General features: G+C 41.1%; 3 protein-coding genes across 3 annotated transcripts; 2 read left to right on the top strand and 1 right to left on the bottom strand.

The window, feature by feature from the left end:
• Positions 1-1,240: 1,240 nt before the first annotated feature.
• LOC124268216 (E3 ubiquitin-protein ligase MIB2-like) lies at positions 1,241-18,435 on the top strand. The gene is made up of 19 exons (XM_046703252.1): positions 1,241-1,375; positions 2,893-3,117; positions 3,880-4,051; positions 6,011-6,117; positions 6,415-6,612; positions 7,432-7,571; positions 8,476-8,580; positions 9,533-9,637; positions 10,213-10,372; positions 11,246-11,412; positions 11,960-12,114; positions 13,051-13,207; positions 13,959-14,113; positions 14,694-14,823; positions 15,253-15,355; positions 15,705-15,778; positions 16,012-16,175; positions 17,099-17,331; positions 18,213-18,435. The coding sequence occupies exons 1-19, from the start codon at positions 1,354-1,356 to the stop codon at positions 18,251-18,253; spliced, it is 2,613 nt and encodes an 870-aa protein (XP_046559208.1). The 5' UTR covers positions 1,241-1,353; the 3' UTR covers positions 18,254-18,435.
• Positions 18,436-21,721: 3,286 nt separating this feature from the next.
• LOC124268262 (sialin-like) lies at positions 21,722-31,005 on the bottom strand. The gene is given in 11 exon segments (XM_046703296.1): positions 21,722-21,925; positions 21,927-21,971; positions 22,579-22,669; positions 23,647-23,797; positions 25,152-25,284; positions 26,013-26,162; positions 27,913-28,043; positions 28,831-28,926; positions 29,471-29,558; positions 30,037-30,270; positions 30,761-31,005. Coding segments are annotated over 11 exon segments (1,458 nt in total). The 5' UTR covers positions 30,959-31,005; the 3' UTR covers positions 21,722-21,784.
• Positions 31,006-42,412: 11,407 nt separating this feature from the next.
• LOC124268246 (sialin-like) lies at positions 42,413-52,078 on the top strand. The gene is made up of 11 exons (XM_046703287.1): positions 42,413-42,416; positions 43,992-44,221; positions 45,528-45,761; positions 46,468-46,555; positions 46,975-47,070; positions 47,607-47,737; positions 48,316-48,465; positions 49,344-49,476; positions 50,077-50,227; positions 50,669-50,759; positions 51,600-52,078. The coding sequence occupies exons 1-11, from the start codon at positions 42,413-42,415 to the stop codon at positions 51,801-51,803; spliced, it is 1,512 nt and encodes a 503-aa protein (XP_046559243.1). The 3' UTR covers positions 51,804-52,078.
• The last annotated feature ends 14,539 nt before the right edge of the window (positions 52,079-66,617 follow it).

Consider the following 66,617-nt stretch of genomic DNA (forward strand, 5'->3'; position numbering starts at 1 on the left):
GGGGTGGGGGGGTGATTTTTATGGAGAAACATGTACTATGTGAATGACACCCGAAAAATCTATGAACAAAGAAAGTGAACCCCCTGTATGTCATCTACAAAATCAGTAACCACTCCCAACCCATAACTGCATAAATTTTTATCTACAAAATTGCTGAACCCACCTAGTACATGTGTAAAAAATTGCTGACACCCCCCTACGTCCCCAGAACAAAACACAATGGGTGATCCCCTTTACACCACCCCCATCCCATAAATTAAGAATGGTCCCTAAACAGGAACACATTCGTAATCTGTTCAATCTGACTTTATACTATGATAAGAAGAAATTAATATGTAACATCTATTGTAGACATTGCACCATGTTAAAAAGAACACCGTAATAAACACAACACATATTCCATTTCTGGTGTCCCCCACCGTGATATTGCTGGAATATTGCTAAAAACGGCGTAAAACTAAACTCAGTCAGCTAACACATACTCATAAATATCGTTGACTGTAACGTTTGTTCAGGCTTGTCAACAACAAAGGACCTGTTGGGCTAAACATGCTGATAGTCTCTGTTTCCACCGTACTATTTTTAAATACGAGGTTCTCGGTGGCCTTGACCAGGTCATGGTGACCTTGCATGACAACGGTGATTTGATTTGAGCAATACAAGCCTGAGATAACAAGCCATGATATGTTGACAATGTGTCAACGGGTCATGCATAAGGAAATAGTAACTGTAATGATAGGTGTATAACATTTCAGCAGCTGAACTGGACATTGGCCCTATACAAAAATTAGCATAATAATAATGATAACGCCATAATAACATTTCAGTGGCAAGGGCTTTTGTGCGTTTCACAACATCAATAACCCAGTTCAGACTAAATAAAGTGAAATCCAGTCTTATGAACTGTGAAAAATTACACAGAAGCAATTGCCTAAATTGAATTCTGTTTGCAGTCTTTTATGCTTCTCTTTGTGAAAATTTGTTTCGTATTCAAAGTCCTGGCAAATTGACTATCCGTACATGCAAAGGAGAGAATAATATCATGCAGTTGTCTGCAGTTTAAACTATCAAATGACTCGGAGAAAGATTATGTTCGCAGAACAATAATCCTTGTACCACGTCACGATATCACGTGACACAGCTCGCGGGAGCATAATAACAGTACACTGAATCATTCATTCAAGTGTATAAATAGCACTCAAACTGAAAGTCGATTTTTCCATGTGAGCTATAAATAGATGCACGTCATTGCATTTCTCAGAAATCGGTATTTGTGAAGAAGACGCTGTTTATTGTGTTTCAGAGTTGTAGTTATATATATATGTAGACGTCATTCCTCTTACAATCAACTTCATGGCGGAAACTGGATTCGAAGGTGCGTACGTGATGAGAGTAGCTTAAAACTAAGAGATAAATAACATGCTCGTTTAACCGTCTCCATAGTATTACTAGTTCGTATTAACAAATGCCGATGGCCGCCATTGTGTGTGTGTGTGTGTGTGTGTGTGTGTGTTTGTTTATTTGTTATGTTTTACACATTCGCTTTGACAACCCACTACAGTTATAGATTAACCGAAAGTGACGTACTTAGATTAACAGGAAATATCGTACAACATTGAGTGTGTATGGTTTTACGCCACTTTTAGCAATATTTCAGCAATAACGAGGCGGTTACACCAGAAATGGGCTTCACACATGGTGGGAATCGAGGTTTTACCATTTGATCTACCCCACCGATCCATCACGTTTTACAATGTAATGCCACACAATCATCCCTGTTGGTAGGCAGAACAAAATAGGAGAAAAAACTGATATGTGTGAATTTCTTTGGCCTTCGTAGTATTTTATTTATACTTTATGGATGCAGTTTATTCTTCAGTGTCAAAATAAGGTGCTTCACTTATATCAGAAGTAAACACTGCAGCACCTGATGGGTTTTGTGTCTAAAGTTGTAAAATGTATTTTTCATTCTCAGCATGTACGAAACGTGCAAATGTGAGGAAATTAATATAATTACGAATGCAAAAGCGAACCATTCTGGAATACAGTCAACTACTTCTAATACGAATACGGATATAACGAACTGACGGATGTGAAGAACTGGGTTATTTTGTCTCGACTACATGAAGTATGTTTCTGTCGAAATGTGTGTGTGTGCGATAAGACACTAAGACAGTGGTTCCAATGAGTTCGGTATAACCGTAGTTTATTGTTATATAAATGCATATGGAATATCCCTAGTAACCATCTACAAACACGACTATCCACAATATATATGGAAGTCGTTTTAGGGCTGGAGACGTACATCTGCCGTCGAATTGCAGGAGTATTGATCTGTAGCGTTAGGCAGCAACAGTGAGTGAGTTTAGTTTTACGCCGCTTTTAGCAATATTCCAGCAATATCACGACGGGGGACACCGGAACTGGGCTTCACACATTGTACCCATGATGGAAATCGAGCGCAGGCCTTCGGCTTGACGAGCGAACGCTTTAACCACCGGGCTATCCCACCGCCCCATAGGCTGCACAGACACTCACATACACATACGCTTTGTGTGAATGACAGGCTTTATACTAGAGAACATGTAGACCCTGTTCGCGAATAACCGGTGTCATCCCTATTTTCAGTTATCCACCATATAAGTTTTGTCCTTTTACGCACAATGGAATCTGTTTTTGAGGATAAAAGAGAGTAGTTATTCTTTCTTGTTGACGTTTTATTTTTTAACATTTAAACAAATTTTGTGTTAGATTTTACCAGTGCGACGCATTCACAAACAACGGCTGCACAATGCGAAATCGTAACTAGTTGGGATTTCTTATGCTAATTGAAATGATGTTTATTGCTTCTGTTTCGTATCGTAATTGATATTGATTTCGTATTTCGAACAGGAAAACAGTCTATTGGTGACATAATGTACGAAGGACTTCGAGTAGTACGCGGTCCCGATTGGTCCAGAGGAGAAAGTGATGGAGGTGAAGGTCACGTGGGTACTGTTGTGTCACGAGAGGGCGCTGATCGTGTTGACGTCATATGGGACGGTGGTCAGAGAACGACGTGCAGAGCTGGGAAAGATGGCAAACATGATCTGAGAATCCTGGACACTGGAAGCATAGGTGAGGGTCTATTTCTGTCACTTGTCAGGAACGTTTGTTCAGAATTGACTCTGTTCACCCCAACAGTTCAGCTCTAGTTGACTGCCATACGAATTATCGGCTGGTTACCAACTAAAACCGCTTCTATATATAGACGGCCCGTGAAGATCCCGGTTAGAATTAGTCTTCAGCTACCCATGCTTGTCGTAAGAGGCGACTTAAGGGATAGGGAGGTCAGGCTTGCTGACATGGTTGACACACGTCCTCGTATCCCAGTTGCGTAGATCGAAGCGCATGCTGTTGATCACTGGGTTGTCTGGTCCAGACTCGATTATTTACAGACCGCCGCCATATAGCTGGAATATTGCTGAGTGCAGCGTTGAACACCAATCAACCAACTTCCCTTTCTATATGTAGAAAAATAACTGTTAGATGCGTTACTCTTATAGCAACATCCATTGACCATTTGTGTTTTCAGTTGACAAAGCAGGAGTGGGCATAGTGCGTTATGTTCATTATTTACAGAGCGCAACAATATAGCTGGAATATAGCTGAGTGCGGCGTTAAACAACAACCAACCAACCCTTCTGTATATAATATACTAAGATCGATATGTACACGTACGCTCTGTTCCACAAAGCAATTATCGCAAAGACAAAAGTAGGGGCAGTATTTTCTGTGACTGTTATAGCCGAACAATTATGTTTTCTCACAAAGGACATATTTCAGGACACCTACCATACTACTTTGGTTCATGTTGGGGACTTATTTTGTATATTTCAGGAATACGTCACAGGGGCTTCACGTGTGTTGGCTGTGACACAAAAGACTTCCTCGGCATGAGATGGACGTGCAGCCAGTGCAAGAGTGACACGTTGTGTCTTCCGTGTTACTCCGCGGATAAACATAACACTAGTCACGTGTTCTTGCGTCACGATATGCCTGGGGATTCGGGGTACGTTGAACTGCCTGAATTTTGCTTTGATAGCGCACTTGTGGCTGCAGATCAGCGTTCTCCAGTTGTTTCTATTAAATTACGATCAGATACACTCAAACTGTCAAATATCTTTTTGCACATACAGCATTCTCAGAAATTATTGAGAAAATCTTTGTTTCCTAATGCCGATGATAGAATTTTAAAATAGGTATAACATTATGTAGTAAGGTACTCAATATGGGAGGCAACTCTTGTAGGCTTAAGAATGAACCTTACTACATCAGGAGTTATCTCCCCGGGTTTAGCAGATGGCTTCCTTTGTTGACATGGCAGATTTGACAGCGGAAGAGAAAAGAAAGCTGGTTCTAAATGATTCTGAAAGGGGTGTGACTAATGCAAAAGAGTTAGTTGGTAGACATGACATTCCTCTGTCTACAGTATACAGAACTTTGAAGAATATTCAGTCAGGAGTTGGGATTGAGCACAAGACAGGGCAGGGAGGCCAAGGAAATTCAGTACTACGGATCGCCGGAGACTTGGTTAGATTGTGAGTTGGGGAAACTTGAAAAGCGTTGATAATACCAGAAATGAGATGATTAATAGAGGAAGCCCTGAGGTATGTCATGAAACCCTCAGACAAGAATTACAATGACTTAGTCCCTCACTGTGATATTGCTGGAATATTGCTACAAGAGGCGTAAAACTAAACTCAGTCACTCACTACAAAGACTTAACTGGGTGGAAAAGCGCAGAATTCCCTCACCATTGATGAAAGATGCACAAAAACAAAGATATTTAAACTGGTGTAGGGCTCACGAAAATCAAGACTGGGATAATTCTTTTTCTGATGAAAGTTCTGTCTGGCTTTTTTCCTAACTGAAAATTTGGACAAAAGATACCTTGAAACCTATCTACCAACGTCCAACGTGTGGATGGGATGGGCACGTGGAGTGACGTCTCACTTGAAATTTGACGAAGGAACGAAAATTGATACTTAACGAACATTGTAAAGAGTAGATCGGGCGGTGATAACGATCCAAAACACAGTGGTTAAAGCGTTGGTTGTCGGACCGAAGTTTTATACTGGCCGAGCTACAGCCAAGATCCTAACCCTATTGAGAATGTGTGGGCACAATGAAGGACAGAATAAACCAAAAGGACGTAGAAATATTGAGGCTATGAAGAAAGAAGTGATAATATTGCTACGCTGTCACATTGCTAAAAAACTTCGATCGGTAGTGTACCTGGGCGCATTCAATTGTAGAGGAGGAGGTCTCACAAAGTACTGAAAAGACACTTAGACTGTAAGAGAATCATATGTCAGCATATTCATTTCAGTAAAACTTCTATAGTTTATATACATGTGTGAGATATTTGCCGAAACAACTTTCTCAGTTATTTCTGGGAATACTATAACAGTGTCAATGATGCTACCAGAACCCACCTTTTCTTTCACACGTGGCATCATAAACATTTCATGTTAATTCAAGAACAAATGAAATGGAGTTTATGATATAATTGGAATCGTGCGATTGGATTTGATCTTTATCAGAGATTTTACGGATTTTTCAGGCTTCCTTTGAGCTTTAAAGTTCCAGGGCCTCCTTTCACAAAGCACTAAGATGATCGTAAGTCACAAAGGTAACCTTAGTGCAATGTTAAAGAATGGGAGTTAAGGTTAACCTTAGTAAAGGTTGCTGCGTGAAAGGAGCCCCAGATCACTGCACGTGTATTGCGTTTGAGAGAATATGTTTGACGTGACATGACAATAGGCTCGAAAACACCAGAAGTAAGCACACACACGCACACGCACACGCACACGCACTGAGTTATCAACGTATCCTCAGATAACCTGACCAAAAGGTCTTTAAAACTGTACTGAGGATGCGCTGGTATTTCTAAATGGACCAGCAGGATATGATGTCCCCGTCCCAATCGTCTTCTTCATCTTCTTAAAACTGTCATTTCTCTTTATAGTGTTGAAGTAAAGAAAAGGACTACCTGTCTGAAAGTGCGCTCCCTCGGACTCTACCCCGGGGCACGGGTTGTGAGGGGAGAGGATTGGAAATGGGGGCTACAAGATGGTATGTGTTAGTTAACCTACTGTGCCCACTCTTGCTCTTTAACTAAACACAAAAGAGGCCAGTTGTGTTGATATTTTTGATAGGCATCGTTATTTAGACCCAAGGATTGGAATCTGTTGTATTAATATTATCATTTAATCATGAAAACCAGCTTGAAGTCAACACGTCAAAATCGGAACCACATTATCTTAAAGCACAGTATGTCGTCCTTCTTATAAACGGTTTGTGAATATAGTCGAGACTTGGTGATCGTTTGCACTGACAATCTATATTATAAGTGTAATCTTGTAATTACAGGCGGTAGTGGAAACAAGGGTACGATCACTGAGATACATGACGAGCCGAGGGCAGGGACGACACGCAGCACAGTGAGGGTGAAGTGGGACGTGGGTCCCTCCAATCTGTACCGGGTGGGGCATGAGGGCAAGGTGGACGTCAAGTACGTAGAAGAGGCCCCGGGGCTGTTCTACTACAGGGATAACATGCCTGTCCTTGGTGAGATATTGTCTCTATATAGATTTGTTCACATGAAAGCTAATCTGTTTAACAGGCGGAAGTGTGTCTTTGTCTGTAGATACTCTACGATAGGTGGATTTACCAATGTGACGAATGTTATATTTCTTGCTTGTATTGGTTGGTTAGTTGGTTTGTTGTTCAACGCCGCATTAAGCAATACTGCAGCTCTATGGCGGAGGTCCGTAAATAATCGAGTCTAGACTAGACAATCCAGTGATCAACAGAATGAGCATCGATCTCGCAATAGGGACACGATGACATGTGTCAACCAAGTCAGAGAGCCTGACCATCCGATCACGTTACTCGCTTCTTACGACAAGCATGGGTTACTGACTGCTTGCATTTGGTAATTGACAACGCACAGAGCTTCATTAGCCATACTTCTGTAGCAATATTATTCATGTTCATTTAGCTTAGAAATCTGAATGAATACCGTCAGCTCCAAGATGATTTACCAAAACAAATTCCATCAGGCGCAAGGCGAAGCAGTGGCGAAAACTGTATGAATTTGCTCAAAGTGAAACATTATGCCTGGAGACAGATTTTTCTTATCAAAATCGCCTGGTAAAGAATTTAAACGCTTTCTGTTGCTGTCTATTGCAGAATAATGTTACCTTTTGTAAGACCATTTACATTAATAATAACAATAATTGACCTTTACCTGGTGAAATAAATGTAAAAGTCTCTATTATCCGTTGAATAAGAAATCATTTTGTGTAAACGGCTGAATTGCTGTGAAAATTATGTAAATGGATCCACAGTGTTTAAAAATCTAAGAATGTTAACGCTGAAATCCAGATGTGATGGGCCCGCAGCGTCCACAACCTGCTGCCAGCGCTGAGATTGTCGTTGGGTGTAAAGTGTGTATACAGTTGGACCAGGATGAGATGAAACGCGTTCAGGCGGACAAGGGCGGTTGGACAGCAAGTATGGCGGAGGTAGAGTAGTGGTTGAAATGTTCGGCTCCAATTATCATAGACACTTAACAGGGAAGGAAACTGCAAACCTAACTGTAGACTTGCACAAGTCTTTAATTAATAGTTTAAATGATAATTTCTTTAAAAAATTAGAAATAACAGACTGGGGTCCTTAAACTGTCCGCTTATCTAGACTTGCCCATGTAAAGGATAGAATTACTACACATTCATGCGTTTAGCACTCAGTACAGCCTTAAATTAGAGCAAGGCTAACCCAGCAGTTACAATGGGAGTTCAAGCCATCATTTTATATCCGATAGACAGTAATATCAACTTCAGTCTCATCGGTTCACTAGTATTTATCACATCATTGTTTTTTGGACTTTTTGGTGAAGTGGCAATAGAGTGAGTTTTACACCGCTTTTAGAACATTCCAGCAATATCATGGCGGAGGACACCGGGAGTCGGCTACATACATTATAGCCACTTGGAGAATCGAACCTGGCGTTTGGGCATGTCGAGCGAACGCTCTTACCACTAGACTACCACTAATAATGGTGATATAAGGAAGAACTCCAAGTGTCTTTTAGGCAAATCAACGGTTTGGATAGTTTAGTTGGTACAATGTGTGAAGCCTATTTCTGGTGTCCCCCGCCGTGATATTGCTGGGATATTGCTAAAAGCGGCGTAAATCTAAACTCGCTGACTCACTCACTAGAGATATAATGTAAGTACAGATGTAGGTCCTTTCAACTTCGACCCACCAATGCTTGACTGAACATCAAACTACAAATATATGATAACAACACAATGAAGATGTGTCATATTAAAAAAACAAATGCAACAACGCCTCACTTGAAATTCTTATTTCCTTTTGCTGAAAATACAGTTCTTATATGTCAGTATTCATTTGTCTAATTTTCAGTGTGTCGGGAAATTCGGTACCGTTAGAGAAATACCATGCGATGGCGTCGCTTCTGTTGAATTTGAAAACAGTAGATACAGACTGGCAACTGAAGCACTCACAAAGGTAAGTGTGCATATGCCGTTATGTGTTGCAGTCTTCAATAACACGTGGTGTGCAGAGAAACACGGTGTTTATTTCACATTTGAGGATCTAGGACGTGTCATAACGCACATTTGATCAGTCACTATTTTCCACTGTTTTGGGATCAAGGTAGTAAAATGGTCCATCTATAGAAATGAACGGATATGTCCTCCGTCGCTCAAAACAACCGCTGCTCCAAGTGGTTGGTTGGTTGGTTGGTTGTTTGGTTGGTTGGTGATTAACATCGGGCTCAGCAATATTCCAGCTTTATGGCGGCGGTCTGTAAATAATGGAGTCCGGACCAGACAATCCAGTGATCAATAGCATGAGCATCGATCTACGCAATTGGGATATGATGCTGCTCAAAGTGATCCAGTGCCGTCTTTATACTGAAAACCAGACATTAGTTCATCTTATGTCAACAATGTGTTTTATTTGCGGGCGTTATTTTTATAGCATGAGGAAAATTTAATATATATGGTCGGTACTGCTTCTGAATCTTTTCATCACACTCACATTTTTAAAAGCATATCTGTTTTGGAATTTTACTGTTACTTATTTTTAGATCACGAATTCTGTTACATTCTGAGTGATGTACAAAACCCAATGTACTTTACTTCGTTCATACACGTCGCGTGTTGTATTCTTATGTATTTGTGTACCTCACGTCACCTTACCTTACTATTCATGTATTCAAGGCTTGCCTTATATCGGAAGAAAACAAAAATACCACCTGGCTGCATACTTTTACAGACATTAGAAATATTATATGAGGCAAACACCATAACTGATGACAACGTTATCGTTTATTACTTCATCACTGTCGGTTATTAGTTTCCAGGTGTGTCTTATCCCACATGTGTGTATTCATATATCCCGGGTATGTAATATCTCATATAGTCTCCATGTTTTCTATGTTATTCCCTGGGTGTAGGTCTATGACCATAACGTCAACGACGTGGTCCGTGTTGTCAGTGACAAGAAGAAGGTACAGTTGCTTCAAGACGGACACGGGGAGTGGAACGCCAAAATGGAAGAGGTATACTGTAAAACAACATTATAAAACCCCCACTACCAATCATTCTATGAAAGTCTTTAAAATGCATTATTCTGAAATAAACTGATGTTCGGGAAAAAGTACACATTTGCCAAGCACCACAAATAAACCATACACAGTTGAAACGTTGTCAGCACCTCAACGTTACTACCCCAACGTAGACGATTCAGTCGCTGTTGACCTGTTAATGACATGTGCCGACTTGTAAGTCACAATCAAAACACTTTTCATAATATATACCTGTTTTAAAAAGACTATCACCAGGTGTGTTCTTTCTTTTGTACACCGGGTGGTGGGGTAGCCCAGTGGTTAAAGCGTTCGCTCGTGACGCTGAAGACCCGGGTTCGATTCCCCACATGGGTACAATGTGTGAAGCCCATTTTTGCTGTCCCCAGCGTGATGTTGCTGGAATATTGCTAAAAGCGGCGTAAAACTAAACTCACTCACTCACACTTTTGTACACCAGTCTATGTTTGAGACTGAGAGGTAAAAGATGCCCATGCTCACTTCACACGGTTTCACTGGTACTGTAGGACGTAATACTTTTGGGTTTTCAGTCCTTGGGTAAAGTAGGCCGGGTGAAGAGAGTGGATAGCGATGGTGATGTGGTGGTTCTGTTTGGGTCGAGGAAGTGGATCTTCAACCCCGCCTGTTGTGTCCCTGCCCCTGGGGAGAACGTGGACGACGGTGACGGTGGTGCGGGGGATGCAGTATTAGGTAAGAAAGACGCTTTTACAATAGATCACACATGATTGTAGGTATTACCATTTCGTCTTTATTCCCTTTATTGTCTATTTGTAATAGTCTGTAAAAGGACTGTGCGCACATAAGTGTTTGCGAGTAAATGCATAGGCAATATATGCTTTACCGATTTTGTCTACAGTTTTCTACAATTCAGTTTTGGTATAAATGTTTAACGCAGTACCATTTTTCTGTGAATTTTTCAATTTTTTTAATTTGCTGTGTTATATTTTAACGAAATCCCTAACTTCATTAAACCTTAGAGAAATTGTTACAAGAGGGGAGCAAGACTTTTCTGTCTGTAATAATCGTCTGTCCATTTCATAGTGACCTTCGAAAGAAATATATTAAAGATTATTTAGTAGTGGTGCCACTGACGAAAGCTTTCGAATGTATTTTAACGACAAAGAACGAACTCATACATTAAGTCTTTACGGGTGGTGGGGTAGACTCGTGGTTAAAGCGTTCGCTCGTCACGCCGAAGACCCAGGTTCAAATCCCCAAATGGGCACAGTGTGTGAAGCCCATTTCTGGTGTCCCTTGTTGTGGCTTGCAGGAAATTGCTAAAAGCGGCGTAAAATTTAACCACACGCACTCAGTAAGTCTTTCACTATATATTAAAGATGCACTAGCCAAAAGAAATGAAACTGATTAAAAACGTGTATCTTCTTGAGTGTAACAGTATTAAATAAATATGTATGTTTTACACTTTCTTGTATGTGGGCCGAAGCCCTTTTGTACAATCAATCTCTTTGACTTTGACTGACTCATATACTGTTCTAAAGAGTATCTTGATGGTATCTTGCGGTGGTGCTCTTGCCTTGCATTAACATTTTCGTGGTTATTTAGGATTAGATGCAGTTCCGGCCCTTGGACAGATGCTAGACGGATTACTTGGAAATCTGACCAGGCTTGTTGGAGGGGACGTATCAATTGCCATGGGTGGCATGACTGGAGCCATTGTGAAGGGGGACCTTGATGCGGTTAAGGCTATGGTTCAGACCAAACCGGAGATGGTGGGTGTTGCTTGTTTCATATATGTGCTACTGGTTAAAATGGGGCGAAGGCCCGGGTGAGATAGCCTGGTGGTTAAAGCGTTCACTCGTCACGCTGAAGACCCAGATTTGACTCCCAACATGGGTACAATGTATAAAGCCCATTCCTGATGTCCCCCGCCATGACACTGCTGGAATACGGCTACAAGCGGCGTAAAAACATACTCAATCAATCAATCAATCTTAAGCATCCATATTATCTGGAAATAAGTAAAGAGGTGGTTCCATATTTACCTGTGAAGGTCCGGGTTAGAATTAATCTTCAGTAACCCATGCTTGTCGTAAGAGGCGACTAACGGGATCGGGTGGTCAGGCTCGTTGACTTACATGTAATCGGCTCCCAATTGCGTGGATCGATGCTCATGCTGTTGATCCCTGGATTGTCTGGTCCCGACACGGTTATTTACAGATCGTCGCCATATAACTGGAATATTGCGACGCGGCGTTCTCCTAAACTCACTCACTCACTCACTTCATGTTCAGTCCAAATCCAATATCAATTTCTCAGCTGTCGGAAGCATCTGGAATGCAGAGGTTGACGCCACTGATGATAGCATGCCACGAGGGCCAAGTACAGATAGCCCGCTTCTTGCTGGAGAGTGGAGCTGACCTTGACACTAAGGGCCACATGGGAATCACCCCTCTCTCGGCAGCCTTGGTCGGGTGAGACGTTCATTATTTGAATTCAAGAATAATAGATGTAGCTCCAACATGGAAATGACGAGTGAAAATAGAATGACTGACAAGGTGCTATCTTCTTTAACAATAGTTATCAGTCAGTGGTCTGTTATACAGAGGTACAGATAAGCTGCGTATCTGCTTAAATTACGCAAATATTTATGTGAAAACTATTATTATTATTAGGTGTGTTGCGTACAGGTACGCTTAATTTTTTGTAAATACTCAAATACATTTGATCTTACATGCGTACATACAAAAATGTCAAATCTTAGCTTGCGTACCGGTGGATAGTTAAAATAACTGAGGTATATTGAGAGGTTCTATTTCAACACATGAACTTGCAGTCTTTCTTATCGTTTCTCACATTACAGATCAAATATATACAACAAACACGTAATCCAACATTATATTTTTACAATTAATGGAAAGTGGCAAAATACCCAATTAAGTTTGAGTGAGGTGGGTACAATCTATTTGGTTACTCAAAGGAAAATTAAGATACGTGTAACGTGTAAAATTAAGACACGTGTAACGTGTACATAACTCAATGACCCAAAAAGTTATCTATAGCTCTGCTGTTATGAGATAATATTGCTCCCTATATGGCCACAATCTAAACCATATTCTGTCCAAGCACCTCAACCCGAGCTCGAGAACAAGGGGCGTAGCTACCATTATAAAAAAAAGCCCGGGCTTACACATGATTGTTGCTAAAAAAAGTTTGGCAAGCACTCAATACTATCAAATATAAAGCTTTGCAACCTATCGGGCTAACACGAAAAACTTGGCTTGCTACGCGCCACTCGTCAACCTCCCGTCTTGAACAGGGTGTTTTCTGCATTACAAGCGTACATATCAGCAGACATATCCCCACGTTCATTCTAGTAACACTACAATATTCGACTGTATCTTTTATAGGAAGAAGGAAGCCATTGTGACTATGCTGATCGAAAGGGGCGCCAATATTCATCACAGACACCAGAACGGACAGACAACTCTCCATCTGGCAGTACATAACAATCTCCCTCACGTCCTCAAAATGCTGGTAGAGAAAGGTGTGGACGTCAATGTAACGGTAGGTATCCTTACATTAAAGATGAAAGACTATGTAAAAGACTTGTCCATTCCCCTTACCCATTTAGCGCTAATTAACTACTGGTTTCCCTTGTTATCTTATCACTGTTGTTGTGTCACGTGTACATATATAGTTGTCTGTTTCCTGGTCTTTCATTCACCCGAAGAAGGAGTAAGAATATACAATGTACTCCGAAAAGTAGTGGTGTTCTGATGATCGAAAATCGATCGAAAGAAGGATTAAAAATAAATTTGTCGATCGTAAAGAATTGTTTTGTTGTATAATCGGAATATTGTTGTTTTTGTATAACACCCTTGACATCAAATTAACATCAAATTAAATGGCTAGTATACTTAATTCAAGTATACTAACCATTTAATTTGATGAATATTCACAAACAAACATCTGCTCAACAGCATAAAGCTATGCGCATTGTAAAATTTTAACCACTTTTATTGCTTAATTACAATTCCAGTGTCTTGCTTGCATGCGTGCATTTCATTGCATGACAGTATCAGTTATAAAAAGACATTAATTAGAAAAAAACTGGGAAAAAACTTAAAATTGGTGATTACATTAAAAATGTATATATTTCGATTATAATCGTTCACCTCAAGTCCTCCGATAATCGATAGTGGATTTGGTTTCCGATTCCCAACACTACCGAAAAGTCGTGTCCTTCAAAAGTTGACATCCATAAATTCTTGCCTTTAGGTGAAGACAAAAATATATGAATCGTGTGATTTTTCAGGATAAGGCCGGCGACACCCCTCTCCATGACGCCATCTTTATCAAGAACCACGAATGTGCGGAGGTGCTGATCGAATGTCCAAGAACCGATCTCCAGAAGTTTAACGAGCAGAACTTCAACCCACTGCAGTGGGCATGTCTCAAAGACGCTGTACCGTAAGTGAGAGTGAGTGAGTGAGTTTAGTTTTATGCCGTTGTTAGCAATATCCCAGCAATATCGCGGTGGGGGACACCAGAAATAGGCTTCACGCATTGTACCCATCTGGGCAATCGAACCCGGATCTTCTGCGCGAGGAGCGAATGCTTTAACCACTAGGCTACCCCACCGCCCCGTAAGATGAGAAAGGAGGTTACATCATAGCATTCAAGTAAGTGACTTAAGCTTTCTGCTTACTATTTTCCATTAGGGCGCTTGACTACAAAGGCTGTGCACTTTATTAGGCTTTAGACAGGTTGTAGCATACGTTTTGAAAGTTGGAGTGGGTTGGGTTAAACAGAATTCAAGTTATACCAAAGCGTGTCTGCTTCATAAGGAAGGGAAGCCCGAAATGATCACTTTGGTGGAACCCACGAGTACTAAGTGTGTGGTACTGACATACCTGAACACATTATCGTCACGAACCGGGATTCGAACCCACAATAATAAACAGCATTGACATACGACAAATGAAAATAGACGGTGTATCAGAAATGTATTGTGGCATATAAAAACAAATCTTTAATACTGTGCTTTCAGTTCCGTAGAAAAAATCCTGGAGAGAGACACGTCATTTGTAAATGATCTGATGTTCAACGACACCTTCTCTGCTCTCCACATCGCAGCCGCAAACGACCACGTGGAATGTGGCAGACTGCTCCTTGACAAGGTAACGCAAAACTCACTATTTTCAAACCTGCTATAATAAGAATACATTTATGGCGCTGAACGCCGCGTCACATGGGCATTCTCTTAGCGTATACAACATAGTAGACATTGTAAACCCAAGCTGCAGAGGAGGCGCTGGAAGGTTAATAGTAGACTTATCCCACCGGGTACCCATTCACTGATGTGTGAACAGAGGCAGTTTTCAATAAACTCACTTGCCTTTGGTGGGACCACATGCGTTAAGTGTGCTTCGCTCAGAGTCAGGATAAAAGTCATAGAAACTAAAGCTGCCAAAACGACAACCCATCCACGGAACTTGGGATGTCGTGTTACGCTCCTTGTTCAGTTCTACGCTTTACCGACTTGCGCTGATTAAGAATGTGTCTTTCATTATTTTGTGACATTTCTCTCATCCATATTTCTTCATCAGGGCAAAGCGGAGGTTAACAGGAAGGGACGACAGGGTCTCAGTCCTCTGCATATTGCTGTCAGCCAACCTTACTACAGGGCAGCGGAACTCCTTCTCCAGAAAGGTTGGACCTTTGTAAAATTATATCTGTAACGGATTATCTTAATTTGCTATTGTATTCACTATACGGTGAAAAGAATAAGGAAAGGCGGTTGGTAATGAAGAAGAGCAGTCGTAAGGCACCGTCATTCGCTGGCAGAATTGCGTCCCTTGGGCAAGTCAGAATCTGTACGTGGTTGTCAACAACATACCCATGCTCGTTGGTTTCATCATAATGTTAAACGTCTGAGACCCGCTTTCTTCAACATGAGTGATAAACTGGAACAGTTCAATGCGTCCTTAAACCCAACTCATTCATTCATTCATTATTTTGGCTTTTTTTATCATTTGACCGCAGGTTCGTTTCGCTTCAGGTGCTGATCCCAATTTTGAAAATCAGATGGGCGACAGGCCGCTACACGTGATGTGTGTGCATGCGTCCCAGAAGGTGAATATGCCGAGTCGTGCGGCGCAGCTCTGGTAGTTCCTGGTATCATAACTAGTTGATAGTGATTCAATAAACACATTCTCATGATATAGTCGGATCATACAACGGACATTGCGTTTAGCAAACATTTCTCATCAAGTAAAGACAGAACTCTATTGAGACAATTCAAACCCCACTGTGCTCATGGTTATTTTAACTTTTCACCCCTTATCTTTCAAATAAATTATTTCTAGGGTGCCATATCGTCAAGTGAGGCTGAGAAGTTCTTCAGAGTTGGGCAGCTGCTTCTTCAGAACGGTGCTGCGTACAAGGCCAAAAACGCACTCGGAATTGCCGCCCTTGATCTGTGTAATAACGGAGGTGTCAAAAAAGCAATCCAGAAATACATCGACCAGCAGTATGTACAGGCCCTTTCTTTTAAAGTGAGTGAGTGAGTTTATTTTTACGCCGCTGTTAGCAATATTCCAGCAATATCACAGCGGGGGATACACGAAATTGGCTTCGCACATTGTACCCATGTGGGGAATCGAACCCAGGGAATTAACCTTTACTAAGGTTAACCTTAACTCCTATTCTTTAACATTGCACTAAGGTTACCTTAGTGACTTACAATCACCTTAGTGCTTTGTGAAAGGAGGCCCGGTCTTCAGCGTGACGAGCGAACGCTTTGACCACTTAACTAACCACTAGGCAAATGCCACTTATCTCAATACAATAACACAGCCAAGCAAGGGTACACATCTGAAGCAGCAAATGTTACAGTATTGTTTTCCGTTGAACATGCATATTCGTATCACGTATCATGTGTCCGCAACCTCTCATAGTATTGTGTTCATAGTCATGCCCAAGGAAAGAAAGGTCCTCAGTTTCTTTGTTGTTGTTGGAGATTGTGTGTTATCGTATCCTGACTCCAAAGATCGATGCTCATGTTTTTAACCACCAATAGTGTTGCGATGCGGATTTGTGTGTGCGTGGATCTTTCTTCAGGCTGTCAACCCCTGGTTTTGTGCGGCCCAGAATCGAAAGAGGCGACTAAGTGGATCGGGTGGTCATCATATGCCAATAGCGTAGATCGATGCTCATGCTGTTGATAACTAGATTGTAGTGTGCACACTCGATTATCTGCAGACTTCGCCATCTGGCTGAATTAAACAAAAACAAGTGATGTTTCTAACCACCGATGGTTGTTGCGGATGATGTTGCTCACACTTTCAATCACTGGTTTATCTGGTCCAGAATCAATTTACATGACTGAAATTTACCGGCATGCATGTTCCCTGTATGAATGTAGTGTATCGTTCTTTCTACCAATGATTTCAGTCAAGACTCACTGAACACCACCACCACCAGCTCAGCTCACAGCGTGGCACACGGGTTAGGTGGGCTGAATCTGTTGGACATCCCGACGCCCTGCAGCAAGTGCTTCCTACGTCCGTCAGATGCCAAGTTCGTCCCATGCGCACACAAAGTCATGTGCAAATCGTGCGCTGATGACTGTTCCAAGTGCCCTGTATGTGATACACCCGTACAGACAGCGCGGAGAGTCACACAAGGTTGGTAAAGGAACGGAGTAAACATTACCAAATTCTTTTCGCGCTCATCTTCATCAAATAACTTTCAAGAAAAAGTCGTATTATCCTTTATGAAATATCCGGAGGTCGTGCATGCCTTATTGTACTCCAAAGTTGTAGATAGCATAGCTGGTGCAGCAGGAATACTGTTCAAATAGAAGCAAAAAATGAAAAATCAACATACATACCTCCTTGCCTCATACACCTTATATGTTATCGTTTGTGAAATCTAGTGCCATGTTAAAAAAAGCACTTTCAATTCTGAAACATGAAAAAGTCATTCAATAAAAAAGCAGTTGGTCAACATGATATAACGGTAAAATGACTTAGTCTATAAAAATGTATCATGATTTTAAAGCCATTTGAGAGCCGATCTAAATTATTTTATGTTTGATTTCCCAAAACGTGTATGCTGTGACGAGTTGTTTCCCTTGAACTAATGTGAGTGAGTTTTTCACATACTCATGATTTGGTCAGAATTGCACAACTGACTCTGCATATAGCAGAACATTTTTACGGATGTGATAAGAGTTTTACTCTTATTTCCATTAACTATTATTTGGTAGTCAAGGAAAGGCGATTTAGATTAGTACAGCGTTAGTTTCTCCTGGATTCGGTTATCATCCGGTATTGTTCAGTTATTTCTTATTTACAGTTATTACAACGTATGAAAGACAATATCCAGAATATATTGAAAATACGCGAATGTTGTAGCTCTAAAATGTCCTATTGTCATTTTAAATCAATCTAAAAGAGTGAAGAATATTTCAATTGTGTAACCGTAAGTAAATTCAGTCCATGTAGATCAAGGTATAGATGCAGTGCACAATGGTTGGAAATCCTTGTTTGGCCTCTCTTCGCAGATGATAACGATTCCCCTGGGGTGCAGTGTAAGATGCAGTAGACGTCGAGCGTGACTTCTTCTGACGACGTCGACGTCGACCGTGTCGTCTTCTGGCGTCGTCCCGACAGGATGTACATCAGCACTCAACAATAGCATTGAATGTCCCCGCACATGTACAAGCAACTTTTTACTTTACGTTCCTTCAACGCACCTCAGGACAGTGTACGCTGGTCAAATACAAAGGAAACTAACGGCAAAACGAAAATATACGCCTTAAATTGGATTTCACCAAATATTTACAAAGGTTATCAGAACGTTACATGACTTAAAACAAACGCTTAAGTTGATGGGCAAAAAGAAAATAAACGCCTTAAAATTGGATTTGACCAAATATTTACAAAGGTTATCAGAACGTTACACAGCTTAAAACAAACGCCGAAATAATGCAAACTTAAGGTCCAAGACCCGTATCAAATACATCGCGATCGAATAACAATTTCTTTTTTGTTTTTAGTCACCATCTTACATGGGTGTTTATGTTTCCAGTGGTTTACACACTCGCCGACCCAAACTCAGAGATGTTATTTGATTATATATCTGTCTAAATTGGATAGAATAGAAACCCATGAGCTAATGGTAAATGCCCAACCTTTCTCACAAATACCCGTGTGCTTTATATGCGTCATAGAGGCTTTCACTGGCGTGCAACTGACTTATACATGTATCATTATGAAGAATGTCGTTCTATTTATAAGATACTTAGCCTCAAAGACTAAATATCCTTGTGGGGTTTTGAAAGAAACTTGTTCTCAGATCAAGTCAGTGTTTGTTATATACAATCAAATACTGTCTCATATCTGTTTTGAAATTTATGTATCTAAAACTACAAATGTAATGTCTGTTTGTGTGACAATTTCAAACTGAAACATGTTATTAACATGAAAATTAATGAGCATCGCCATTTTTTTTATATGACAATAGTTTTTCAGCTTCTCATTAGCAGTATTCATATTTGTGAAATAGTATTTGATATCGGTGTATAAATGTTGTCTAGAAAGTAGTAGTGTTCTACATTATAATGTTATAATTTCTTGTAAGAAGCGACGTGCGGGTCGTGTGGTCAGGTTTCGTGACTGAGTCAATGCAAGTCATCGTAGCACTATTGGGAATATCTATGCTGATATTAATCACTGGATTGATTGGTTCAGGCTCGTTCATTTATAGACAGCCATCATATAACTGGAATATTGTTTGGTGCGGCAGATAACAATCTCACCAAGACTGTATGTACGTATCAGGATGTTTTCTACAATTTTAGGAAAACTCAAGTGTTCTCTAAATTCATTTCTAGGCATTTCTAAAGTAATGTGTCGATTTTTTAGATTTAAGATAAACTTATCAAGGACTAGATATTGGTTACATTTCGTGTTTCCATAAAATTGTGGTACCTTGATTACTGATTTCATGACGTTTTCATGAAATAATATATTCGAGAAGCTGTTGGTTAGATAATTGTTGTCCAAGAAAATCCTTACTGCATTTTCTTACTGCAAATAGATAATTATATAAATGTAATGTTTAACAGGGGAAATGTTTGCTTCGTTTTGTGGTGTGTGCCTTTTCGGTGATCTATTCATAAGCTTGGCACCTCTTGTTGGCCCTTGACATGGTGTCTGGGGCGGTGGGGTAGCCGTAGTGGTTAAAGCGTTGGCTCGTCACGCCGAAGACCAGGGTTCGAATCCCCACATGGGTACAATGTGTGAAGCCCATTTCTGGTGTGCCCCCGCCATGATGTCAGTCAGTAACATGGTGTCTTGATTCGGCAGACATACATGGCGGCAGAGAAGAAGACACGTACACTTACATGTAAATATATGTTCATTGTCAATAAATGTGAATGGACCGAAATTGACGTGGAGTCATTTATATCATCCACAAATATTTGAGTATATGAAAAATGTAACTTGACCGTGTCAAGATGCCCAAAGTAATCTGTCATTGCCCGGACTGATTGACTTCTGTCTTATGAGAAAGTTGAGTGTTCTTTCACTTGTTATGAATATTGTATATCCACCCATTCACGTGGTTCACACTTCTCATACCATCCATATCATCATCATCATCATCATCATTATCATTGTACCAGAAACGATTCCTAACAGGCCATGACTAAACTTAAATATTGCTCACTTTGGCTAAAACTAGCAATATACTCCTCATGCTGTTAACATGGACTACCTATCTCGTACTGTAGTGTGTATGATGGAGCCATTTTATGTAAAGATATTTCAGGCCGATCCAGACCCACGGCATCGCCTCCATGGTGTAGTAGACGATGAGAGTTCTACGGATATACAACAGTCCTTTATTACTAATATGAGCGACATTTCGGTGCAGCTACTAACACCATTATCAAGCAAGTGATCGTTTCGTTGAATCTACTATTACCGATATCAAGCAAGTGATCACTTGCTTTAAAATATGCTTTCGAAAACAGAACCCTTTCACAATTTCAGCGACTGGGAAGAATAACGCCTGTCCACGATGACGAACGTCAAAGACGATTTTTTAAGAACTGGCATCAATATCCATATATATTAGAATCGCTTCCGGGGCGAATGCTCACAAGGTCAAGCAGTTTTACCCGGCATATAAAATGGAACACAAACAGTTATTATTAATATAAAAACAGTTTTATAGGTGATAATACTAGAATATTTAATGATTTGGTGAATCATTGTGATATTAGTCATATTCGGGGTTTCTTCTTACTATGGACTTACACGTGGCGGCAGGTAAGATCGCTTGGCGATTATTCCCCTCGAATTAGCAGTCTTCCACCTGTATACAATAAAGATTTATTTAGTCCATTACGCTGAGAGCTTTTTCACTGTCCCTCCTCAATTCGGACATTTGACATGTTTTTTCGTTGCAATGTTCACTTTTAAAGTACATGTAGTGTACGTGGCATAACCCTATACTAACACAATGTTCAATGGAGTCCAATGTTTCTCCGACTGCAACATTACCGGAATATTGGTAGGAGTAGAAATAAACTACATGTAGAGTGCTAGGCCTACTTTTCCAACATTAAAAATAACAAGGATCACGAAGTACTTCACAGGTAGCACTTTTTGATGGCTGGCTTATCAAAGTATTTATGTTTATAAACGAACATAGATGCAGCGGCGACTTGAATTGAATAAAATTACCATGCAAAGGACCCGTGAAGATCTGGGGTAGAATAGGTCTTCAGCAACCCGTGCTTGCCACAAAAGGCGACTATGCTTGTCGTTAGAGGCGACTAACGGGATCGGGTGGTCAGGCTCGCTGACTTGGTTGACACATGTCATCGGTTCCCATATGCGCAGATCGATGCTCATACTGTTGATCAGTGGATTGTCTGGTTCAGACTCGATTATTACAGACCGCCGCCATATAGCTGGAATATTGTTGAGTGCGGCGTAAAACTAAACTCACTCACCCATGCAAAGTGAATGTGAAAAGTAAGTAAGAAAAGTAAGGAGTAATGAGGCAAATGTTTATTATACTAAACTTGTTATCTGAATACTTCATAATAATATCTGTATATCATGGTTGTGATTTAGGGGAGTAGATGACGCGGTAGGTGCTGGAGTGCTCTCCCGCCGTCCTGTCTCCGGCCTCTCTCGCCCAAGACTGGACCTCCCCCTTAGCAAACGCTAGAAACATGATGGAACCCATGACAGAAAAGTGCTGCACAGACGTAGAAGACATTCTGCCATTCTTCTGCCGTTTTCTGAACAAATAACAGGGAAAGGATTATAAACACAAACCTATTTTTCTTCAATATGTACCAAGTTTTAGATGTTTCTTCATAATCTCAGAGGCGATGGTAGCGTTATTGGTTAAACTAGGCTGGTTCTACTCCCCACATGGGTACAATGTGTGAAGGCCATTCCTGGCGTCCCTGGCCATGATATTGCAGGGGCATTGCAGAAGGCGACGTAAACCATACTCATCCATGATTTCATGTATGTTAAAACTCATACAATGTGACTAATACGTATGCTCTCTGAGGACAATATGGCCTACCAAAGAAGAGAAAGCATAAAGTAGTCAACCACGCGCCACCCCCAACCTTATACGTTTATAAGCAGGGGCAGAGCCAGGATTTTGGTTGGGGTGCGGAAGTGGGGTTGCACATAGATTGTTCAAAGTTTAGGGGGAAATGCTCCTCTGGGCAAATGTCCGGGAGATGGGGGCGGGGGCCGATGGATCCGCCCCTTATAAGACGCAATACCAAGTTCTTAAAAGTGACCATTATGATTTGATGTGTATAAAGTGACACTATTGCGAACATGTACTGTAACGCTGTGTTAAAACGGAAGATATGTATGACTTACATTTGGAGTTAACGTCCCTGCCACGAGCGGAGCAACCATTCCAGGGACTGTAGCCACAGTGTTCGTTATGCCATACAATACACCTGCGTGTCTGAAACAGTATCATACACATGTACAGTGTTGCAATTAAGCGCCTGTCCGTGACAGGTAGTTGTCGTGTCGGGCCAGTAGTTTCATGTTTGTATGGTCCTAATGATCTACAGGAATTGTCCGTGTCCGCTTTAGCTGCGGCCTTTTTTAAATGATCCCCTGGGCCCTGTTTCACAAAACTCTTGTTGCCTAAGATCTCGTTACTTTCCTCGTAGCATTCCTACCTCCTACACTCAGGTATGAATCTCCCGAAACCTTCAGCCAGACCACAGGGCTGGTTAGATGTAAAACTTGCCAGCCCTGACCAAACCTTACCTGCCGACAAAATATCTTCATATACATGTCTAAATTTTAACTCGACCGTCGGGAAGGTGAATTTGAGAATCGGTTAGTCCGTGTTGAAAATAACGCGTCCTGGGTGGTCGGGCAGGCGGGTACTTCGAACGTTGCTATACTGTAACATTGACTTACGATAGTCGTAGCGATACGAGAGCTTTGTGACACGGGGCCCTGGAGAGTGTGTGAGTGTCTGCAGCTTCTGAACTCTCCGGGTAGTGGTGGTTGTCTGACAGTGTCCCAAGCACCGTCATGTGGCTTTGTGTATTCTGTGAGGTACTTTTAAGGGCCCTTTGTTAGTTCCCATTGAACTTATTAATGTCGTTAGAGGCATTGGTCAGCATTGGCTATTATTTGACAACGTGTCATTTTTATTACCTGATGCTGCAATCATATACTCAGTATTCCAGAAAATTCAACGGCGGGATGTTTTTATTTAATCTCGGTATGACAACATAGTGATTGTTAACGTGCAGCGTTCCTCGTCGCTGGGGACGACGACATGAAATAAACTGGATCTAACCACGCGTTCAGTTTCTCTCACAGTAAGCACAGGTTAACGATGAACCCTTCTGATCTGTAATCATTCAATTTCATGTTTAATTTTATTTACCTGCGGTGTTGATTTTAACGTGTACCAACCTGGGAGCGATGTCAACATGGTTAACTGGAAACCCAGCTCGGGTGACTCCGGTACCACCGACAGCAAAGCACAACAGCACGACGGCGATATGGCGGAACTCACACGTCACGAAGCTGGCACCAATAAGGAAGGATCCGATAGTCGAAAATGCTGAAATGTTTAATGTACATCGGTTTCCTAGGTCACATTACGTGTATAGTACACTGTAAATGTGTAAACAGTTGATGCCCGACAGGAGTAATGCTGTGTGGGTCAGGTAGTTGATGCCTGACAGGAGTAATGCGGTGTGGGTCAGGCAGTTGATGCCTGACAGGAGTAATGCTGTGTGGGTCAGCCAATAAGTGCGTACTATTTGCATGCAAATTCTGTGAATGAAGGACCCTATTAAAAGCACACTACTTTCATTTTCGCGGACGACCTGTGAAGATCCGGGGTAGAATAGGTTTTCAGCAACCCATGCTAGCCACAAAGGCCCCTATGCTGTCGTAAGAGGCGACTAACGGGATCGGGTGGTCAGGCTCGCTGACTTGGTTGACACATGTCATCGTATCCTAATTGCGCAGATCGATGTTTATGCTGTTGATCACTGGATTGAGTGGTCCAGACTTGATTGTTTACAGGTTGCCGCCATATAGCTGGAATATTGTTGAGTGCGGCGTAAAACTAAACTCACTCACTCACTCAGTTTCGCGAACACCTGGTGTCATCACTGAGTTTTCCTTTCCTACAAACTTCACAGCTATTTTGCCTAAAGGCTATATGGAATTTTTCGAAGACTGGATATTGTCTGGCATCAATGTTTATGTTTTACCTTCATGACTTAGTGGATGTTAGTGAATAACATTTTAAGGAATGACCCCGACTGGATCTAAATCACACTAAATTGTCTGCGATAGGACACATAAAAGTAAATATGATACTGTGAGTAATGAAAACAACATTAACAAAATCTTGGCTTAATTGATGAGAAGCAATTAGACACCACCTCCATCTCTTATGGGATACACGGGGCGGTGGGGTAGTCTAGTGGTTAAAGCGTTGTCTCGTCACGCCGAAGACCCGGGTTCGAATCCCAACATGGGTACAATGAGTGAAGCCCATTTCTGGTGTCCCACGCCGTGATGTTGCTGGAATATTGCTAAAAGCGGCGTAAAACCAAACTCAGTCAGTATGGGATACACGGACTGTGGGGTAGCCAAGTGATTGAAGCGTTCGCTCGCCTTGCCGAAGACCTGGGTTCGATTTCTCATATTGGGTACAATGTGTGAAGCCCATTTCCCGTGTCTTGCCGGAATAATGCAAGATACGGGATATACCAAACGATGTATTCTGGACCCCTTCACCCATCAAAATATTTTCGGGGAGCTCTAGGTATTATGTCACGATATGGCCGAAATACTGCCGATGTGACTAAAATTCCTAATTCACTCACTCACTCTAGGTATTAGAATATGTCCAGTTCACTACTACTTGTATTACGACATAATCACAAATGGTCACTCACCCACCACAACCATGATCTTTCTCACTGTAACTGTAGCCAGACCTACTCTTGACCGCAGGCTATCTGCTACGTGGCCTGCTATAATGCTGGTGACGGCAGCGCACAGGTAGGGTACAGCCGACAGACTTCCATTCTGAGGGAAAGAGTCACGTAATTAGGGTCCTTTCCACGCTTGTTTTCACCATGGTTCTTGATTTGCAACACAAAATTATCTTAGATCCTGACGACACCGGCATTTTACTGCTTGCTTAAATGTTTATCCTTTGTTTGTCTACTTCTGGACATTTGTGTCTCTATCTACTTGGACCTAAGGACGTACCTTACAACACATTTGTTTTCATTATACTTCTTAATTAAACAACATTGCCCTATTGTTTCCTAACACTTGCGTGCAAGAACATATTGCTACCTGTTTCTGTTTATCCTCTCCTGCATCTGGACAAGGAAAACTAAGCTCAACACATGCAATCAAATGCAATATCCTACTTTTACTAGATTGAACCATACGCCACCGTTTAATTTCGAGCAAACAACTGACTTGTCTTTGCATGTGTTTGTGACGAATGCAACCATTGTAACAGGATACGCTTCACTTTTGGCGAACATCTGGTGTCATCGCTGCTTGACAGTAGTTTATAAACACATGCTCACGATACTGACATATTCGTACAAATGACTCAACTCTAAGCCGAGATTTCTTATGATTATATAGACGGTTTTGTCAATGTCAAGTTACAAGGTCGATGTCGCAAAAATCGGAAACCACGGATTATATTCAGAGATTCTATACATATAATCTAACAAGGGACTAAACTCTGCAATTTGACGTTCGTGTCTCCTTCAAGAAGAGAAATAAAATACCTGTTTAATGTCAAAGTTGAGCACTTCCTTCATAAATGTTGGCAGTCCCGTTAACAGTGTGTAGTTGGACCAGTTGTGGCATACGTGCGTCACAACAATTGCCCAAACAGGGGCGGAAGTAAATATGGCACGCCAGGGTGTGGATGTGTTCTGAAAAATTTATACAAAATTGTTCTGAAAATTCTACACTTAAGGTTAAAAAATCCCGTAGAATTGAATTTTGTTTCAAATGTATGTCGAAATGATATATTATAATAGTATCATCTCACAAATAACATGTCTGGTGAAAGTATTGAAAGAAAGAATTCCAAATCATTTGAAAACTGTCCGGAATACTCAGATCCGGATTGAAGACGTGCATGATTAATAATGAAACAAAAAGTGTACTGTGACGAGTTAAGTACAAAATATTCTCTAGAACTTGACACTCTCGTACAAATTTTGAACCTTAATAATATACATATTTTAATGGCAATAAATCACTTGCCTCTCTTAATATCCATCTTAGATGTTAAAAATTAAATGTTTTAGAAAAAAATAAGTTATTAGACTCTATATTAAGGAATTTATGTTGAATAACATATTGTATATTAAGTTAATATTCAAACACTCTGATTCCCAATTGTGCAGATCGATGCTCATGCTGTTGATCACTGGATTGTCTGGTCGATTATTTCGGACCGCCTCCATATAGCTGGATATTGCTGAGTGCGGCGTAAAACTAAACTTACTCACTCACTCACTCAAAACACTCTGTAGTAGGCCACACATTCTTATTACTTGGTTTATGGATCCGCCGACCGTAATTTTTGATAAAGTGGAAAAAAATAAAAATAAAATCCAAATGAATAATGTAAATCTACTTTACTGAAATCGACTTTCTGTAGCGAATTTAGCATTGTTGCAAATCCTATTATAATGGGAAATGAGAACACCTGAATGGCTGATGGCATATTCTATCTTACCTGGGGTGAAAGCCACTTAGGGGCAAAAAATCTGAAATAGCATGTTTTTTACCACCTACCGGCACGAATATAGCAGTTAAAAATTCGTTAACCAAGTAATAAAACAGTGTTGCCGTAAGAACAAAATATTTTACTCCAGTCACTCATGCTTGGCACTCCTATGCTATCATATATGGCTTATAAGCTTAGATTTGATGCATTTCTTGATAAAGCAACCACGTGACAAAGTCAGAACAGTTACCCCGCTGTACAGAGCGACTATGTTGTACCATGGTTGATGTCTTTGCTTCCGGGGGCGGTGGGGTAGCCTAGTGGTTAAAGCGTTGGCTCGTCACGCCGAAGACCCGGGTTCGAATCCCCACAAGGGTACAAGTGTGAAGCCCATTTCTGGTGTTCCCCGCCGTGATGTTGCTGGAATATGGCTAAAAGCGGCGTAAAACCAAATTCAGTCAGTCAGTCAGTCCTTGCTTCTGACAGTCGGACGCAGCTGAAATCTTCAGGCTAGCTATTATCGAAGCGTTCGTAGCCCTACGAACTTCTTAAGCCCATTCTTAACACATTGGCTACGATCAAAGATAAGAATTCTTAAGGCTATGAACGTTTCGAGAATCAGGGACGTATTGTCTGGTCCGGATTCGATCATTTACAAGAGGACGTTATATACTGAGAGAACAAAATAAGGGATCGCATAAAATTTCACATCTTAAGCACGTCAAACATAACAGTCTTGACTCGTTGTTTTCAGTTTAAATAAAGAAAGTCAGTATCGAGTATGTCCCTCACGTGCTCTCGCAACTGTCTGGCAACGTCTGTGCATACTTCCAATCAAGTAAGATATCATTCTCAAAGATATATGCGACCCTTTATTTTTCCTTCAGTATTTATCTGTGGTGCAACCGATTAGGACGTAAAGCATCTAACAAACATAGCCTTACCTGCACGTTTGTTTTGTAACCGATCTCTGTTTCAATGTATTCCAGCTCGGCGTTTGATATACGTGAACTGTCTCTCGGAGAGTCTGCCGTCAACAGAAACCACAAGACAACCCACACGAGGGTTCCAGCACCTGCAAGGGGCCACAGGAGAGAACGTTTGCGGCATGGTGTGAAGGTATTGTTTGCACTTACTTAACCATTTCTCATCGATGGAGACTGAAAGTCTTCACAATAACTTTGTATCAATGTACTACCCAAAATGATATAGTACTTTACAAGAAATATTCAAATAAATGAAGGTCCTCTGTGCCTTCTCGGGAACAAACGATGCATTTTGCTGTAGACTTTAACATACAAGTGTAATATGAATGCAGAGATCAGAGAAGCAATTTGACGTTTTACTATTGTGTGGCATCATCGTTGCATTGTTTATTGATGATCTTTCAATCATCATTCTATATCAGAAAATATGAATGTTCAACAAATAGTTCGACGGGTACCAATAGTATACCCGCAACAATATTAATACATGAATTATTTTTTAAATAATATGTGACTAATCGTGGACGATTCTTTTAAATTTGAGAAAAATGTATTTCAGTACCAAGATGAGAAAATACTCTGACTTGTGGATAAGGCGAATTCAGATTTTACTCTTGTCCCTACCGAGTATTGTTTCGGTCGAGATAATCTGCAATGAAGCGCTTCACTGGCGAATGGATAACCTAGTGGGTAAAGCGTTTGTTCGTCACGCCGAGGACCCGGGTTCGATTCCAAAGTCAATCAAGCAATCAATCAATCAGAGCTTCAAGGCTTTTCAAAATATCGTACCGTATCTTGCAGGATTCGGTGATAATTTATTTTTACATGAGAAACCACTCTGGTATCAGCGACACAGTCGTTCTTCTTTTCACTCACCAAACACGTAAAATATTGAGCCCCATCCGTTGTCAAATCCATATGCACACAGGTATCCCGATAGAGCAAAACCGGCTATCGTTCCCATCGCAGGCCCTGTGGAGAAAGGTAATATGGTGACGTACCAAACATACATAAATATAATTTTTAAACAAATACTGGGAAAAAGCAGGTCATACGGATGTCAATATGATTAGTGCATGAATGTCCGCTGTCTACATGTTTTGTACAGGGGTGGCAGGGTTGCCGATTGGTTGACGCATTCGCTCGTCACGCCGAAGACCAGAGTTCCATTCCTCACATGGGTACACTATACAGAGGACATTTCCAAATTTATCACAGTCAGTAGTGAACTGATGTCCGATTGTGACTTTCAGGTGAAGAATTGCCCTGCCTTTCCATGTATTTGTGCCGATGCCAACGGCAGTAGCAGGATATGCTCGGCTTTTTACTTGAGAGTGATGATTAATATACTCATTTATGTGATACAGCCACTCGCATACGTAAGCTCGCATTTAGGTAAAACCATCCCAGGTTACACCCATTTCACCTGACCTGATTTGCAGAATTATATGTTTAAAATCTGGAACAGTAAGAGGGGTTTGGATAGGTAAGGTTAAACTACAAAATGTCCACGTACCTGCCATGCAGAATGTTATCAACTTGCTTCTCTCCAGAGGAGGGGCCCAGCGGCCCCACATTGACTGCATGTTGGGGAAGGTGACCCCCTGTAAATAAACCAGATCTTGTGAGATACCAATAATCTTCCTGTTAAATGTACATGCTGGATCATATAGCAATGTGGTGCTCTTGTGTAGCCATTGGTTAAAGCATTCGCTCGTAACTTCGAAGGCCAGGGATCGATGCCGCACATGGGTACAGCATGTGAAGCATATTTCTGTTATTGTTGGATTATTGCTAAAAGCGGCGAAAAACAATATTCACTCACTTTATCGACATAAGGAAGCGACATACATTTAAATGCGCCATGCCATATGGCATTAACAGATTGGTGTTACAAACAGGTGGTTTTCGTTCATCCTTCGCTTCAGATAAATATATGTATTTCAGTATTTTACATTTTTTCAGAAATAAGCACGAAGTACCCAGATACATGGGTAAGAACATATTATTTCGCAGAACGTTAATGCACACGCACACACACTCGCACACGCACATGTAAATGGTTTAGTACTCGAAACCTACCGCCGCCAGCCCAACCAGGAAGCGAAGCACATACACGAGGGCCAGGCTGGTCCTCGCTGCAACAGGGGTTAAGATTGTGAACAACCCAAGTAGGAAGAAGGCAAGCCCCCAAACCCTCCTGCCTCCGTATCGCCCAGCCAGCCACCCTCCGGGAATTTGCATGATGATATACCCGTAAAAATACATAGCCAGGACCCGTGATCGGGTGGGTTTGTCCCAGTCAAATTCTTCTCTCTGCAAGCACACAAACAAGAAAAATGATCATTGACCATGCATTCCATGTGTCCAAGAAATATCGGTTCGGTTTTATCGGGCGATCGGAACTGGTTGTTTGTTTGTTTGTTTGTTTTTGTTGTGTGTTGTTGTTTTTATCAGCGTTTCATATTTACATCGCGGCTAGGGTAGAGGAGTGGGTGGGGCAGGGAGCACCATAAATTGTCTCCCATGTTGTTGGGATTTGAGACTTGGCTTACCCCTTGAGAGGCTTGTGAAAGGTTAGCGCAAAATTCTTTTTGTCGATTTATGTGATATAGGCTTGTAAACAGAGCATTTAAATGAAATGTTGGCACATATTTAGAAGCCAGAATTTAGAATTCTCAACGGAATGAAGGCATGTATACTTCATTGGCACATATCAATTGCTTACTAGTATATTGCAACAAAACGGTAACCTTGAATTATGTGCCATCAATAACATAATTGGTATTTGCAAGTCTCGTTTTACCGTGGCTGTTCTAGAAATTGATGTGTCCTGCCTTGCGCATGTGTCGTCTTCAATATGGTTCTCCGGAAGTGCTTGATTCGGCCATGACACGTCGTCCCCAAGCCGTGTTTGATTCAACGACAGACTCCCATTTCCTGATCTGACCATACAGATGATAGCAACACTCATGTTGACTCGTGTCGCGTACAGGAAGAACATTCCAAAGAAGCTGATGTACGCCAGGATCCATCTTCTTGAGCAGATACATGGCACTGAAACATTTAAAATACCATGAACTGAAGACAGTTTTGGTCCACAAGATGTGAAGGAACAGTTTCTAGATACATGAATGACCATTAGACTTGTTTCGTTTGCCCTCGTACACTTGAGGAAAACAATTATTAAACAATTAGGGGTACAATGGGTCTAAAATACTCATTTAGAGGCCTTGGTTGAAGCACTTTGGGGTTTTTTTTACATTGGATTGTTTTTCTTGTATATTAAAATAGTGTGGTAATTTATGGTGAAAGGGGTTTTCTTGGATCACGAATGTGATCACAGTTGTATTTCTTGAAGTTGAAAAAAATCACTCTTCATTTTTACCATGCTTGTGCTCTTGAACATGCCAAAAAGAAACCTGTAAGAAAGTGTAACAAAGATATGGACAAGTTATTTCATCATGTCTGACCATTTGAAAATCCGATTATCATTTAACCCTCCTCAGTTACTTGTAGGTTCGAATGCCTAATATTTTATAAAGAAGTCAAAACTGTACAATGTTTGGGGGTTTCATTTACCTTAGTGATTGGACCCCCCTGATGGACGGATTCGGACGCAGATTTGACGCCTAGTTTTAATTGTTCTCATCACTGTCGTAGTTAAGGGTATCGGGTGGTCATGTTTGATCTTAAATAACGAATTATGTCGAATAGATCCTACGATGCCACACAATTAGCAACGTCACTGATCTTGACCGCCCGAACCATACGTCGCGCCTCCCGTTGGACAAGAGTGGTATTTAGAATAATATGTTTGGGGGTTTGTTGTACTCTTACTGTCACCAAGAGACGTGTGTGTATGTGGGTGCGCGCGCGTTCGTAGGTTTGTGTATTTTTATTTACTTTCATCTTTCATTTTTCATTTTTTTTTTTGGGGGGGGGGATTTGATTTGATTTTTTTGGTGTGTGTGTGGGTGAGGTGGTGGTGGTGGTTGTTTTTCTTCTGTTTGGGGGTGTTTGTTGTTGGTGCTTGAATTTGGGGTAGTGGGTATCCATATTGAAAGGACGAATATTTGACACGATAATAAAGGGTTATTGCATCAGCGCTGGCTTAAAAATCACCTTACATGATGGCTGATGCTCCTATAGTTGGCGTCACTGGCGGAACGCCGTCCTGGTATACATCATCACAAAGTATTTCATGCACATATGTTTATTATATAGTCGCAATTGTACATTTGACTCCGCTTTCAGCCCATATTACTATGAACTTTGTCGGTTTTCATACTGGACATAATTGCCAGGTCCTCGTTGATGCTGACAACATCAACGTGCTACACAACACGTCATTACTTTTCATTGTTATAATCCAAACATTTGTGTAAACTCTTGTGCATGTTTCCCAACTGTGTAGACTGATGGTCAAGTGTTGATCACTGGCCATGGATTGTCTGGTCAGACTCGATTATTTACATACCGCCGCCATATGACTGGAATATTTTTTAGTGCCGCGTCAAACACTAAACGAACAAACCCCTGTCAATGATACTAGGCAACATCATATCATACAGATTGTACAACTGGCCAAATTAAAACCGCCAGGTAAAGTCCGTTTGATTTCATTTGAGACCGATGAATTGTTCACAAACTCTAATAATTGCAGGTGTGCGAGTTGCACGTGTGAAATCGAAATTTCACTACACACACTTGTTCATTACGTGGCGACCGCCTCCGTGGTGTAGTGGTTAGAGCGTCCGCCCGGAGAGCGGAAGGTCGCGGGTTCGATCCCTGATCGCGTCATACCAAAAGACGTTCAAATATGGTACTTGTTGGTCCCTGCCTGGCGCTCGGCATTAATGCGTATAACAAGGACTGGTCGGCTCGGAGTCAGTATAATGTGTCTGAGTGGGGTATTCATGCTTCACTGCGGCGTGGTATCTCAGTGGGCTAGCACTATAAAACCAGCTTAAGTCTGGGCTAGTACCAGCAGCCGCACATACACATACACACGCATGCACGTCGTCATATGAGCGAAATATTCTCAAGCACGACGTTAAACCCAATTTCACCTCACCTCACCTCATTACGTGGCTGTTCTACCAGCAAGTGGTCCCCCCTCGTAAAAAAATAGCGAAATGATCGTATGTAAAACAACTTTTTTTATTCGGGTGTCAAAATTATGACACAAATCATCGGTATTGGTATGTCGTTTTCATGTGACTGTGCAGAATTTGGTTTTGTTGCAATTATTAGATTTTGTTTAAGTGAGCAATTCATAGGTCTCAAATGAAATCAAACGGATTGAACTCAACAATTAAAAGACAGCACTTACCCCCTCTGTACGCCTCCGTTCTGTTCATCTTAAATAATATCGTGAAGCCGTTCAAGCAATGTTGTGACACTTATGACCCAAGCTTCCCCTACTTTGGACTAAAGGGTAATTATGCCTAGACACGCGTACGTATAGTGCTGAATTCCGCTGACTGTTCTATCACTTCATACCTGTTAAGTAGGGTAGGGGATGTGAATATTATTAAAGGGTCCTATGCAGCAAAAAGTAATCCTTGTAACGTATATCAAACATTGTTTCAAAGTAATATGCACGACTAATGTCTATACGTTTATACAATGTTGACAATGGCATTGTGTAATCAGTGTTTATACACTTTCCATAATCGTAAATATTTACGACAAATCCCACATCCTCAACGATTTCGACTATATCGTGAGAATGTATTTAGGAATCACTATCAAACAGTGACGATACCAGGTGTTTGCACAAAGGTTAGCGGATCCTGCCCCACCGAAAGCACCTGTCACACACAACTGCCACGGCTAGTCAATTGTTAAAAAACACGAAAACGTAAAATACAAGTCAAAAGAGGGAATTGCATCGCACATCATTTTTTGCTCTGATGCGTCAATTCTGGAAATACCTTCCACATGTCTTCCATAAAATCTTTACTGAGTCCTTGAATGTAGTGGCCCGTGATCCGGCGTAGAATAGGTCTTCAGCAACTTGTCGTAAGAGGGGACTAACGGGATCGGGTGGTCAGGCTCGCTGACTTGGTTGACACATGTCATCGGTTCCCAATATCGCAGATCGATGCTCATGCTGTTGGTCACCGGATTGTCTGGTCCAGACTCGATTATTTACAGACCGCCGCCATACAGCTGGAATATTGTTTAGCGCGGCGTCAAACTAAACGAACAAACCCTGTCAATGATACTAGGCAACATCATATCATACAGATTGTACAAACTGGCCAAATTAAACCGCCAGGTAAAGTCCGTTTGATTTCATTTGAGACCGATGAATTGTTCACAAACTCTAATAATTGCAGGTGTGCGAGTTGCACGTGTGAAATCGAAATTTCACTACACACACTTGTTCATTACGTGGCGACCGCCTCCGTGGTGTAGTGGTTAGAGCGTCCGCCCGGAGAGCGGAAGGTCGCGGGTTCGATCCCTGATCGCGTCATACCAAAAGACGTTCAAATATGGTACTTGTTGGTCCCTGCCTGGCGCTCGGCATTAATGCGTATAACAAGGACTGGTCGGCTCGGAGTCAGTATAATGTGTCTGAGTGGGGTATTCATGCTTCACTGCGGCGTGGTATCTCAGTGGGCTAGCACTATAAAACCAGCTTAAGTCTGGGCTAGTACCAGCAGCCGCACATACACATACACGCATGCACGTCGTCATATGAGCGAAATATTCTCAAGCACGACGTTAAACCCAATTTCACCTCACCTCACCTCATTACGTGGCTGTTCTACCAGCAAGTGGTCCCCCCTCGTAAAAAAATAGCGAAATGATCGTATGTAAAACAACTTTTTTTATTCGGGTGTCAAAATTATGACACAAATCATCGGTATTGGTATGTCGTTTTCATGTGACTGTGCAGAATTTGGTTTTGTTGCAATTATTAGATTTTGTTTAAGTGAGCAATTCATAGGTCTCAAATGAAATCAAACGGATTGAACTCAACAATTAAAAGACAGCACTTACCCCCTCTGTACGCCTCCGTTCTGTTCATCTTAAATAATATCGTGAAGACGTTCAAGCAATGTTGTGACACTTATGACCCAAGCTTCCCCTACTTTGGACTAAAGGGTAATTATGCCTAGACACGCGTACGTATAGTGCTGAATTCTGCTGACTGTTCTATCACTTCATACCTGTTAAGTAGGGTAGGGGATGTGAATATTATTAAAAGGTCCTATGCACCAAAAAGTAATCCTTGTAACGTATATCAAACATTGTTTCAAAAGTAATATGCACACGACTAATGTCTATACGTTTATACAATGTTGACAATGGCATTGTGTAATCAGTGTTTATACACTTTCCATAATCGTAAATATTTACGACAAATCCCACATCCTCAACGATTTCGACTATATCGTGAGAATGTATTTAGGAATCACTATCAAACAGTGACGATACCAGGTGTTTGCACAAAGGTTAGCGGATCCTGCCCCACCGAAAGCACCTGTCACACACAACTGCCACGGCTAGTCAATTGTTAAAAAACACGAAAACGTAAAATACAAGTCAAAAGAGGGAATTGCATCGCACATCATTTTTTGCTCTGATGCGTCAATTCTGGAAATACCTTCCACATGTCTTCCATAAAATCTTTACTGAGTCCTTGAATGTAGTGGCCCGTGATCCGGCGTAGAATAGGTCTTCAGCAACTTGTCGTAAGAGGGGACTAACGGGATCGGGTGGTCAGGCTCGCTGACTTGGTTGACACATGTCATCGGTTCCCAATATCGCAGATCGATGCTCATGCTGTTGGTCACCGGGTTGTCTGGTCCATACTCGATTATTTACAGACCGCCGCCATACAGCTGGAATATTGTTGAGCGCGGCGTAAAACTAAACTCACTCACTCCAACAACTTCTGAGCATGATTCGTATGGCGCTCTTTAAAACTTTGGTAAAAAGGGCATGCTCGATTGTTCCTCAAAAGTTCTGAATGGTAAACACCTGTACATAACTGTTGCAATATTGTACAACATAAAATCACCTTTTCTTGTTGAAATCATCCCTCTAGTCTTGTCGATTGTCACTCTGAAACTGAAATTTCGTCCGTGGGTGCACAAAGAGGTGATGGGTTTCAACAGTATTTGATTTGAATAGCTTCGGGGAGTGAGTGAGTGAGTGAGAATGGTTAACACCGCTTTTAGCAATATTCCAGCAACATCACGGCGGGGGACACAAGAAATGAGCTTCACATAATGTACCCATATGGGGAATCGAACCCGGGTCGTCGGCTTGACGTGCCAACGCTTTAACCACAAGGCTACCCCACCGCCCCTCGATTGATTGAAACCGTCAGTCCCGTATGTTTGATGATTGGGGGTTGATTTGACGTGATCAGAGATGTCAGATTTGCTGTGAGTGACGGAAGTATGATGTTCTTTCACACGTGTGTGAATGGGTCGGCATGTTTCCATCGTCTATGTCCAAAACCACAGTACATTTTATAAATAACACATTTCGCATAAATAATACATGTTATGAATAATGCATTTCGCATTAATGTTGTTGACGGTTGATGGTTTTCTTCCATTGTCATGAAGAAGGTTTTTGAGGCTGGAGGAAGAGGAGGTGGTATGCTTGTTATTTTAGGATTCTGCTGATTTGATGTGATGGTTTGCCAATGTAGTGAGACCTTCCATATGTTTATTGGGTATAAAACCATCTTATAGCAAAAATACATGGAATTATCATGAAACAGTCCTCCCATTATCAGAAATTTGCGGGCCGCTGCCAATGATATTGGACCGCTCAACCTTAACGACGGACCACTATCAATTCTGTTGTCAAGTGACGTCATAGTGGGTGCGTGGGCTTACGGTTCATTCGACATTAATTGGCTTTCGACTGGCAGATATTCTGGGTCAAACAAGTCAAAGCAACCCGAATTCCCGCTTTAAATAGCGGTAATATTGGCTTTCTTGTTGGTGCTAACCTTAACAATTGCACTATTAATGCTGTTGATGGACCAAAACCGAACACTGACATAGTTTGACATGTTATGGTCTTGTCAAAGGCCAAGGTCGAATATCGTCACTTTCTGTTGTGACGCCACTTGAATTGTTCGATGACGTAATTGCATTCGGGCAGTCAACCCCGTCAGAAGTTGATTTGGGTAAACTTACAGTCAAATTCCTTCATTGTTTCCTTTTTCTTTTCAACACAAATTCCATGTAATTTAGCAATAATAAGGGTAATGCTATTTTTGAGGGCATTATCATTTGCAGAAGCCCTCGGTCTTTTTCAACTGCCCTCCTTCGTCGGGCAGTTAATGGAAGACCTCGGGCTTCTGCAAATGATAATGCCCTCAAAAATAGCATTACCCTTATATTAGAGCGCAGGTTACAAATCAGTTGAAGTCTTGGATGGGTGTCCGTGACTGGCACCATGACTGGTTTCTAGGACTTCAGTCCTGCCCTACAACAAAGCACATGTGATTCGTGTGGTCTCACCTCAGGCAAGTGAATGTATTCAAACGTGCCTCTGTTCACCCAGGAGAAAATGGGAACCCTGTGGGATACATCATGTGACCATTAACCTAGCGTCTCTCAGGCAGCTTGGGTTATCCGGGGTAATAATACTCAGATTTTAGCGCTTTCAGCGTGCCCCTCCGTGGTGCGAAATTCAGCCCATTTCAAATGCCCATTATAAATTTGACCTGACCATACGGATAAAGGCAATATTTATATTGATCTGCATTGTGCACACAAAACAGACGTCTCCAGAACCCAGGATCCACATCTAGAACAGAAGCAGGGCACTTTATTTGTTTTAAATGAAGATAATAAGCCTCCTACCTGGACATTAGAGATTTATCAACTTGCTATATGCATGAACACGTGGAGCGTGACCTAATAAATGCGTGCAAAATCAGTTAATAAGGTATTGGATTGGTTAGTTGGTTTGTTGTTGAAATAATGAAGTCTGGACCAGACAACCCTGTGATCAACAGCATGAGCATCGATCTACGCAATTGGGAAACGATGACTTGTGTCAACCGGGTTAATGAGCCTGACCACCCGATCGCGTTAGTCGCCTTTTACGTCAAGCATGGGTTGCTGAAGACCAATTCTAACCCGGATGTTCACGGGTATAAGGTATATGAGCAATGGTCCACACGTGTGTGAGCTTTAAGTACCATGTATTCGACAGTACACGGGATGATAGATGTACCATGATGATAACATGTATTTGTATTCTTGCATGGTGTACTCATTTTGCTTTCTGAAGATATGTCACACGGTTTTTTGTGTTGTGTCCGCTTATCATTAACAAAACACAGGTCATACACTTCATAATTACATCATACAAATGTGATACTGCTATTTAAGACGTGTGTCTGAGCTCGCACCCAACAGGTGAGATGAGGTACAGTAAGACTTTGACTTCGTGTTCAACATTACTATGCATTTTCAGCAACGTATGTGTGTGTGCGTGCGTGCGTGCGCCTACTTGTACTAATACTGACGTATGCTGGGGTTGTGTCAACTGAGATACAATGCTAAATACTAGTCAACTGAGATACTATGAGATCAAAGGAGACATTTAAATTACTTAACTTGGCGTATCGTAAGGTCCGAACTAAGGTCAAAGCTAGCACGTGGCGCACTGGTGGTTAAGTTCATGTCAAGCCTCCCTGTTTGTTGCCACGGCGATTTCAGATGAATGGGAAATGGGAACGTGTCCTTGAATCTGTGTGACGTATGGGCAGACACATCTGATGACATGAACGCCCATATCCTCCTGCTAGGTTCGTGAGTTCCTAGCGGTTAAACCCTTCAGTATGAATGCTGCGCTTGGGGACTAGGTTTGAGTACAACATGAACATAATACAGCGAACCCGTTTGCGATAAATATAACCCTTAACGGGTCGATGTACTTGCTGAGTGATTGTCTTTAAACGAGCAATATTCGATCATCTGATATCAGTTAGAACAGAAATGGCAAGATCTAGTAACAATGTGGTAATAAGGAACTGTAAGGTTATCAAACTTGTTTTCATGTACGTAAGGGACACGGTCATTATCAAGGTCATCAGCACTCCTTAAACTACGTATCGTTGGTTGGTTGGTTTGCTGATTAACGCTGCACTCAGCAATATTCCAGCTATATGGCAGCGTCTGTAAATAATAGAATAGTCTCGACCAGACATTCCAACAGCATGAGCATCGATCTGCGCAACTGGGATACGATGACATGTGTCAACTAAGTCAGCGAGCCTGACCACCCGATCCCGTTAGTCGCCTCTTACGACAAGCATGGGTTACTTGAGATCAATTCTAACCGGGATCTTCACGGGTCGAACTTGGAATCAAGTCCTTGATCATTGTCAAAAGAATTAATCACACCAGTCAACTACTGAAGATCAATTCTAGCCCGGATCTTCACGTGTCGAACTACGTATCGACCTTCGAATCAAGTCCCTGGTCATTGTCAAAAGTATTAACTACACCAGTCAACTGTAATATTTCGTTATTGTCAATACATCTATGTTATCCCACCAACTTAATAACCTTTGAAGTATATGAACATATTTCAAGTGCAAACACTGTTGTGTAGGACATTAACGTGGAATCGTTTACTGCTGAGGGGTGGTGGGGTAGCCTAGTGGTTAAAGCGTGCGCTCATCATGCGGAAGACCCGGTTTCGATTCCCCACATAGGTACAATGTTTTAAACCCATTTCTGGTGTCCCCAGCCGTGATATTGTTAGAATATTGCCAGAAGCGCCGTAAAACTAAAACTAACTAACGTTTGTTACTGACGTTCGCCTCTGGCAAGACAAATATGGATATCACGAAACGTCCTAATGCTATAGCGCGACCGTGTCTAAGACGCATGTGCTTATGCAACAGGAACCACACGAATCCGTGTTTCTATCACGCGGACAAGCTCACTTCATGCCCTAGTTCGTGGATTACAACAGACTTTTTGAATCGCTGGGAGATACCGAGAAAATGCAGTCTTTCATTGAAAGGGAATCGGGAAAGGAGGAGGATGAAAAAGGTGACATTGCCCAGCCTCTTACTGTGTTATTAAGGAAGAGGGTTAGTCAGAGTTAGAGTGTGTCACTAGAATGTTAGCATCCCATTGGGTAGTGATTCATACACACAAGCTTATGATATTGTGGGGATCTTACAATGTACTCCTCTTTCAATGGAAACTTCTAATGATAATAGAAATGTATTTATCTGCTTCATTGTCCCCCCACTTCGTCTTCTTTGTCTTCCCTGTTTGCCCTTTTCTGGTCTTCCCCTCTTTGTCTTACCTTGTTTCCCGTCTTTGTCTTCCTTTGTTTTCTCCCTTTGTTTTACCTTTGTCTCCCTTCTTTGTCTTCCCGTTCCCCGCTTTGTCTTCCACTGTTTCCCATCTTTTTCTTCCACTGTTTCCCATCTTTGAATTCCCTTGTTTCCCTCTTCGCTGTTTCCCCTATTTGTCTTCCCGGGTTGTCCCTCTTTGCTTTCCCCTATAAATTGTCTTCCCTTGTTTCCCATCTTTGCCCTACCATGTTTCCCCTCTTTGTCTTCCCTTGTTTCCCCTCTTCGTATTTGCCTTATTTTCCCCCTTTGTCTTTCCCCTGGTTCCCCTCTTTATCTTACCTGGTTGCCCCTCTTTGCCTATCCATGTTTCTCCTCTTCGTCTTCTTCTGTTTCCTCTCTTTGTCTGACCTTGATTCCCCTCTTTGTCTTTCGCTGTTCCCCTGTTTGTCTTCCGCCGTTTCGTCTCTTTGTCTACCACTGTTTTCCCTCTTTGTGTTCCCTTGTTTCCCCTCTTTGTTTTTCCCTGTTTCCTTTCTGTCTTCCTTCTTAACCCTCTTTGTCTTACCTTGTTTCCCTCTTTGTCTTCCCGTTCCCCTCTTTGTCTTACCTTGTTTCCCTTCTTTGTCTTCCCCTGTTCCCCCTCTATGTTTTGCGCTTTACTCATCATTGTCTTCCTTAATTTGTTTTTCTTCTTTGTCTTCCCTATTTTCTCCCGTTTGTCTTCACTTGTTCTCCCTTTTTACCCTGTTTCCCCTCTTTGTCTTCCTTTGCTTCCCCTTTGCCTTACTCTATTTCTCCCTTTGTCTTACCTTGTTTCCCTCTTTGTCTCCCTTGTTTCCCCTCTTTGTCTTACCTTGTTTCCCCTTTGTCTTACCTTATTTTCCCTCTTTGTCTCCCTTGTTTCCCCTCTTTGTCTTACCTTGCTTCCCCTTTGTCTTACCTTGTTTTCCCTCTTTGTCTCCATTGCTTTCCTCTTGTCTTACCTTGTTTCCCCTTTTGTTTTACCTTGTTTTCCCTCTTTGTCTTTCTTCGTTGCATCCGTGTTTCCTTATTTCTTCATCGTTTTCCTTCTTTTCTTTGTTATTTTCTGACGGATATGTCGCACTTTTGTTTTTTGTCCCGGTCACTTGATGTATACATACATATGGACATTAATTAAGCAACACCCATATTTTCTCAAACTGAGCAACTTTAAGTAACTGGTGCATGAAATCTGTCAAAGATTTAGTTCCACACCATATGAATCTTGTAATGAAAAGAATGGGATAAGGAGGAACTCAGCCAAGACTAAATAATCAATACTATGTACACGTCTTGTTTACGGAATTGAAGGAACATTGACTTTCCACGCACACGAACAACTGAATCAAGACGCCTCCTCATTCCTTGAATCAATCTCCGGATTTGACTATGTGGAATCCTGTTCCATTCCTCATGCAAAGCAGCAGTCAATTCAGAGTCTGGACAGGTGGGTCTCTCTGTCGAAAACGACGGCCTAAAAATGTCCCTCAAATGCTCAGTGGGGTTGAGATCAATGGATGATCTCGACAAGAACTGGGTGACAGCTTGTGCTCTGTGAGGCCTGATATTGTCATCCATAAAGATGGGTCTTGTCACAAGAGAATGGTTATCAAAATATGGGACAGCAGCCCTCGCAAGGATCTCCTACTGATGCCGAGTCCTACTAAGGTTACACGAAAGGTAATGAGGTCCATCTCGCAACCCAAGGAAATGTATCCCCATACCATCACTGACCCTTCCCCAAAGAGAACCTTCTCCTGGATATTGTGGGGAACCATAGCTGTGTTCCTTTGTCACCTTGTAGCCTCTGACATTTTCCGACGTGCCATGACAATTATTGAATCTCCATAAAATATCCATGTCAAACAGCAAGATGCGGAATGTTCATTCAGAAATCATTGAGAAAATGTCTGTTTTCTCAATTCACAGAATTATAGGTCTACGAATTAGATGTTGCTTAATTAATTCCATGTTTATATGTTAATTGAAATGTGTGTATGCGAACTACGGTTCTAACGAACTAGAATAAGTGGTTCCTCCGAGTTCGTTATAACTGTAGTTGACATCAGTCAAACTTCAGGACGATTGGGAGAACCTTAATGGAAAAGTGTAAATTTTGTAACGAATATGGGTAAGGAGAATGCATGAATATCTGAAGATCGGAATTTCTCATGCACCTGCATTTACAGTTTATTTGACAAGGGTGCTCGTAACGATGATTTAAGAATCTTGAGTATTTACCGAGCTCGACTACACTTCTTTCCTCGATCACCCGTGCAAATACCTACGGTTGTAATGGGCCTACTGTCTAAACGTATTCAATGGAGACAGAGACTGTGCACGTATTGGCGTCGCGAGTTTTGCAAAAGAACGTTTAAAATCCACATATCGTAGTGCTTGAAACAAGATGAAGGTAACATTTGGGTACAAATGTATTAACACGGAAAAACTAGACAAAGTGTTACCAATATTTTATAACGATATGCATTATTGAAAACTGGAAATATTACAGACTAACTGACCACGTTCCTCAATCTTAAATCTGCCAAGGGTCACATTGATAACGAGCATCGGACTTAATCCGGAACCAGTATCTCTAAAGCTTATAGAACCAAGGTGCATTACGTTTATCTGTCTTTACGGCTGTTTGTATTCCACGTTGGTCAAACCACTTGCGTGCCACATATACCTTCGTGGCATACTCGCGACTGGCAATGGATGCTTCGGTCCAACTAAATGACATAATCTCACGTTCACAATAACAACGTTATCGTAAGTTTTATCTGTGAACGCGAGAATAGGTATATAATACGGATGACAGTCACAAATCAGCTGTCTAGTAAATTCACTTAGGTGTGTAACTTTACTTTCTTCAAGTTCGATAAATCTTTACCATTGCTATTCTATGTTAACTTTAATCTATTGTAAATACCTTCAGGTTTATGTGGAACGAGACATCCCTTAGTATGTGTCTCATATCTTCTGTATTACAGTTTAGGATTGTTTATTTAATACTGATTGACACTACACTGTTTCGTGACTATTATAGAATGTATAGAGTGTTTCGGATATTTTAGCTATTGTATTACTATTTAACTATGTAACACTATGCTGTCTTGTGACTGTACAGAATGTAGATTGTATGAACGCCACTGGGGTAATGTGTAGAATATTGAACTATTGTTGTGTACATTGGAATATGTATCGTGATGAATGTAGTGTGTAACGAATCTACATTTATTTTGATATCTGATTGCATTATGAACATGTTCTAATAATTCATTGTAAACCATACTGTTATTACCTGATTATACAAAATCATCCTGTGACTGCTGTCAGTGTAATAAACTCCTTGTTTATTTTACTCAGGTGTTGTGTTGTGTGTGGGTTGGTATAGTCATACCTCTGCCAAGCGAGCTAATTCCCCAACACTCGCGTTTTAACAAATGTAAGAATTTGTGAGGATGTAGCTGATTAAATGCCGCTTTTTCTATCATAGTGATTCACAATTCTTTGCAGTTAGCCCCTTCGCCAGACGAGGGATTCTGGCCTACCTGTCTTTCTTTGGTTTCATGTTTCTTTACGCCAGCTGATAAGATGTGTAGTGAAATTGCACAGAAAGAATATGACATAAAAGTCCTTGTATTGATACCTCACTGAGTCGACGCCATCATTATTGTTCACCATGATTGATATTTCCTTGCAGTTAGCCCCTTCGCCAGACGATGGATCCTGGCCTACGTGTCCTTCTTTGGTTTCGTGTTTCTGTACGCCACCCGTGTCAACATCAGCGTGGCCATCATCTGCATGGTGCGGTCGGCGACGTCCAACTCCACATCAGAAGACAACAGCACTGCACTCAATGTAACGTCGAGTTCCGGAAATATAGTGGATGAAGCATGTGGGATATTGGAACAGGCTGTCTCCACCACACAGGTAAACATTTATCAGGGCCCCAAGCCAGAACGGCTGGACGCACTGTTGTGAAGTTGGAATGTATGTTATTGTTACTGTTGTTATTGCTAATATGTTTTAGGTAGTTGGGTTTTTTGTACCAGCTGTATTTCCGTCCTATGATGTCATGAAAAAACATCCATACAGGGTTAGGAGGATCAATGCATTCAGAGAAATCCAGACTCACAGGTCTGGGGACTAAGGGCAGATAATCCATAATATATTAATTTCAACCGACATATCTTACTCTTTTGTTTCTCAACTGCTCATCCAATAACTGTCAGGCTTTTGTTTTATTTTATGTCATCCTTTGTGTTATTGTTTATGTCATGTGCGTGTAGTTGGTGGTCATATTGATGTTACGTCTGCATTTTGAACTGTTGTTGGTTACATGAACATCTGCATCCTCGATAATATCCAGGGTATACGTTACGATCACTCTCCACTATACCCTGGATGCATCCACGGCTTGGCCTGATGATTTTATTACCTCCCTTGGCTGGCTCCGCATTCTCACAGTAGCCAATCAGCTAAGCCGCCGTTACATCCGAGCTTGCCAGTGTCAACAAAGATAGCGGTCGCAGTTGCGAAGGTTTGTTCGCAGTGCCACTCAGATTTTAAGGAAATAATACAGACAAATTGACAGATCTGAAACTTTCAAAAACATATAAAGAACTCCTTCTACCTCTTTCAGGGTACCTCTGCATCAATTGTGTTGCCAAGTTTAAACGGTTAGATAATTTAAGAAGCAAAAATAAGTTGTGATTCGTTCACTCAACTTCCCAGCGTAGACACTTGATAAGATAAAAAGCCAGCCAAGGGAGGTAATAAAATCATCGGGCCAAGCCGTGGATGCATCCAGGGTATAGTGGCGGGTATCGTAACGTATACCCTGGAGATTATCGAGGATGGAACATCAGATACTTTTTAAAACGGTCATTTCAGTAGTCCATGATAATTTTTATTATTACGTTTATTAAATACGTTTTCATTAAATAATTTGGTGAAAACCTTGTTAAAAGCAGACGAATCGACATATTTCAGAAGCAGCTGGTTTGCATATGAGGTGCTGTTTAATTTTCACAGACAGTTCTAAACGTTTCGCAGTCATACTAAATTAAACATTGACTTCGTAAGGTTTCGTTGAATTTGGTTATACACTAAACTTCCTACTTTGAAAAGAGGAGAGAATATATGTAAAAAAAAATCAAACATATTTTTTCCATTGTCTTCTGTTTAATCAAGATTATTGTACACACAATTGATACTGCCGGTGATTGCGTTCCAGAGAGGAGAGTTTGACTGGGACAAGCCCACCAGGTCTCGTATTCTCGCTATGTATTTCTATGGCTACATTTTCACACAAATACCCGGAGGGTGGCTGGCAGGACGATACGGGGCTCGCCGGGTGTGGGGACTTGGGATGTTCGTGAACGGACTTGGGACCATTCTCACTCCTGTCAGTGCTCGTCTGAATCTGTATGTTTTGTATGCACTGAGATTCATCATAGGATTTGCAGCGGTGAGTTTCAACGTCCTCTTTCCATATATCAGATATGTTGGAGATAAGCGTCTGAAATCTAAATAACTTAAATCAACGAAGAATATTTTTCCATAATAATAATAATAATAATATATGTTATTATCACGGGATCCTTCCCGAAAGAACATTCCACTGTCCATAAAATACTAAGTCTTGATACATTTACTGAGGGCTTGAATACTGATGCTCTGATCGAGCAACTTTTATGCGAGAGTCCGCTCTTGGAAGTATTCGAAAAAAGACAATGCAGGACACCCACGGATAAACGTGAAGGGAAACTTGACCATTGGGCAGGTGGACGCATCCGTCTTGTCCAAAAGCCTTGTGGATAGTTTATGTCACTCCCACCTACTGTTTATTTTTGTTAGGAATTTTCCAGCTGTGTGACAGCGTCATGTAAAATAATCTGGTCTAGACCAGACAATCCAGTGAATGATATGATGAACGCCCCACACCATTTCGGTACAAAAACAACCAATCATAGCACTATCCGATCCAATAAGGTTGCTCGGGATCTGTTCTAATCCGGTACCCATACGGATTCCACACTTCTGGTACATGAATACAATATAATGGTGGAACCGTTCAACAGATGCATTTAAAAGACTATCTCAGCATACTTACATTGTATTAACCTAATGAAATCATAAAGTATAATTATCGCTATTTTATATGGATATCACAGGGCGTGTCATTTCCTGCTACACATTCACTATGGGGGAGATGGGCGCCTCCCCTCGAGAGAAGCAAACTCATGTCGGTTTGCTATGCAGGTAACGTAACGAAACGTAACAAATGTCACCTGTCTGGTAAGAAGTGACTTGCAGCGTTTGTTTTGGTGTTGAGTTCCAAGCCAACAGAACTACAATATGAACTTTTCTGATAAAGTGTAATACCAAACATAACACTATATTATATGTTACATATATATTGTTTTGTTTCATTAGTATTCTGTTTGTGAGGAAAATGTAATACGTCATTCTCCTGATAACAATCCTGAGAAAAGAATGTTCAAAGGGAAATGCATAGATTAACTTCCGCATTGTATTGATGTACGCCCACACATAGAGAAACAAAATCAGATGGTACAATTGGACCCACAACATGAATGAGGATTGCAGACACGTGTATATTTCACTTGACACTAATTCCTGCAGTATACTGACGATAGATCGTCTTCCATCATCTGCAGGACCACACGTGGGCACTATCGTCGCATTCGCACTGTCTGGGTACCTCTGTGCCAACGGGTTTGACAACGGCTGGGGATCCATATTCTACGTCTTTGGTTTGTATAGTTCCTGTATGGCTATTAAATATTATTTTTAACTAAAACACTTATTACATTTGTTCTTGATGATGTTACGTGGTATAATGTTTAATTCAGTTTAATTGACAATGGAAATTTGAAATCTGCTTCAGCAAGAATCATCATCAACACCACCATTACCATCATCATCATCATCATCATCATCATCACCACCAGCAGCAGCAGCCATTGTCGTCAGTAGCAACGATATGATTAACAAATTTTACTTTCGACTCTTACTTTTGTACTTTACAGGAATACTATGATAACTTTATGATTATTAAAAACTTCCATTCAGGTCTGATTCCACAATGGTTTCGGGTTGGACTGTTGTAATATAGGTGTTCCTGGCCAAAGACAAAAATCACTCAATCATGGTTGCAATCAGATGAAGATCGTGTGGTAGTTACGTGCATCACTGTCATTATTACAGGAGAAGCAGATTCTATGACAACGGGCCTTATTGCATTTTTATACACTCTCATATTATATATAGATGCCACGTTTTGCTGCAGGTGCTGGAAACTTGGTGTGGTTTGGTCTGTGGATGTTGCTGTCTGCTGACAATCCCCGCAAACATAAATTTATATCTGAGAAGGAGATTGCTTATATCGAGAAGAAGATAGGCTATAAGACGAACGTTAAGGTAGGCATGACTTTAGGAGTCCTGTGTAATTGGGCTCGTTAATAAGTGAGTGAGTGAGTGAGTTTTACGACGCTTTTTGCAATATTCCACCATTATCACGGTGGGGGACACCAATGGGTTTCAAACATTTTACCCATATGGGGAATTGAACCCGGGTCTATGGGTGACTAGGCTACCCCAGCGTCCCGGCTCGTTCATAAACAATTCCTAATCATGTAACACCGAGCCACACTTTAAGTATTGTGTGAATGAGTCAACTGCGGTCAGATTATAGAGGCATTGAATTTAGTACGTTTCAAGAAACACACTCTTTAGCACTTGTTAGGGCCTGATGAATGTGTCATTGAGTGAGTTGAATTGTTACAGGTTACACACAAAAATTATTTCTGGGTCTGTTTTACCAACGAGCAACGTTCCTAAAATGCTATGATATTTCAATTAAGGCAACGTTGTTCTGTATTATGACGCCAAATATTACCTCAATCACCAGCATAAAGGAATTCTATAAATGCCTTAGGTGACCCACCTGTAATTTTTGGCGTATGATGAGAATAAAGTATTTCCACACTCTATTTCAGACTCGATCGACCCCATGGTTGGCTATGGCCAAGTCCGGACCTCTGTGGGCCATCATCCTGGCTCATATGTGCAACAACTGGACCAATTATACTCTCATCACTGTCCTCCCTACTTTCATGAAGGAAGTTCTCAAGTTCGACATCCGCCAGGTTTGTTCATATTTAGAGCAACGACTCGCATTCGATACATCCACCAGTTTACTGAGTCCGACATGTGTACCTCCAGCCATTTCGTCTCCTTCCCCTTCTAGCATAGATTACTGGAGCAAGTCTGGAGTAGCCTTGTGGTCACACCAAAGGCTGTGGTTCGAGGTCCAGTTCTGGTTTCCGCCGCCGTAATATTGCTGGAGTGTTCCTAAAAGCGGCGTAAAAATAAACTCACTCACTCACAACCTCGCCAATAATCTTCCACGCGACGTTTTCCACCATTTCAGTTCAAACATTGAGAGGTGTATCCAGCATCATTTGTCATCCACAGTGTATGTTTGTGATAGTTTCATAGGTGACAAGGAGAAAGCGATCGTGTATGATATATGTATGTACAGTGAATGCAATGAGTTTTCACAACACTAAGGCTATTTCATTTGAAATAGTATCAGCTAACACTGCCTGAACAATGCTGAATTCCTGAAGTGCTTGCTGATCACTTGAATTACAGGCTTTGGTCCCACAATATGTTTCATATTTTTACAATTATTGCAACCATGGATAAGGGTAAGAACTGGTCTCCAGCAATATATATTTGCCGCAATAGGCGATTAACGGGACTGGTTGGTTAGGATTGCTGATGCCACACGTGTCATTGTAACCTGACTGCAGAGAAAGATTGCCGTGCTGTTACTCACTGGATGGTCCGATCAAGGGTCACAGGCAGCAATATCCCTCTTGAAATAGTTGAATCTGGGCCTGGGAAACGAGCATGATCATAATCACCTTGCAAAATATTTTAGTTTAATTTTAATTTAATGAATATGCCAAGTCAATTTTGCAGAGCGCCACTCTGTACGGAATGTACATGTATGTTACAGAACGGAGTGATATCCTCCCTACCCTATGTCTGTCATTCTGTGGTGGCAGTCCTGGCTGGTCAGTTGGCTGACTACGTGAGAGCCAGAACCCAACTCGGCACCACAAAGGTCAGGAAGATCTGGCAAAGCACAGGTATATTTATATGCTTGACACAATGGTGTGAGTGAGTGAGTTTAGTTTTACCCCGCTTTCAGGCATATTCCAGCAATATCAGGGCGGGGGACACCAGAAATAGGCTTCACACATTGTACCCATGTTGGGAATCGAACCCGGGTCTTCGGCGTGACGAGCGAACGTTTTAAGTCCAAGGCTAAATTGCTTAAAGCCGCGTAAAACCATACCCTCTCACTCTTGCGCGGAGCTGACAGTTTTATATTCTAACGCTGAATGACGTAGAGGGTACTGTACCATGATAGTTTTGCATAATCCTTGGTTTGCCAGCGCTGTGCCAAAGGCTAGAGAGATAGTGGGATAGCCTAGTGGTTAAAGCGTTCGCTCGTCACGCTGAAGACCCGGGTTCGATTCCCTACATGGATACAATGTGTGAAGCCCATTTCTGGTGTCCCCCGCCGTGATATTGCTGGATCATTTCTAAAAAGCGTCGTAAAACCATCCTCACTCACTCACTCACTCACTCCAAGAACTGGTATTCAACCTGGCTTTTGCTTGCATTAATTTACCCCACCGTGAAACACATGAAAATATGTTCTGAGCCACTTACTTCTGCTTCAGCGTTTCTATCGGTTGCCGTTTTCCTGGTGGCAACAGGCTTTGTGAAGTGTGAAAACAGGATGGTCGCAGTCGTCTTCCTGTGTGTTGCTGTTGGATGCATGGGAATAAGCAAAGGAGCATATCTTGTGAACCATGTCGACATAGCTCCCAAGTATATCATCACTTAAATAAAACAGAACTAATCGATCACATGTTCATTGAGAGTAGGATACATCGCACAGCTGTTATACTACTGAAACAAATGCATATTCATGATATAGTCAGAATTGTACAATTCTGCTTTTAGCTGAGATTTTGTAAAGATGTGATAAGGGTTTTGTCGCTTCTATTCGCTCAAGCATATATGTATGTATGTATGTATGTATGTATGTATGTATGTATGTATGTATGTATGTATGTGTGTGTGTGTGTGTGTGTGTGTGTGTGTGTGTGTGTGTGTGCTTGAACCATTTATCTTTAGTTAACATTAACGATGCGAGTATATTTTCTCAAAAAAGTCAAATAATACAGCTTTTTATACAATCTACATTTTGACAGCTTTTTTGTACATTAGCTTGTTTCGTCTATGAGCAAACCTGCTTGTTACTTGCAGGTATTCTGGTGTACTATTTGGAATAACCAACACAGTGGCTACTGTACCGGGGATGATAGCCCCTCTAGTAGCTGGGGCCCTCACTCCTAACGTAAGTATTTGCTTACTTATTTGTTGTTTAAGGCTGTACTATATTCCATCTGTAAGACGGAATGGGTTTGAAGGGGAGGAATCAGTGATCCACTTTAGGGCAGCATATTTATTTTCTGTGTTCCTCATCGCCCGACCGACCCTTCTAACTTTATTGCCGACACCCCCCAAAAACATCTTTAATTTTCATTCCAACACCGCCGACTCGAACCTAAAACGTACCGCCTCGTCATATAAAATGTTCATCTTGCAATCAGTCGCTGCCACAATTCCAAAGAACGCGAGAAATTGTAATGAGAATTACAACAAATGAGAATCAAGAGCGGTATTCAGTTAATTTAGTCTTTATTAAGTTTGTTTTTTGTTTTCTTTTGTTTGTTAGTTTTTTTGTTGCCTTCCGGAGTCGTTTGTGATGTCATGTCCAGACTCGGTTATTTACATACCGTTGTCATATACATTGTAGCTGGAATACCGCTGGGTGCGGCGTTAAACCAACAATGAGCCATCCATCTAAATAAATATAGCACGTCGTCACAAACAGACTGAAATTATTCAAAGACTGCGAAGATAACAGCTCAACGTGTTGTGAGTCTCTTGACTGATAATTAGCATTTCCATTAGAAAGCTGTGGCTCGTAGTCACGGTTATTCAAGCGTCCGCTCGTCACGCTGAAGACCCGGGTTCGATTCCCCACATGGGTTCAGTGTGCGAAGTCCATTTCTGGTATCCCGCGCCGTGAAATTGCCGGAATATTGCTAAATGCGGCGTAAAACCATACTCCCTCACTCATCCTTCATTAAATGTGTCAGTATCATAACCTAATATTCCAATCTTTTCTCAGAAAACTGCCGAGGAATGGCGTCTCGTGCTGTATATATGTGCGGGATTTCTGGTGGCAGGTGCGCTCATCTTTGCCATCTTTGCAAGTGGGGAGCTCCAGTCATGGAACGACCATGATGCCATAGAGCTTGAAGTCATCAAGGACAAGAACACACATAAATATGTCGTCATTGAAAATATCAAGGAACCAGGAGAAGAACACTAGATACGCCGTCAAATACGTTACCAGTGCTTCTTTGACAATGGTTCTTATGCCACTGACCCTCCGTGACACCAAAATTTGGTGACAGATGCCTTTATCAAACGCATGGCTGGGTGACCAACGCGGATTATGTAACCAAAACAAGCAAAGTATCCACGTGATCGAGGTTACTAAAGATTTTATTATTCTGAAGATGTATCATAAAGATTCTATTAGGAATATATTTCTTAATCGAATATATTTAAAAAATAAAGGACAAAGGCAATGCCAAACGACTACACCAGGTTACACTTGAATGCAAAATACACTAAATTCGTAAGACCAATAACATAATAATGTGTGTGTACGAGGTACACTCGTTGCGAAGAATATCCAGCTGTCAATGAAAGACGTCAAACCACAGGAACCAGTGATTGATATAATGGGGACCGATACCCCGTCGGGTACCCTGACACTCAAACAAACAAGTCAAAACATTGATTACACAACAGTCTCGTTTCCTGCTGACTGGGTTCCGTCTTATTGCGCAACTTAGTACAATAACCAGTCCAATTTTGATACCAACTTATTCAACTGGATATATAAATATTATAATATAAATATCAATCCGTATTATTAAATACATCTAATCACTTGTATATTGCAACACTACGTTCCTTCTTATCGTTGCAAACACGTCGTGCAGCGTGCTCTGTCGTACAGCTCTGACAAACGGAAATCTAGAAATCGTGGAAATCTCAAAACGAGGCTTGGCCGCGAGAAAAGTTTGGCGGTCTTGTACGGAATTGATATTATATCAGTCACATTGTGCGTTACAAAAATACACTAAATAAGCGCAAAGAACACATAGCAGGTGTAACCAGTGAGCCAGATAGATTGTGAATCATTTTACGACCTCATCAAACAGGGGCAGTCTGTGACGTCTTGCTGCATAAACTTTGCATGAAATATAGAAATCCGATTTTTAAAGTTTAAAATTAAAGTTCAATTGTAAATACCATTTTCGCATGAAACAAGGAATTGGAATTTCATGTAACCATAGTTGTTTGTAGTGTCTCTTTTCACTTTCACGTGAGAAAATTCGGAACGACTGAAAAGTAGGTCATTGTCTGAACTGGTTCATGAGACTCATGTGTAGGTATGCAAGACTGATCTCCCGGTCCTTTCAGTTTCTTCGAACGACGAGCACAGAATGCTAAGTACCAATTCTTGTCAGTCATAACTGTCTCCCAATTATCTTATCTGTTACCAGGATACTGTGATGCAATGTGTGAAGCCCATTTCTGGTGTCCCCCCGCCGTAATATTGCTGGAATATTGGTAAAAGCGGCGTAAAACAAATCTCACTCACACTGTTACCAGAATGCAATCTGTTAACAGCTGTTATGCTGACAAGCGTCGATGCTCATGATGTCAATCACTGGGTTATCTGGTCTAGTTCACAGACTGACGTCAGATTGCTGGAATATCGCTGAGTTGAACCATACTTTACTTGAAAAACGTCCGGCCATGAGCGGAACAAAACTTTAAACTAAATCAAGAAAAACGCCTATATAAATATGCAAGCTAAAACACTGACAAGGAATACACAGATCATCCACCATTATCTACATCCAATCCAAAGTGCGTAATTTTGGAAGTGCATAAATGCGCAAAATATCCTGAGCACTATTTCTTGTTTAGGTAGAACAGCGGTTTCAACAAGAACTCATGAGGGCATCTGCGAACGACGATTCTATTTCCAAACATATACCTGTAAACATAGCATGAAAAAGGCACATACAGCAGACGGGATTCAACACAACACAGGTTGACAGTATGGATTCTGGATTCATGTCATTGTGTGAGTGAGTGCGTGAGTGAGTGTGGAATCGAACCCGTGTCTCCGGCGTGACGAGCGGTCGCTTTAACCACTAGGCTACACCACCGCCCTTTCATTGTGAAGGGGAGGATCTGTGTAGATGAATAACCAACGCATAATAATGAACTTTGATGCATGTCTAAACAGAGACTCTGGGTATCTGAAGGAGAACACAAAATGTGTTAACGTTGTATACATTTTCATGAAATAGGCGGAACCTTTTTATCGACGCCTTTAGCAAAGATTTCTTATGGACGAGGAAATGATTTTGTCGCTTCTTCTTGAAACGCTATGATTGCTACCTCGCCAGTGTTTTAGGCCGAATCTTTAAGGATGCGGCGTCGAAACTGATTGCGCTTTCCGACCATTAACCTTGCAGTTGTAAATTAGAAATATCATGTTCTACCCTAGTAAATACACTAGTCCATCTTTATCACATTCGTGTAATACCACTTTTCATATCACATTCACTTTACAGTTTGATCAAGTTTTAGGCGAACCCGAAGCAAGCCTTGTGCTTGAAATGAGGAGTGAAACTTTAAAATATTGTGTACGCAGACTGAGTGAGTTTATTTTTACGCCTCTGCTAGCAATATTCTATCAATATCACGGCAGGGGACACCAGAAATGGGCTTCACACATTGTACCCATGAGGGAATCGAACCCTCTGGGTTCAGGGTGACGAGCGGACGCTTTAACCATTAGGGTACCCCACCGCCCCTGGGAGCTCAAGCCATTGTACCCATGTGGGGAAACGAACCCGGTTGTTCCCGCTTTGTTAAGCTACCCCCAACAGACTCACAGAGCCAATCAGTATAGATCCACAGACCTATAGCTAGTGTACAAGATTTATACCGTCAGTGGATTAACCGATATTTAGTCGTGTAGTGTTTTATGTATGTAGATTCTACTAATCTATATTCAGTGCATTTGTTGAAACGTCCGTGTATTGATTGCCCATTATTGGCTAACCACCACAGAAGAGACATTATGCAATTAGGTGAAGGTGTGTAAAGCATATCGCTAGTGTTCAAGATTTATACCGCTGGACGGGCCGGAACAAAACAGAGGAGAAATATTACTTAATGACATTGTGTATATGTTCAGTTGGATACTGGCCTCAGCTGATTAGCAGTAGCTGGCGATCTGTCGGTAGTGTTAGTGAAAACGATAGGTTAGTCATGGTAATGTAAATACGGTATTGAAATTATATGATATGGGCAACAGATTGTTGTAAACAGACGAACCACTCAACATGAATGTTAATGAACATCGGATACATTTGCATGTGGGAATCGACTTGAATAATACTAACAATATAACCTTTCAATATAGATGTAGATATAAGAGTACATTCATGTTCGTGTTTGTTTGGAAGATTGAAGTGTGTTATGAGTGAGTGAGTGGGTATGGTCTGACGCCGCTTTTAGTAAGATTAAGCAATACAACGGGGTGGGGGCGTGGGTGTGTGGGTTTTTGCACAGAAATGGGTTCCACACATTGTACCCATATCACACCCGGGTCTTCGGTGTGACGGGCGAACCCTCTTACCGCTCCAGTCAAAGTCCCTGGTTTCCGATAGACCCGACAGTATATCACCGATGCTCTGTCTCCAATAGTGTTAATAAGCAGGATATATGTGAACACAGACAGGAAAAGATAACTATGTCTATTTCTCATCTAAAACATTGTAATGTGATCATGTTCATGAAGTTTTGCAATATAAGAAAGCAACCTATTTTAATTCTGTCAAGACATATTTTACAACTCTGTACACTACTAATTAACCCACAGAGGCGGTGGGGGTAGCCTAGTGGTTGAAGCGTTCGCTCGTCACGCCGAATACCCGAGATCGATTTACCACATAGGTACCATGTGTAAAGGCCATTTCTGGTGTCCCCCGCCGTGATATTGCTGGAATATTGCTGAAAGCGGCGTAAAAAAACTCACTCACTCACTGATCCACACGACAAACCTGAGGGAACAATTGTATTCCTTTCTACATTGGGCATCTATCTGTCACCGAACGCGGTCACTACAGATACAGTTGCATCTCTACTATAAAAAAAATTCAGGACAATTTCTCAAGTTTGAAACCGATGTTTACTGAGAAAACAATATGTGAAACACTGGACCTCCTCACTGGACCATGAGTGGCGGTGGGGTAGCCCAGTGGTTAAAGCGTTCGCTCGTCACGCCAAAAGGCCTGGGTTCGATTCCCCACATGGGTACAATGTGTGAAGCCCATTCCTGGTGTCCCCCGCTGTGATATTGCTGGAATATTGCTAAAATCAGCGTAAAACCCAATTCACTCACTCACTCATTCCTCACAAAAGACAACTACATGCATGCTAAAACGGGGTTAAACATATATTTACATCTATATAACTGTTTCCATTGACTATGTGAATCGTTAAGCTTGATTACCCGTCAGTGAGGATTTAGTCGTGTATTCAGTTCATTTGCTCTGACGTTAATTAACAACAGGTGAATTAACATAAAGTGAATTATCATTAAGTGCCACGTGATGCACAATGCCTTATGGTTCCTACCAGTTAGTTAACATCAAAGCGTCCGGCTGAAACGTCCGTGTATTCTGCCTTAACCACCACAGAAGAGAATTCGGTGAAGGTAAGTAAAGCATAACCCTCATGTGGTGAGTGAGTGAGAGAGAGCTTTACGCCGCACTCATCAATATTCCAGCTACATGGCCACGGTCTGTAAATAATCCAGTCTGGACCAGACAATCCAGTGATCAACAACATGAGCATCGATCTACGCAATTCATGTGATGGATATATATGAACTTCGGCTGATCACTGGAAAATGTCTGGACATATCATATAGCTGGAATATTGTTGCGTGCGGCCTTAAACAGCTTAACTCATCTTGGAGTTCTTGTATTCAATCAGAAAACAAACGTGAAGTTTTCTCTGAAATTTTCAAGTGGTAGTAGTAATATGCTTTAGGGATACCAATTCCGACTACATGGTGTCATGTACAGACCCGTGCAAAAAGTATTCGGACATTTGACGTAATTTCCTTACATGCTATTTCAGTGTAGCATAAATAATTTTCATGAAGTGAGCTTAGAATGGATCTTTGTAAAAAATGACAGGCAAATTTGAAATCATCTTTGCTCAGCGCACATAATTTCAGTTCAATTTTTCGACCACTATTGAACTAATGACACCACATTTATCAACTTACGTATGATTCCACAATGCACAATCCCATAGGCCGCCATGTTAAAGGCGTTCACCGCACTGTACGTATGTTGATTAAATTGTTGCCATTCGATAAATAAGCAATGGAAAATTAAACAGAAATTACGTGATTGTAGGTAAGATGATTCCTCACAAATGTGCAAAATTTGACTTGGATCTTACGAAAATTAAATTCATGAAAATTATTAATGCTACACATGTAAGTCTATGGAAATTACGTCAAGTGTCCGAATACTTTTTGCACGACTCTGTATGATGTGTGTGAACCAACGTTGAATGAGACGTTGGCCAACGTAAAGTTGAGGGCGGTGGAAGGTTGGCATGAAAAGGTCGAACCGCTTGGGATGTTGTGAACCGTTCTGGCTGGACATTGGTTCTTGCTATATAACGTCGTGTAATGATATGGATATCAATGGGTCAGGTGACTCGCGACAGTCTCCACAGTATCAGGTAATACAGATAGCCCTTTACCGGCTTGACATTGCTATACGGGTCATGGTTTGTTCGTTTTAAAATACTTATCAAAATTCTAAACGAACAGGTGTTATTTTAGAAGGTGTGAAAATATCGAATGCAACATTCTCCATCATTCTGGTAATAAAGATTGTTCCACGTTTCAAGACAATGCAGTGTAAGTTGAGATTTAGTGAATGTTATGTGAAGCATACTATTGTACATATTTTAATGCTAATATATCTTGTCTAATAAAACGTAATTTAGTTTATACTTTTCACACAACTTCAGTTTAATTGTATCGACAATCGAACAACATATGACTTTTGAAGTCAGCTTGTTGACTAAACATTTGTTATAGAATTCTTGACAGCTTATGTTCTTAGCCAGAGAGGAGTTTGGCCCAGAAACATACCATACGGCATTTGATAGAGTTAATTAGGAGTACCAAGTTCTCCATATAACATGTATAATGACGTGCGTCTCTTAACGGGAACTAATTTGCGTAAAACGTTAACATGAACGAATACGAGAGCTTTACAGTTGTTGCATATTTCAAGCTGGGAACAACATTGTGTAAACCATTTGGAAAAGTGTCATGTTGAAAAAGAATAAAAGAATATACGATCATTTTATTGTCTTTTATCTAAGTGGGGACCAGAACTTATCAGTCAACCATTGTTATTTTATGGATATTATTTGTTCATATTCAGAAGATTCCACCAATAGGAACACGGGTTTTGTCCCTGGAACACTGACCTTGTAAATAGTAAGGAAATCAGTATTCATTAATTTGAGCATGTGTCCATGAAAGATATTCTTGTCACTACTGATTGAAAATAATACGTTCAGTCAAAATGAGAGGTTAAGGCGTTCGCTCGTCACGCCGACGGCCCGGGTTAGATTCCCCATGTGGGTACGTGTGAAGCCAATTTCAATTGTTCCCCGCAGTGATATTGCTGGAATATTGCTAATTTTATCTGCCCCACCTGGTATATAAACTGAACCGTGGTGACGTTTGGGCACTAATGACCTCCATCCGATCGCCCGAGTGGATAACTCTATTTTGGTCATGGGCGTTGTTGCTCTTTTCAAAGAAAGAATGCCACCAACAGACGAATTGTGCCACTCGAACCTCTCTACATGCAACATTTCACCCTGATTCTAACACGCATGGAACTCGTCTCCGAAACGATATGATCCATATGGCTGGAATATTGCTGGGTGCAGCGTTAAACAACAAACGAAATAAGCGATATGACCCATGGACTTTATCATTTTCATCATTATAATACGTTTCAGGGAATCTATTTGAAACAGTTAAGTCACTTGAAACATGTAAGTAAACCAATTTCTGAACATATTTACAAACTTTAAAGTTTTAAAGCATTTATTCTAACACAGTTTCCAGGAATCATCAAAGACAATGTCTGACCAATCGAGCGATGGTCATCTCATGTGCCGGCAACCGGAAGGTCAAAAGGTCAAGGATGAGGACATTGGTAAGTAATCACTTGACATAACATTATCAGTAGTGTGATGTACGTTTCAAATTGAATAAGGTTCTTTGTGAACGACGGAATATTACTCATACTTCACATGTATCATGGAACTCGTAAAGGTCCGTGTTAGAATTTACGAATTAACGATACTCGGACTTTCAGCGACCTACGTTTGGCTGAACAGGCGACTATCGGAATCGGATGGTCAGACTCGCTGAGTTGGTTGATCCGTGTCACCGTAGATCGGTGCTCATGATGTCAATCACGGGATTGTATAGTCCAGGCCCAATTGATGGAGCTGAAATATTGATGTATGTTGCGTTAAGAAATAAAACGAAAACCTATATCTATCGTGAAATCAGCGCCCAAACTGGTTCGCGTTGATAACTACAATTCTGATGTTGAAGGGAATCGACCTTACACTTCTGTAACGGGAGCAGAAGTTTGTCCTTCATGAAACCATACAGCTTAAATCTGTTCTGATCTAGTATCATGATTGCTGACTGGGCTTCCAGAAGGTCCAAACATGGATTCCTTGAAGTTGATATAGTTTCATACATGAAATCCGGATTGGTAAATATTCAGAATATTAACAAATACCGCTCCAGAATAAACAGTTTGTGAATTTATATAAAACGTCTATATTCTAAATTTAATTATACATAACATCATTCCAAACGTTAAAATAGAGCTCGCCAAAATGATTTTAACCACATTTTCAATTTGATCTGATGTATAAATACACGACAAAAAATATCAGAGTATATCAGAGCGTCAATAGGAATATTGTTAAACGCGATACTAAACAGGATAGGCACGAAAGTCCCGCGCATGTTATGGAAACCGTGCTGATTAACAGTTGTAAATGGAAGCTCTGATTATATAACACAAGAAACGATCACACGTGAAGTGATGACATGAGTGAATGGATATCGCTTGTGTGTTGTTGTACAAAGGACGGACCTGGAAGGCAGGGTATATGTTTGACGAAGGTTTCGGTGAAGTGGTGAGTACTGTGTTACCTACACTATGGCGAGGCATCAGTGAAATACAACAAAGTGTATTAAGGACATCAGACGCTGGACGCAGCTTTAACATGGACATCACGTGCAGATCAAGAAAGCTCCTCATACCGTTGTACCCCAGTCCGTAAAATATGTCAACTTGTACACATACGAGTAAGTTTGTTTATTTATTGTTTTACGCCACACTCAGTAATATTCAAGCTATATGTCGGCGGCCTGTAACTAATTGTGTCTCGACCAGACAATCCAGTGATCAACAGCATGAGCATCGATCTCGATGAGGATGTATCGATCTACGAAATTGGGATACGAGCATGTGTCAACCAAGTCAGCGAGCCTGACTACCCGATCCCGTTAGTCGTCTCCTACGACAAACATGGGTAACTGAAAATCAATTCTAACCCGGATTTTCTCGGGTCTGTACACATAAGAGCAACAGTTTGTTGAGTTTGTTCAAAACAACATTTTCTTGTAATGGGTATTAAAATAACAAACAACAGGGTACATGGTATTCATAGCATAACGGTACCGCCATATAAAAGACTATTCCAGATTTTGCGATATTTTTTTAATTCATCGTTCTCATTTCGAGATAAACGGTAAACATTAACACAACACACAAATCAAGCAACATCAGGTGATGTTGTAATCTTCGGATACTGATTGATATATTACTGAAAAATGAATAAATAAAATGATCACGTGTTACGTCAGCAATAATGAGGGCGTAGTGGAGTAGCCTAGTGGTTCGTTCGATCGTCACGCTGAAGACCCGGGTTCGATTCCCCACATAGGTACAATGTGTGAAGCCCATTTCTGGTGTCCCCGCCGTGATATTGCTGGAATATTGATAAAAAGCGGCGTATATAAAACTAAACTCACTCACTCAGCAATAACGAAGGAATATTGGTCCACACATGACTGTCAATGTTTTCTTGTCAAAGTCTGGTTACGTACCTTTGCTGGATTGTAAAGATTGAGCACTATTTGTAAAACGATCTTTAAACTGTTCAATAAGTTTTGAATGTTATAACACCGTGTCCGAATACTTGATTTTTATTATATTTGAGGGTGATTTAACTGAATGCAATATATCTGGATTTTAAGAATGACGTGTTTTATGTTTGATGTGATAATGGACGGTTGTTTTAGTGATCTTTGCCATCGTTTTTATTTCTTTATAGAAATTGTTATTTGTTGTTCTTGGCCCAAATAGCTGCAATATTGTTCACGCTACTTAAAGCAACACTCACTCACATATGACGGTAGAGGTTATTCATAAGAATCATATTATAGGTGTTCTATTCCAAAACAATCAATGTATACGTAGATCACCAAACTCCAGGTGATCCAACACCAGTGAGTCTATGTTAAGGTATGAGGTGAAGTGAAGTCAGGTGAGGTGAGGTGGGGTTTAACGTCGTACTTGAAATATTTAACGTCGTACATATGACAACGTACGTATGTATGTGTGTATGTGTGGTTGCTTTGTATTAGCCCAACTTCAGCTGGTTTTATAGTGCTAGTTCACTGAGATACCATGCCGCAGTTAAGCATGAATACCCCACTCAGACCCATTATACAGACTCCGGAGCCGACCAGTCCTTGTTGTACCCATTAATGCCGAGCGCCAGGCAGGGACCAACAAGTACCATAATTTAACGCTCTAACCACAACACCACGGAGGCGGTACCAGTGAGGGGAAAAGCACACAACCGAATGATCAACATCTCTGTACTCCAATGTTAAATCCCTTTCCAAATTTTTCTTCTTTTGTTAATCGTGTTGTTTCTATGTTTTGTATTTTGTTTTGTTTTGTTTTGTTATTTTGTATTGTTTTTCTTCGTGTGCGTGCGTGCGTGCGTGCGTGCGTGTGTTATAGGTTTTGTCCACTTATCATAAGGAGTACAACTGTTATTTATATTAAAGATAAACACTATTACGGTACCATTGACAGTATTATATGACTGTACGCAGATTGATAAAATCATGACCACACCCGCTCTGATATAAAGCATTGAACATAAAACCATGATTTTGCCAATCAAACGGTTTCTCTATATCATGCGGCACATTATGGACACAAGAATGATAAAATTCCTACATGTACAGTTATATGACGCGAGTCCGTATCTGTGAGCTAACAAATACTCACATATTCAGCACCATTTGTTAACCAGTACCCACACATACTACCCCTGACCAAACAGATATGTACACTTTAAAGTTTGATGACTTAGTTTCAAGCATCTCCTTTCAGCAAATGTCATTTCGTTTGGACGCCTCATAACACTCTCCTCCCATCGTACCCGTAAAGATCCGGGGAATAATATTCTTCAACAACCCCTGCTTGTCATAAGAAGTGACTGACAGGATCGGGTGGTCAGGCTCGCTGACTTGGTTGACACATGTCATCGTATCCCAGTTGCGTTATTCGATGTTCATGCTGTTCAGCACTGGACTTTCTGCTCCCGACTTGATTATGATTTACAGACAGTGGTGTTATGCTTCGGAATATTGCGGCGTTAAAACAAACAAAACGAAAACCAGCTGATACCAGATGTGTGAAGTGAAATTTTGCAATAGAAAGAATATGACGCCGGGAGTCCTCATATTGATACCTCACTAAGTCGACGCCATATATTATTGATTCACCATGATTGATATTTCCTTGCGGTTGGCGCTTCGCCAGACGATGGATCCAGGCCTGCAATGTCCTTCTTTGGTTTCTGTGTATGTTTCTGTACGCCACCCGTGTCAGCATCAGCGTGACGTCATGCCGTGGCTGCCGGCGACGTCAACTTCTACATCGCCAACAACTGCTCGTGACGTCGAGGTCTGCATGATGCGTTGATGAGGATATGAGATATTGGAATGCTTATCTCAGGAAATAATCCCAGGCAATTGTTTTATCTTAATGATACAATGGCATGGAAGCCGCTACCTATTGATATTTACAGATTACGTTGAATGGTGCCATGAATGAGATGCTGAGTAAAGACGATTCTGGTGAACTGCTTTCTACCGAGTCTGACTGGTGTAATGCTCAGACCCTGTCCCGTTCCCTACGACTGGACACCGGATGGGACTTCTCCACTCAAGAAAGGACTCCCCGGTTCGAAACCATCAAGAACTTTTGGGTACAATGTGTGAAGCCCATTCCTGGTGTTCCCCGCTGTGATATTGCTGGAATATTGCTAAAATCAGCGTAAAACCCAATTCACTCACTCACTCATGCCTCACAAAAGACACCTACATGCATGCTAAAACGGGGTTAAACATATATTTACATCTATATAACTGTTTCCATTGACTATGTGAATCGTAAAGCTTGATTACCCGTCAGTGAGGATTTAGTCGTGTCTTCAGTTCATTTGCTCTGACGTTAATTAACAACAGGTGAATTAACATAAAGTGAATTGTCATTAAGTGCCACGTGATACACAATGCCTTATGGTTCCTACCAGTTAGTTAACAACAAAGCGTCCGGCTGAAACGTCCGTGTATTCTGCCTTAACCACCACAGAAGAGAATTCGGTGAAGGTAAGTAAAGCATAACCCTCATGTGGTGAGTGAGTGAGTGAGTGAGAGAGCTTTACGCCGCACTCATCAATATTCCAGCTACATGGCCACGGTCTGTAAATAATCCAGTCTGGACCAGACAATCCAGTGATCAACAACATGAGCATCGATCTACGCAATTCATGTGATGGATATATATGAACTTCGGCTGATCACTGGGTTGTCTGGACATATCATATAGCTGGAATATTGTTGCGTGCGGCCTTAAACAGCTTAACTCATCTTGGAGTTCTTGTATTCAATCAGAAAACAAACGTGAAGTTTTCTCTGAAATTTTCAAGTGGTAGTAGTAATATGCTTGAGGGATACCAATTCCGACTACATGGTGTCATGTACAGACCCGTGCAAAAAGTATTCGGACATTTGACGTAATTTTCTTACATGCTATTTCAGTGTAGCATAAATAATTTTCATGAAGTGTGTTTAGGATGGATCTTTGTAAAAAATTGACAGGCAAATTTGAAATCATCTTTGCTCTGCGCACATAATTTCAGTTCAATTTTCCGACCACTATTGAACTAATGACACCACATTTATCAACTTACGTATGGTTCCACAATGCACAATCCCATAGGCCGACATGTTAAAGGAGTTCACCGCACTCTACGTATGTTGATTATATTGTTGCCATTCGATAAATAAGCAATGGAAAATTAAACAGAAATTATGTGATTGTAGGTAAGATGATTTCTCACAAATGTGTAAAATGTGACTTGGATCTTACGCAAATTAAATTCATGAAAATTATTAATGCTACACTAAATTAACTTGTAACTCTATGGAAATTACGTCAAAATACTTTTTGCACGACTCTGTATGATGTGTGCGAACAACGTTGAATGAGACGTTGACCAACGTAAGGTTGAGGGCGGTGGAAGGTTGGCACTTTGCAACCTAGGTCGAACCGCTTGGGATGTTGTGAACCGTTCTGGCTGGACATTGGGTTCTTGTCTATATAACGTCGTGTAATGATGGATATCAATGGGTCAGGTGACTCGCGACAGTCTCCACACAGCCCAGGTAATACCGATAGCCCTTTACCGGCTTTACATTGCTATACGGGTCATGGTTTGTTCGTTTTAAAATACTTATCAAAATTCTAAACGAACTGGTGTTATTTTAGAAGGTGTGAAAATATCGAATGAAACATTCTCCATCATTCTGGTAATATAGATTGTTCCACGTTTCAGGCGTTTTCAAGACGAGACATTGTAAGTTGAGATTTAGTGAATGTTATGTGAAGCATACTATTGTACATATTTTAATGCTAATATATTTTGTCTAATAAAACGTAATCTAGTTTATACTTTTACACAACGTCAGTTTAATTGTATCGACAATCGAACAACATATGACTTTTGAATCAGCTTGTTGACTGAACATTTGTTATAGAATTCTTGACAGCTTATGTTCTTTGCCAGAGGGGTTTGGCTCAGAAACATACCATACGGCATTTGGTAGAGTTAATTAGGGGTAGCAAGTTCTCCATATAACATGTATAATGACGTGCGTCTCTTAACGGGAACTAGTTTGCGTAAAAAGTTAACATGAACGAATACGAGAGCTTTACAGTTGTTGCATTTTTCAAGCTGGGAACAACATTGTGTAAACCATTTTGGAAAAGTGTCATGTTGAAAAATAATAAAAGAATATACGGTCATTTTATTGTCTTATATCTAAGTGGGGACCAGAACTGATCAGTCAACCATCGTTATTTTATGGATATTATTTGTTCGTATTCAGAAGATTCCACCAATAGGAACACAGGTTTTGTCCTTGGAACACTGACCTTAAATAGTAGGGAAATCAGTATTCATTAATTTGAGCATGTGTCCATGAAAGATATTCTTGTCACTACTGATTGAAAATAATACGTTTAGTCAAATGAGATGTGTTGTTAATCTACGGCCAAAATAATAGCTCCATTTATTGTCCTGGGACAAGGCCAATGTCGCTTTTAGAAATACAATATTAAGGCATCCTATCCATACCTTAGCATGTCAGTCTGGCATAATTTATTCGAATAAATGGCTACCTAACTATGGGAAAACGTTATTCGTTGTTTCAACATATACACAGTGGGAGAGAGACAGTATGTTATATCTATTCATAATGTTCTCGGGTTTACTTGCCATTTAAGGGGCGGTGGTTAAGGCGTTCGCTCGTCACGCCGAAGGCCCGGGTTCGATTCCCCATGTGGGTACGTGTGAAGCCCTATTCTGGTGTTGCCCGCAGTGATATTGCTGGAATATTGCGAATTTTATCTGCCCCGTCTCGTATATAAACTGAACCGTGGTGCGTTTGGGCACTGTGACCTCCATCCGATCGCCCGAGTGGACATATTGTATTTTGGTCATGGGCGCATGTTGCTCTTTTCAAAGAAAGAATGCCACCAACAGACGAAGAGTGTCACTGGAACCTCTCTACATACAACATTTCACCCTGATTCTAACACGCATGGAACTCGTCTACGAAACGATATGATTCATATGGCTGGAATATTGCTGGGTGCAGCGTTAAACAACCAACAAATTAAGCGATATGACCCATGGACTTTATCATTTCCATCATTATAATACGTTTCATGGAATCTATTTGAAACAGTTAAGTCACTTGAATCATGTAAGTAAACCAATTTCTGAACATATTTACAAACTTTAAAGTTTTAAAGTTTTAACGCATTTATTCTTACACAGTTTCCAGGAATCATCAAAGACAATGTCTGACCAATCGAGCGATGGTCATCTCATGTGCCGGCAACCGGAAGGTCAAAAGGTCAAGGATGAGGACATGGGTAAGTAATCACATGACATAACATTCCTAGTAGTGTGATGCATGTTTCAAACTGAATAAGGTTCTTTGTGAACGAAGGAATATTACTCATACTTCACATGTATCATGGAACTCGTACAGGTCCGTGTTAGAATTTACGAATTAACGATACTCGTACTTTCAGCGACCTACGTTTGGCTGAACAGGCCACTATCGGAATCGGATGGTCAGACTCGCTGAGTTGGTTGATCTGTGTCACCGTAGATCGGTGCTCATGATGTCAATCAGTGGATTGTATAGTCCAGGCCCAATTGATGGAGCTGAAATATTGATGTCTGTTGCGTTAAGAAATAAAACGAAAACCTATATCTATCGTGAAATCAGCGCCTAAACTGG

This window comes from Haliotis rubra, unplaced genomic scaffold (assembly GCF_003918875.1).
Source record: "Haliotis rubra isolate DU_JTF1 unplaced genomic scaffold, ASM391887v1 Scf137, whole genome shotgun sequence".
Taxonomy (NCBI): domain Eukaryota; kingdom Metazoa; phylum Mollusca; class Gastropoda; order Lepetellida; family Haliotidae; genus Haliotis; species Haliotis rubra.

Excerpts from the sequence above, each read along its gene's own strand:
- LOC124268246 (XM_046703287.1), top strand. Across the intron at positions 47,071-47,606 it reads ATCCATATTCTACGTCTTTG|GTGCTGGAAACTTGGTGTGG; the intron begins GTTTGTATAGTT and ends GTTTTGCTGCAG. Across the intron at positions 48,466-49,343 it reads TCAAGTTCGACATCCGCCAG|AACGGAGTGATATCCTCCCT; the intron begins GTTTGTTCATAT and ends TGTATGTTACAG.
- LOC124268216 (XM_046703252.1), top strand. The coding sequence starts at position 1,354 with ATGGCGGAAACTGGATTCGAAG. Across the intron at positions 4,052-6,010 it reads GATATGCCTGGGGATTCGGG|TGTTGAAGTAAAGAAAAGGA; the intron begins GTACGTTGAACT and ends TTCTCTTTATAG. Across the intron at positions 8,581-9,532 it reads CAACTGAAGCACTCACAAAG|GTCTATGACCATAACGTCAA; the intron begins GTAAGTGTGCAT and ends CCCTGGGTGTAG.